We start from the raw sequence: 72,089 nt of genomic DNA, 5'->3' as shown, positions 1-72,089 counted from the left end.
ATTCATTTGTAGCCACAGGAACCTCTAGTACCTAAAAAGAACTATTTTTAATTTTTATGCTTCAAGGTTGTAAAAGGCATAGCGAAGGATTTTTAATTTCTTCTTTTTTTTAACTTAAAAAGGAACACCCATAGATATTCTTGGCACCGACAGCATTAATTAGGTCTTGAAAATCATGCATGAATGTGTATTTAAAATATGAGAAATTATTGACAAGTTTACACTAGCTCTTACCGGTGAAAAATTATTGAATATTTCGAGAATATCATAAATGTATATTTTTTTCTCTTACATGAATTATGGATTCCACTATAAATTTAATTAGTGAAACTCAAAGTTATGTGAGAGGCAAGAGTACATATTTACAGTACTCTGGAAGTACCTAGTAATTACCCATTACTGTGGATAAAAAAATAATTACAAAATTAGTAACAACTTATTACCTGAAACTTGTCAAAAATATTGCGATAATGTTGTGAATATAGAACTTATCTCAAAAGTAATGCTTCATTTACAAACTATTTTACAACATTTTGTAGATATGGGTAAATTTTTATTAGTTTTCATATACGCCCATTATTAATACGACTTTTTCATTTACCAATAATCATTTACTACATCAACTATTTGTAAAAAAATTTATACAATAATTTGTCTTTCAAACATTTTTTTTATTTTGTCTACCTTATTACAAGTTGCACGACGCATTTAATTTATCAATCTAAATTCTAACAAGGACCAAGAAAATTTAAATAAAAACAAAAGGAACTTCGTAGGTAAGTGCAAACTGAATTGTCATTATACTTGCGAAAATTTCAAATATATATGTGGTACGAGGCCTCACTCGGTATAGGCGTGACTATGCAATCAGAAAACACGTCGCAGCCATATTTGAAAATGTGTGCTTAAAAAGTATACCACGCAAACGCGGTGAAATGGAAAATTTGGCAAGAGCATATATATAGTGGCTTAAGGGGACCGGCCCTTAAATAGCCAAGACTTTAAGCTTACATATGTTGCCGAACCTTTCTGCAATTTAGTGAGAGTGACTTGCTACATTTTTCAAATTAAGTTGTGAAGTTTTGTCATTAAAAAGTGAATTCCGGGGCCAAAAGCAAAGAAAATAGAGAAATGTTAGAGTTATAAATTATTTTACAATATTTTTTTACAAAATGTTAATGTGATGAGTAGTTATTGATAAATAAAAAAGTAATAATAGTACCGAGCTTAAATGAGAACCGGTATAAATTAACCATATCAATAATTTATAAAAATGTTATAATATAGTTTGTGATTATAACATTATTCAAAAAAAATAAAAAAAAAAACGTAAGATAAGGCAACAAACACTTTGGACCGAAAAGGAATTTAAGAAATGAATAAAGGTGGATGTTGCGACAGCACACAGCAGAATCAATTCAATTAAAATATATGTCTTCATCAAGTTGTTGCACCCATCCTTTCTCCTTCAATCATGCAAATATCTCCGGTGACAAGCATACCAAATCATCAACGTGACTCTAAAAGTATCAATGTAATGATTCTAAAAATATTTAAAAATAATAGTAATGAATATCATATGGGATTTTTTTTTTTTTGAGAGAAGTATCATATGAGAGGTTGGTGGAGCTTCTTTTTTATTTATTTTATTTTATTTTTTCGAGAATCACAGTTGGTGAAACTAATGATGATAAAAGAGTATGAAATTAAATCACATGACATTCATTGAGAGAAGATCCCCTCCCACTTAAATCCTTAAATTTTTATACGATAGTTAAGGGTTATTATTAGGTACTCCGGAAGTATACTTCCTCCCTCTCACATAGGGTAAATCCCACTCACCATTTAAATCACATGACATTCATTGAAAGAAGATCCCTCTCACTTAAATCCTTAAATTTTTATATGATAGTTAAGAGTTATTATTAGGTACTTCGGGAGTATACTCCCTTCCTCTCACATAGGGTAAATCCCACCCATCATAGGGCTCACCTCTATGTGAAAGGGAAGAAGTATACTCTAGAACTGACCAATAATTTTTCAATAGTTAGAGTCTAGTATAGTTAGTAAAATATGTGTACTACCTTTGTGTTAGAATTACATTTCTGCCCTTGTGTGTGTTTGTCTAAAAAAAATATATATATATATATACACACACACACACTACATTGTATGTTATATGTATGAATGTATGTTGAAGGGAGGGGGAAAATCTCATTTATAGTACAAAAAAATGCTTTGAAAATTCATGTTTTGATAATTAAAAGTGTAAGGACCAACAATTCATTTGCATAGCAGCCCTTTTTGAATGATAAACTGAGTTTATTGAACTTGGTCAAAACCAATAGAATTTATGAGAGATGGGATAGCACAGCAAGTGTGGATCTTCCTCGAGAACTCTCTATCTCCAAAGGAGCCCCTTTTTTATCTGTTATTAGGTGTTTCTCTCACTTTTTTCGTCCCTCTCCCCAATGTCCAGCTTCCTCCCTTTATAGCCTTCCTCATTGCATCCACTTCGTCCATCTCTATTGGGCATTCGTCCTTCCTTCCAACACCTGTCTTTTAACGTCTCTGAAATAGGGAGCAACGGTAGTTGAGAAAGCTGTGGCCAACACTGTTCAGGTCACCTTCTCATTTAATGTGTCTGGTAAAGCTGGAGTAAATATGCCATTTAATGCGGATGGGACAGGCAACTCCCATCTGGCGACTGCTTGTCTGCCACTGACCTCCATTGCTATTTATTCGATGGCTTGACCTGTAGCTTGTCGGCTGATGTTTAGGCCGGCCTATCTTCCTCTTCGGGTGCCAAAACTCCTTGGGTTATTGCTCGGCCCCAGTTTGGTGTTGTGCCCTGATTATCTCCATTACCCCTCCCTACTCCTCTTCGGGCTTCAGCTCAATACTTTTGACCCTTCCACTTCTTCCTCGGGCCTCGGGTACCCACAAAAAGTATAAAATGGATATTAAAATTTTATCATATTATACTTGTGCAAAGATACTTCAACTTGACAAAAATTTAATACTCTTACATAATTTTTTTTTTAAAGATATATCTAGGACAAGAAAATTATAAAAAAAAATAAATATATTTTTAATTCCATGGTTTACCATCTATATTAAACATCAAGATTTTCATGTTTTTATAATTTGGAATATTTTATTTTCTGCCTTAAGAATTTCTATAATGTGGATTATAGATGTGGTTGTCAATTTGTCATATATAATAAACTAGTCGCAAACCTGTGCAATGCACGGGAAAATTTTGAATGTATTATTTTACTAATTTCTTCCCAATGCAATTATTGAAATAAAGTTGCAACATTTTCACAGTGATCAAAACATCTTCTTTTCTATTTCAGCACTTTTGTTGTCCAAATAGAGAATAACACTAAAAAATAATTAAACCGTCCCAAAGCCTATAATTCTCAAAGTTAAAACACTATATATCAACTAAAACAAACCTAGAATTAAAACCAAATAGAAGAATCCCAAGAAACCAAAAATCCAATAAAAATTGCATTAAAAGAAAAAGGGAAAGAGAAAATCTAATAACAAAAATTTCATGATTCTTCTTTGCCATAGATTTGACAACAAAGGAAGAAGAAGAAAACATGGAAATCTTCAAAGAAAAAAAAAAAAAACTTAACTCCAGAGCAACCCACAACCACAAACCAACAAAATTCCATGAAAACAAAAAAAAAACTTAAATTTAGAGCAATATATAGAAATTAAGGAGAGTTAAAACATGTTTTAATTACCTCAAAATAATTTGCCGACATAGAATATGATAGGTTGGATTGAGTGACAATGGAGAGGCAAAGAGAAATCGATGCAGTGGCGGTGATCCATGGTGGCGGCAGCGGTGAGGATATGGGTTTTGGGGTGCCAACGTATATTAGAAAACAGAGAGGTTTGGGGTTTAGCACATTGACCTTGACGTGAAGGATGAATAGGGAGTTGTATAGTTGTATTAGGGTTTAAAATTGATAATAAAACGTTTAAAAAAAAAAAAAAGGTGACGTGAAGGCTGGGAAAGTAGGCTTCAGTTTTATATATATATATATATATATATATATAGATAATAATAATAATAATAAATATAGATGATGATTTTTGTGATAAGTTGATGTAGGAGAGAATTTACAATTTAATTTTTGTAATTATTTAATTTTGGTATTTTTGTGCAAAAAACGTTATTTTAGGTCTAGGTGATTTATTTCCTTGTTTTTAGGTTCTTTTAATGTTTTTTAAGTGAAATTTGGTTCCTATTATGGTTAGGTATCAATTAGGGCTTATTTTAGAATATATTTTCTTGTCCATCAAGTTTTATGGAGCCCTTAAATAGGCCTCTAAGTTTGTATACGTTTTATATGTATACATTTTTAGTGATGATGTGAAAAATTGTGACAGTTTCAGAAACTTCAGTTTTATATATATATATATATAGATATGTATGTTTATAACAGCGTTTACATAAATGAAAATAAAATCATTTAAATTATAAATTTATGAGACAATAAATATATTTTATTCCCTAAGAATGAATGAAGGAACATATTAAACTAGCATGTCCTTCATTCACTAAAAATTTCATTTTGATAGAAAAAAAAAAAAAAATTCACAAATTGACTCTCTTTTCCTTTTATCCAATGAGTGAAATGAAAGAGGAGGAAATTTTCAATAACTGTGAATTGCGACAGTAGCTTTGCTTAATTGGTTATTCCTTAAGTTTAAAATGTGTTTGGATTAAATTTATGGTTAGCTTCTAGTTTACTTTCTCGAGTACATCCTTGTATAATCTCAAAATTTAGGTGCAAGACTACAATGTATTTTTATCAACAGAAAAAAACTAATCCAACGCACGCTAACTCTTACATAGGTGACATTTTTAGAATGCTGGTTTAGTTCACTTTGTATTTAGTTATATCACTTTCATTTCTTTCCATAATCTTCAAGAAGGTAATCGATAGTCCAATCATTGAGCTGCCTTCTTTCTTTAAAGCTTGTAAAGAATGCTGATTTGGTCCACTTATCCTATCACAAAAATCTCCAATATTAGTTTATGGGTCATTGTTTAGCTTAACCACCAATTAAAAAAAAAGAAAAAAAAAGTGAAAATATCTTTACACTATTTAGTACATGCTTGAAATTTCCACTGAGGACCAGTTTAAGACAATAGAATTCAGGAGAAAAAAAAAAAAATCTTTGGTTGTTAGGCTTTGATTTTTCTTGTTCTTTCTTTTAGGTCTTTTGGTAGGGGTGATGACAAATTAGCTCAGCCAAACTTTGCAATGTTATAACCACTAATCAAGTCATAAAGAAATTTCCACTGAGAACCAGTTTAAGACAATAGAATTCAGGAGAAAGACACAGAATCACGCTATGATGATCTCTTGGGAGCCTGCAGACAACAACCTAATCTTCAGGGAATTAGCCAACTTGAAATTGATGTTGTTGAAAATATTTCTAGAGAAATCTTGAATTCTAAACCCAATACCACATCAATGAAAGTCAAACATAATAAAAATTGGGTTCAAGAGATATCTGTGGTTCTAAGTTCTAACACCTCTTGTTGTGCCTAGGCATTGGGTTGGGTTTGAACCCCAAATTGCTGGGTTTTGTCCCCTCCCCATAATTAGTAATATGGAATTGAATATATATATATATATATATATATATATATATATATATATATATATATATATATATATATATATATATATATATATATGTGGGGCCAGAAAATCGATTAGCCGAGGCCCACTTCAACCCAAGCCCAAATGGCCCACGCCGAGGACGCACGATGGGTTCGAGGGTGACCCTATCCTCGGTCGTCCGAGACCTCGGTACGGAGAAGGGCAAGCTCTGGGCGAACCGTCACCTTGGCATTGAATACGTTCACCTAACCCCTCTGGCCGCATTAATGGGGATGTAACCCCTTGTCAGGGCGACATCGATCAGGGTGAACCACTTGAGCACGGATATGACCTTTGATGGGACAGGCCGTCAGGAGGAAGACCAATAGATGATCAACAGGAGGAAGAAGATGGGGATATATAAGAAATGGGAGCAAAATGTAAAGGGGAGGCCTGAGAGGTCTTTTCTGGGGGGTGGAGCGGGAGAAAAGTCTCCTCGGCCATGGGCCGAGGAGCATCCCCCAGTTGTAAATTGTTCTAAGTTTTTCTTCAATAAAAGAGAAAGGAGTTCATGCTTCGTGAACGCCGGCCAGCACCTAAACCTTCGACCCACTCTCTACAAATTCATTGTTCTGGTTTGTTGGGCCTTTGACCCATATCCTTTGGGCTAGGGTTACAAAAATAGACCCTACAATATATATATATATATATATACAATACTTAATATTCATTTTTTAAAAATTTTAGTAAACATTTTAAATTTTTGGCATAAAAAGCATTGATAAACAAATAAATGGATATATTACAGATTTGAATGAAAAATCCAAGATTAAATAAATGCTATATATTCTAGAATTTAAAAGTTTTCGATTAAATAGGACTAAAATAGAGTATATGGAATATAAATTTAGTAAAAATAGAAATAAAGATAAAGGAGCTCTAAGACTCAATATAGTCAAGAGATACCAAAGACCAAGAACTTATGATGCATTGGATCAATAAATCATAAAGATTAAGAGATTAAAGAGGATGTGAATTATAACATAAGAATAAGGTGGATAACGGGGATAAGCACATCATGAGTATTGTGTAATCATAAAATACCTCTATGGTAAGGGAAAATTTTATAAGACTACTATAAGATTATCTATGCTTGTATGGCACTAAAATTTGAGCTATTAAGAAGCAACATATTCATAAAATGAGCATAACTAAAATGAGAATGTGAAACTGGATAAGTGGAAATGCATAGAAAGATATGATTATGCCAGAAATTCCCTTAAATTCCTAAATTGATTTGGTTGAGGTTTTCTTGGTATGGAAGAAATAAATATTATTTTGTGTGAAAGAAGATTAATCTTCCTTGGTATGGAAAAAATAAAAAGTTTCTTATTGAATATGTAATTGGGTATTCCTTGACCTTCCATGTGAGGAAAACATAAGACTTTTAGAAGAACATGATGTAAGTTTCTTCAAGAGTAGTTTGAGTGTGTATCTTTTTATGTAAGAGCGTTAATGGGTGTATCAAGGCTTTGGAATTGCGGGTAACAGTTTTCTTCTTCAAGGAAAACTTGCTTCCATTAAGGCAAAGTTGCTACAACAAATAAAAAATGATGATTGCTTGATGGAATTTGAGTTAATGTAAGATTGTTAGAAATTGACTCAAATTCTTAATTGGTTTGGTTTGGTTTTTTTGGTTTGAATGAAAAAAATAATCCTTGAGATGGAATTAAATTTTCTTATTGAATTAACAATTGAGCCTTATAAATAGGTATTTTTGCAAAGGGAAATGGTTGGTAGTTTTAGCTTAAAGTCTACCCACATAGGGAGAGAAAAAGACTATTAGAAGAACACAAAGTAGGTCTATAATATTTGAAGATTAGTTTGAGTATTTATCTAATTTCAATGTGAAATAATTATTAGGTATTTGGAACTATGAGTTTGTGTTTGTTAGGCGAGTGAGTTTGTTTGTATTTGTGAGAGGTTTTGTTTATGTTTGTGAGATATGTGAGTGTTGTATGTTATGTAAGTGGGTTTAGTTCATGAGAATTGATTAAGAGTGATTGCTGATAATGGATTTTAGTTAGCGTTGCCAATAGCTTGAGTAGAAAATAAGTAACAAATTTTTTTTTTCTATGGATGTATTTAAATTTATTAGTTCATGGATTTAAAATAATTAGGTGTAAAATGTCATTTTAAATCCAAATATCACAAGTGTTTTTGTTTAAATAAAATCCGCAAAACCAGAATAATCATGTGTTAAATTTATACAAACAATTATTGTTTCAAATCCATTTTGTACCGAGCAAAGAAATCTACCTTTGGTTGAGGGACTATACTATTTTTCGTGGATTTGTACCGAGCAAAGTTTTTTTTTTTTTTCTTCTCTCTCTCTCTCTCCAGTGGGACACCATAATTTTTTAACAATAAGGTTTCCACCAAGTCGGTGACCGGGATCGAATCGAACCTAGGCTTCTGTCTTTAGAAAATTTTTAACAATAAGGTTTCCACCTAGTCGATGATGGGGATCGAACCAAACCAAGGCTTCTGTCCTTAGAAAATTTTTAACAATAAGGTTTCTACCTGGTTGGTGACCGAGATCGAACTGAACCTAGGCTTTTGTCCTTAGAAAATTTTTAACCTAATGATGGGACCAAGACTTCTATAATATTATGCACATAAATATTGTGATTTACATAATAGTTTGTACATAACCCAAGCTATTACATTTCCTACAGTCTGTGATAGAACTTCTTTAAATTCTGAACATTCCACGGCCAAGGAAGTGATCTCTCTTCCATATCCTCTAAATAGTACGCTCCGGCTCCAGCAATGGCAGTAACTCTATAAGGCTCTTCCTAGTTTAGAGCCAACTTCCCGGCTCTAACATCTTGTATATTCCTCGCTGCTTTCCACAATACAAAATCTCCAATGCCGAACTCCCTTTTCCTTATATTCTTGTTGTATTGCAAAGCAAGCTTTGGTTGGTAATCTGCTAATCGTATGTTTGCAGCTTCCGGACATTCTTCTAGTGAGTCCAGTTGCTTCACTATTAATTCTTCATTCTTGGCTGAGGCAAATCCCAAAACTCGGGCACTACATAGACTTATTTCAGCCGGTATAACAGCCTCTGCCCCATACGTTAAAGAAAATGGGGTCTCTCCTATGGAACTTCTGAGGGTTGTTCAATAAGCCCACAAAACGTTCGATAACTCCTCGGCCCATCTACCCTTGGAACCTTCTAACCTTTTCTTCAGTCCATTAACAATTGTTTTATTAATTGCTTCAGCTTGACCATTGCTATGCAGATACGTCGGGGTTGGATACCTGTTCTTGATGCCGAGATCGTTACGAAACTTACGGAATGCTTTACTGCCAAATTGCAGCCCATTGTCAGATGCCAGGGATTCTGGTACTCCAAATATCTTGACATCTACATCCTGGATATAGGCTAGTGCTTCAGCCCCCACCCATTTGGTGAAATAGTCCATGGCAACTAAAACAAATCTTCGATTTTTAGTAGCCCAAGGGAATGGACTAATGATGTCTAGCCCTCACTGTGTGAAAGGCCATGGATTATTAATAGGATTCAAACTCTCTGCTGACTGATGTATCAATAGGGCGTGCCTCTGACACTACTCACACTTTCGAATATGATCGGTGGCAATTTTTTTGCATCCGAGACCATCAAAACCCTTCTGTCATTGCTCGGTGGGCTAGCAAGCGTCCTCCAACATAACTACCACACACTCCCTCATGGAGCTTGGTCAAGAGCTCATCAACCTTACTTGGATGCAAACATAGAAGGTACAGTCCCCCAAAAGATCTCTGGTACAACTTGCGGTCCTTGGACAGCTAATATCGAGCAGCGATTCTACATATTCTTTCAGCTTCTTTCTCATCGTCTGGCACATGGTCCTCGGCTAAAAAATCAATGATCGAATTCATCCAACACGGCTCAAACACCATAATAGTTGAAACATTCACCTTCACATTTATGCTGGGTTCTTTCACAACTTACACCTTGATCAGTCGTGGTACCTCCTCAGTTAATGAGGATGCCAATATGGCCAAAGAATCTGCATGTTTGTTCTGTGCCAGGGCAATTTGAATCAGCTTCACCTTCTAGAATAGACTTATGGTTTGTTTTACTAACCACAAGTAATCGATCATTCGAAGATCTTTGGCCTCAAAGCTACCCTCTACTTGGTTGACGACCAGCTGTGAATCCAAGTAATCCTCTACTTCCTGCACCCCCAAGTTAAGAACAGCTTTCAGTCTGGCAAGAAAGGCTTCATACTTGGCTTCATTATTGGAAGCTTTAAAACTCAACCTAAAAGAATGCTCCACCCGTATTCCTTATGGCGTGATTATGAAAATCCTAGCCCCCGCTCCCATTGCATTGGACACGCCATCCATAAATACTTTCAAGGGCAAAATTCCACATGACACATAATCTCCATTTCTCTTCTCAGGGAAAACTCTGCGACAAAGTCAACCAGAACTTGGCCTTTAAACGAATTTTTGGGCCTATACTGTATATCAAACGAACTAAGCCTAGTCCCTTATTTGGCTATCCGGCCCGTGAAGTCAAATCTCTTCAGCAATGATTGCAAGGGGTACTTAGTTAGCACGTAAATGGTGTTGGCTTGAAAGTAATGAGATAGCTTTCTAGTGGCATGTACCAATGCTAATGCCAACTTCTCTAGAGGTAAATACCTTGTCTTCGCATCGACCAAGGTCTTGCTAATGTAATAAACCGACTACTGTACACCTTGGACTCTTAACAATACAACACTTACAGCATGCTTGGATACAGAGAGATACATGAATAAATCCTCACTGGGCTCCAGAGTTGACAATATCGGTGCCCGCACCAAATACTTCTTCAAATCCTGGAAGGCCTCTTCACACTCCTCGGTCCACTAAAAACCTTTCCATTTCTTTAACAAATGATAGAATGGATGACATCGATCAGCAAACTTCAAAACAAATCAGTTCAACGCGACCAACATGTTGGTTAGTACTTGTACTTCTTTTGGATTGCTTGGAAACTTAAGGCATTTTATAGCACTAATCTGGTCAAGGTTCACTTCTATTCCTTGGTGAGTGATCATGAATCCGAGGAACTTGCCAGCCCCACACCAAAGACACACTTATCGGCATTGAGATGCAACTTGTGTTGTCTGAGTACTTCAAATATATCTGTGAGGTCGCCAACATGCTCATGCTCTTGCTCTTCCATAGTATGACCGATCTTCTCCCTAAACATTCTAGTCACCATCTTTTGATAGGTGGCCCTTGCATACTTCAGGCCGAATGACATCACAGTATAGTGATAATTGGCATCAGGAGAGATAAATGACATCTTTTCTTGGTCTTCGACAGCCAAAGCAATCTGATGGTAACCTTACAAAGTATCTAGGAAGCTCATCCTCAGGTGTCTGTACGTTGTGTCTACCAATTGATCAATCTTTGGCACTGGAAATGAATTTTTTGGGTATGCTCGGTTAAGGTTGGTGAATTTCACACAACACCTCCATTTACCTTTTTTCTTCTTCACGACCACTATATTCGCCAGCCATTCCGAGAAAAAGACCTCATTTATCACCCCCGCCTCTTTCAACCTTATCACCTCCTACTTAACAGCTTCTACATGCTCTTTCGCTGACCTCCTCGACTTTTGCTTCTTAGGGGGATGTGACGGGTTCACATTAAGCTAGTGAGTTATGAACTTCAGATCTACCCTGGGCACCTCATACGGACTCCAAGCAAAAACATCCAAACTTTGCACCAACAACAATAACATTTCTACCCTGTCCTTGTTTGACATACTTGCTCCTACTTGAAAACTCTTATTCTCATCTGGTAATATACTTATTTTGATCAGCTCCTCGGCATAATTAGCCCCCTTTTCCCCTATGGTCTCTTGTAATTGCTATAAAGGAACTTCCTTGGTGGACTCTTTCCACTTTATTTTTTGGTTGACAGCTACCACCAAGCACTGTCTTGCCACTTGCTGATTTCCTCTCATCGTTGCAATGCCGTGTTCGGTGTGGAACTTGACTTTGACATGCAATGTGGACGGGAGTGCTCCCATTGCATGAATCCATGGCCTACCAAGAATGGCCGTATACGGAGAAAATGAACTAACCACTATAAAGGTCACCATCACCTCCTTCCTTTCCATATTCACAAGGAGTGAAATCTACCCTTTAGGGACTACCATTCGACCATCGAATCCAACTAAAGGCATATCATACTTAAATAAATCTTCATTCTTCAGACCTAGCCCCTTAAGCAGGTCAAGATAAATTACTTCGGCTTCACTTCCTTGGTCCACTAGTACTCTCTTTACTATGAAGCCGTTTATACTGGTCGTAACCACCAACGCATCATCATACAGCTGGGTCATTCCTTCCAAATCTTCTTCATTAAAAGTAATTGGTTCCCGAGCACCCCCTTTCTTCGAGTCACTGAAGTACCCCTTAAAGCAGCATGTATGACTTCTATTACACCTAATGGAGATGGGAGAAGGTTCCCCCGAGGTCTCGCAGTTTACCCGGTCTCTAGACCCCTAGGTTCCAAAACAAACTCCTTTAAATGCCCCGACCTCACCAATTGCTCCAGGTGATCTTTCAGAACTCTACATTGCTCGGTGGTATGTCCTTTGTCTCGATGATAAGTACAATACAAATTCTGATTTCTTCTTAATAGGTCATCCCCTATCATGCTCGGCCACTGAAAGTATGGCTCGTACTTTATTTGGTCTAGAATTTTGTGCACGGGTTCCTTAAATGTCATGTTGACTTCCCTTGCTCGAGCACTGAGTTCTTGGATCCTTAAATCCCTTCTGGGTCTTGGCTGAAAACCCCTTTGCCGGGACTCTTTCGAATACTACGTCATGGTCGGTGCCTTCCCTTTGCTCTGTTGTCAACCATCCTCTAACCTTTTATACTTCTTAGTATGTCTCACAAGTTGCGTCATATCCTTTGGAGGTCTCCTCGTCAGCGAATCTCGCAATTCAGAGTCCTCAGGCACTCCCAGCATAAAAGTCCTTGCTGCGATTTTTTCATTACCCCCATTGATCTCGTTGTACAGTTCCCAGTACCTACTAGTGTAACTCCGAAGGATTTCCTCGGCTCCTATCTTCATAGATAGCAACGCATCCATTGGTTGTGGTACCCGGCTACAGGTTATAAATCGAACCCTGAACTCTTGAATAAACTTTGCAAAAATATGAATCAAGCCCTTCCTTAACCAATTGAACCACCTCAAACCAGTGGGCCCAAGATTAGAGGGAAATACCCTACACATCAATGCATCAGTATGATTATGTAGGGACACCATATGGATATAATGGCTTACATGTTTTACCGGGTTTGTTTTCCCATCATAAGAAATAAATGGGGGTTTGGTAAATTTGCTCGACATAGGTGCTCGTTCGATCTCTTTCGAGAACAGTGACAGAGCAGCTCTACGTAATGCCCAGCTCATAGCGCCCAACATCGCATTTCGACACCTCTGCCTCTCAGGGGAAACCGAGTCTCTGTTAATGTAATCCCAATACTAATCCTTAGAATGATAGGAACCAGATTGATGGGATGCTTCTCCATGATTGCCCTCTACACTTACAAACCCTTCAACATGTCCATCACGGTTTCTTCGTTGGCGCCTTCCTTATACTTCTAACTCCAAGTCCCTCACCATCCTACGCAGACATTCTAGCTCTTGATCCCTCCTATGACGATGCTCGTGTTTGGGAATGTCCGACATTGACCAATACGTCTGGGACGAGCCTTCCCTCGGACTAGAATGTTCCCCACCTTGTTCACGTCTTCAATCCTTATTTCTCTTATGCCTCCTTTCCTGCCAGCTGGAACCCCAAGAAGAGCCTCTAGACCCACTAGCAGCGTAACTCACAATGTGCCGTTCAGACATCCTCCTCACTTGAACCTCGGTAAAACTACAGCTATGTAGGAGATCCCCACAGACGGCGCCAATTGTACATGCCCAAATTTCCACACTGGGCTGAGCCTAATGTTGGGCTCACAATTTACTTATATAGTGGGTAATGGGTTTCCTATTATGGGTAGCTCCCAACCGAACTTTAAGCAAGAACTACTTAACAACCGAGACTCCCTTCTTCCCTCTTTCAACTCTCCAAGTCACAGTTATATTTCTTCTCTCTCTTTTTCCTCTCCCTAAAGTGTCCAACCCCTTTTCCTCGTTTCCTTCTCTTATTTATAGCTTAAGGTTAGTGGAATACTCATGACTACCTTCTGGTTCCACTCGTGCAGGTATGGCCCAAATTGATTGTTCTTGACAATGAATATGCTTCGTTGGAAATGGTGTCAATGACGTTGGAACTAGTGCCAACCTCTGACAGTTGCTCGACAACGTGATTCCTCAAGGCTCTCTCGAGCTGTCAAAGAACTGCAGCACATCATAGGGATACCTACCGACTACTTGTTATGTGGGTTGTGTTTACACGCAAGGCTTATGAACAATGAGCCAGTCATGTCATTGGGCCGGGGCCTGGTAATGTTTATAGACCTATTCTGGCCTAGGCTCGAGATAAATGGGCCTATGGTCGTACATTGTACACTATCGTAATACCATACTTCCCCCCTTTGCTAGTCCCAATTCACTCTACCAAAATGGTGTTATTTTATTTGTAGCAGCTTTAATGGTAAATCAAAGAGTTTGGTGATAATTTATGGTCTGCTTTGAAGAACAATATCTAACCAAAGTCTGTTCTATCTTCATACTATACTTCCCCCTTTGCTAGTCCCATCACAATCTACCAAAATGGTGTTATGTGCAGCACCTAGAATGGTAAATCAAAGAGTTTGGTGATAATTCTAGGTCCGCTCCAATGTCTCAGCAAGTAATGAAGCCTTTGTTGCTGACCCCAAAAGGAAAAAAAAAATGTCTTCGTTAGAATTGCGACTTCAACAGTAAACTGGATATGAGAAACAATACTCGTTGCTTTAATTTCCTGATAGATTGCTATTGTTGTATGTATGTAGCGGCAAATCAAAGTATTAAACAACATTGTTTTAGATTTATTGGGTCACTAGCACTTAAAAGTTAAAATTTATATTGTAAATTGTAGTTTGACATCTTGATACGGCCATCATTTCAACACCAATATATCAAGCAGCTTAAAATCATGAAATGAGTCATGATTTGGGCCAAATTTGCCAAATAGAACAACTTTAGCAAAATTTGAGTAGAAACACATCTTGATAAAATTATTTAGTTATGTAGCACATTTTTGGAACTTAAGTTTGTTAAACTCGAGTTCCAAGCATCTTGCATGGCATGTCAAATAGTGAATCCCATATTGCTTGGAACTCGAATTTACCAAACTCACGTTTTAGTTGGAATTCAAGTTTGTCAAGCTTGAGTTCTAAAAATGTATTACATAACTAAATAATTTTGTCATGACGCATTTTTTCCTAAAAAAATTGCCAAAATTATACTAATTGGCAAATTTGGCCCACGATTTGCAATGGCGGATGAGGCCTTTGTATTAGAGTTTTTTTTTTTTTTTTTGAGGTACTAATTCAGCTATAAGGCCTTTGATTTTATATTAGAGATTAGTATTACGTTCTAATTCAGAATATTAATTGCTATCATCTCTCACCATATGCTAAATTGAACGATGACAATAGACCAAATCACCAAATATAATTCGTTCATCAAAGATAACAAATACTATTATTAAGAGAGTGCGGACACTGAAGTGTTCTGTGGACCTATCGGGCAATCATTCATTGCATTCTTATTAGTTATATGTACTTGTATTCTCTTTGACCCAAGAGGCACCATTTTCATTGCCACGCCGAAGCAAGCAAGACGGATTGAGACACTGATTTATGGTGTCCCACTGGAGAAACGCCAAAGTAAGCAAGACGAATTGCGACACTTTTTTAAGGACAGGAGCCTAGGTTTGGTTCAATCCCGATCTCTAACTAGGTGGAAACCTTGTTAAAAATTAATTAACAGAAACATAGATTATGATCGGACACGGTCCCCAATTAGTTTTCATCGGTCATCGATCATGCTAAAGCGTTATACTAAGCTTCTTAAAAATAAAATCCTGAATTTAATTATATCCCCCTTTCACAGTTAAACGAAACCCAAATTCAGTCTTAGTTATAAAGTATCTATAAAGAACAAATGAAATATAATAAAGCAAAGGTAGTTTAAATCCAGAAAATAATAGCGTTAGAAGTTTCCTAGTCATACATATGAAATTCTTAAAACCAACATTCTTTCGTCACCACAACCCGATAGTTATAGGTAATTTAACAAAAAAAAAGTATAAAAAAATAATTTAAAAAAAAAAGATTACTTAAGTAGTTGGGTTCTGCGGTTGGTCAAGCTGAACAGGAGCAAGGTTCACAGGAGGCTAAATGTTAGGATCTGCAGGTTGGGGCTGAGCTGAGGTCGACACAACACTTGGATTGCTAGTGATCTCCAAGTAAATCAGTTCGGCATGAGAATCAATGGCCTGCCCCAATTCTCTCATGCTCGGGGTGTCTTTATCTTCGGCTTCGGTAGGGTTTTAAGTTGTGGGCGAGGGCGGCTTTGGGTAGGGGATCTTATTAGGATTTCTAAAAGGGGAATCCTCTGGTACCCCCATAGCCATCACGGTAGCCAACTATCCCTCACCGAACCCATATTTCTAATTTTCAAACATAACAGGCTCGACCAAGTTTTTTGCATCATTGAAGCCCATGTTGTAGTACTTGTTCTCACTTTCCTCTAGGGCCGCCTTAAGTTCAGCTATCTCCTTGTCTCTAGCAGTAATGATGTTCTTGACGCCAGCCACCCAGAGCTCAGCATCCCCTAACTTAATCTCAACCTCTGCTTTTTGTTGTTTAACTTATGCTCGACCCCTTTCTGCTCCTCGTGCCCGTGCCTCAGCATTCTCGGCAGTTGTGACTTCCTCCTTGGCAGTTGCCTCGGCAACATTCTTCAGGGCTCTCTCCTTGTCAACCTCCTCTACAGTTTCCTTTAGTCTGTCCTCCATAATGTAGGCCAGTTGTGCAGCCAACTGGAAGTGTTAGTTCTTATTAAAAAAAATTAGAATGACGTAATAGGAAGTAAGAAAATAAATGAGAATTAATACCGTAATAGTGTGCCACTACAATCGAATAGCTAGGGCCTCATCACTTTTGACGAAGTGGTTCACATCCTCAGGCAGTTGAAGAGCCTGCCCAAGGCTCCAGGCAATTCGCCCACCCTTACCTTGGGCCCAATTCCTTATGCTGGAGGTCATAGGAAGGGGTTCGTTCCGAGCATAAATGTGGTTTGCCATCTAGCAGCAGGGGAAGAGGAGGAAGAAGCCATATTGGACCCAACCTACACGGTTAGGCGAGCACCGCTAGTAGGCTCTTGGATCACCATGACAGCCATGGTACGAGCTAGAGGAGTCTCTTTAGGCCTTCTAGGAAGTTGGTCGGTATTTTAGGGCCTTTTTTAGATACGGGGGGTTGGAAAAGCCTACTTCCTATCTTAGGGTTGCTGTTGTTGCATGGCAGGATGACCACTGGGCAAAAATCGGTCAACGGTCATATTTCATTGGACCACCATTTCTTCTTTGGTGTTTTCGGCTTCGGTACATGAGGAATCAACTGACTCAACCTCTACTTGGTCGGCAACCAGGACTTTAATACGATCTTTTCGACCAATGTATGTACAGCTCGACCTTGAAAAATAGTATCAGCTGATCCGTCCCTCATAAGTACCAACGACCCTACTCTGATTAGCCGAGAGCCAAGATCTCAAGCTTCTCAACAGTTAATTTGGGAGGGAAAAATCTTTGGTGTCATACGTCGATGTAGGATAGCAGTGGGCTACCTACTATTAGTGCCTGCCCAGAAGGTTGATAGCTTGTGTAGACCGGAGTGCAACCAAGGATGAGGTGGGAAACCTGTAGTTTTCCATCGTCATGGACAAAATCTCTTACCTAATCACAAAATTTAGGTCCCTCACGTGTATGGCGTTGCTGTGCAGCACGAACTTTTTGCCGTTTGCATAATAGTAAACAAAAATTATCAATAGATGTATAAATGGCAGTAGTAACACACGAATCATAATATATAAAGCAAGTTTAACATGCACGGTACCAACCAACATCCAGGGGCGAAGTCAGGCAGGTGAGTTCGTTGGCGTTCCAATTGCCGTTCACCCAAACAAACTCTCCTGTCGAGTTTTTGTTAAAGTTGGGAAGGCATGATATTAGTCGTACCCGAGTGTCCCTAACCTTCAAGTAATAATCGGATCTCTCTTTACTGCATATACTATACATGTGATGAATATCATGGTGGTCTAAGTGTAACCCGTAAAGTTAATTTAGCCGAATAATACAACTTACTACTTGGTAAAAGTTGGGTGGAAGTTAGTCAGGACATAGGCATAAAAAACCTAAGGGTTCTGAGTAATAAAGGGTCCATGGGAAACCTAACTCCCCTTTCTAAAATAGCCATTAAGGGAAAAAAAAATACTACATGAGGGCGTTGCTCAAGAGCAATATTGTCCTCATGACAATATGCTACTTCTACATCGTCAAGGATGGCAAACCTAGCCCTAAAATTGGCTAAGGCAGCTTCGATGTCAAGAAGATGAGAGAAACCCATTTCTAATTATAGAATAGAAAAAGGAAACTAAATAAAGGAGAGAAATAAGCAAGGGAACTTACTGTGGGCTCTAGGAATATTTGATCTTGGTTGGAGAATCTATGCACGAGAAGAGGAGTATGCTCAGTAGTGGAGAACTTAAAGAAGTAAGGAAGTGAAAAGATAATTTGATGGAAAGAAGGTCACTATTTATAGGAAGGAAGCATTTAATGAAAAAAGAAGCGGGAAAGCCCTTTCAAGTTACTTTTGTAACTTCCACACGCGTGGCCTCGGTTTACAACCGTCAGGTCATGATTACAACCGGATGTGGCAGGCTATCATAATGCTTCTTTTAAGAGAGTATTAATGACTGACAGCTAATCTTCCTGAGGAGCCATTGGCATACTAATGCAGGTCCTTGATTCATTCCTGAGTGCTGGACACGAATCAATGGGGGACTATTATACAGTGTACGGCAATAGACCCATTTATCTCGGGCCCAGGCCAGAATAGGTCTATAAATATTACCAGGCCCTAGCCTAATGACATGACTGGCTCATTGTTCATAAACCCGGCATGTAAACACAACCCACATAACGGGTGGTCGGTAGGTATCCCTATGATGTGCGGCAGTTCTTCGGCAGCCTGGGAGTGCCTTAAGGAATCACGTTGCTAAGCAACAGTCGGAGGCTGGCACCAGTTCTAACATCCTTGACACTTCCAACGAAGCATATTCCTTGTCAAGGATAATAAATTTGGGTCATACCCGAACGAGTGGAACCAGAGGGTAATCATGAGTATTCCACTAACCGTAAGCTATAAATAAGAGAAGGAAACGAGGAAAAGGGGTTGGACACTTTAGGGAGAGGAAAAAGAGAGAGAAGAAATATAACTGTGACTTGGAGAATTGAAAGAGGGAAGAAGGGAGTCTCGGTTGTTAAGTAGTTTTTGCTTAAAGCTTGGCTGTGAGCTACCTATAGTAGGAAACCCATTACCCACTATATAAGTAAATTGTGAGCCCAACATTAGGCCTAGCGTAGTGTGGAAATTTGGGCACATACAAATAGAATCATAGAACACAGTTTGATTTGACAATGTGGCCCTCTTGGCCAAAATTTTATCTGGATCCTATTTATAAGATGGGGTGGGAGTTATGAGGACAAGCCTACGTACAATTCTTTTCATTTTTGGGTCAGTGGACCATATACATTGGACAAAAATAGTACTAAGATAGAGTCTTATATTAATATTAAGAGACGTCTGAATGGAAGAAGATTATATCACATCTATAGGGTCCTAATAATAAGTTCTAACATTCCATTAAAATATAAAACAAGAAAAGTAAAAAAAAAAATCGGCTGTCCTAAGTTTTTTTTTTTTTTTAATTAAGTATAATTATATTCAAGAAAGATGGGAGGGTTCAAAGCTATTTCTACTTTGATAACAAAATATCCAATTAAGAAAGGAAAAGATAGTTAAGGGTCCATCCCAACTAAAATGAGCAACCTAACTTGCAATATTATCGACTATCCTAGGTTCTTTATCGTTTTTTTCTTCTCGACAAATCCTAATGCAAGGTTTTATAATCTATATAAAACCTTATATAATTCAGGATACAAAGTTAATTATAGTTATTCACCACGATAAATTATTAATGATTATTTGTAATTTACATTCTAAACTTCAAAATTCTATTATTAATATTATAATTTGAAATTAATTTGCAATATCTAACATACGATTTAAATCAATGTCTAATCTTATGTTTTTGTTGGAATAAGAGGCAAAAAGAGGGGAAGAGTCTAAGCCACCATTCTCCTCCCTTTCTTTTCTTTTTTTTTTCTTTTTATTTTTTTTTTTATTTTTTTAGAATTCCAACCTATGGCGTCTGCTTCTAATGATAGCTCTTTATCATCAGACCAAGACACCATCCTCCTCCCTTTCTCTTTTATCCTAATTGATAGGCCAAGAATGTATTGACCATTTGTGATGAATTAACCAATTAATTAGCTAAGTTAATTAATTAATTAATTAATATAATTAGCATGCAATAAGCATGGTAGCACAAACAAATCACCAACTAAGTTAAAATGCAGTGGAAAATAAATTGACATGATGATTTGTTTACTAACAGGGAAAACCTATACGGCAAAAACCTCATCGGGTGATTTTAAGGTGACTACTCCCGAGAACTCACTATTATCATAACAAGTGGTTACAAATAAAGGAAATCAGTACCTTATACCAACCAACAGTTGAACCCTTACCGCAATACCCAATTGGACTTGTTTTATAGTGATAATCTCTCATTTCAATGCACGGCTCCCAATATGTGACTAACCAATTCAATGTGCGGATCCCAGTACGCGGCTTACACACCAACTTGAGAAGGATGTTGACTGCAAAATTCTTCAATTCATCACAGATGAAGATCATGAAACCCCTTGGTTACAAAACTCTACGACGTACAAACACAGCAGCTTCTTGAATAAAAAGATGAACTAGGGCATATGTCTCCAATTCACAATATGCTTGTGAAAAAATTTTGCATTGAGGTGTATCAGCTGTGACAGCCCTTAAAACAACCCTTGCATATGTTTAGGGTTGTGAAAAAAGAAAGCCCAAACATCTATACACGGATTGGATGAAAATCAGAACTGAAAATCTAATTTTCTTAAATCTCGATAGATACCCTATCTATCGAGCATCTGTCGAGCATCGGGCTTGAATAGCCTTTTAAATCTTGATAGATAATAGCTGTCGAATTTTAAAATCTAGCACTTCTTCACTTGATTCTTGGACAGACTTGCATGGTTTTAACACTTGAACTTGAAACCTTGTTCCTTGAAGTATTAAACACATCTTAAATCTACCTAATTACAAATAAAGTGTGTTTTTTTCAAAGGATTAGCCAATTCTATATTAACATATGTTCCTAACATAATTCACATATGTCCTAACACTAATTAATAGGTTAATGGATAGATATCAATCCTAAACCATTTAACTACTAGTATATTCACTCTAAATTATAAAATGTTTGTAATTATCACCATGATTTGAAATTATCTATTGACAATTTGGGCATTGATTTAGACAATGATGGATAATTTGATAGTACAAATTTATATCTAATGAAAATGTTAATTGTAAGCTTTTTATTATTTTTGTATATATTATAATTGTCCTCACAATTTATAGTGAATAATTAGGTAGGTTGACCATGTACCTCCATGTCCAATTCTTTTGTTAGAATCATAATAATAAACTTTTAATTGGAAACTTTTAAATTCAATAATATATAGCATTTATTTATTAATAAAAAATAAATGGATATATTACAGATTTGAATAAAACTCCAAGACTAAATAAATGCTATATATTCTAAAATTTAAAAGTTTTTGATTAAGTAGTACTAAAATAGAGTATATGGAATATAAATTTAGTAAAAGTAGAAATAAAGATAAAGGAGCTCTAAGACTCAATATAGTCAAGAGATACCAAAGACCGAGAACTTACAATACCTTGGATCAATAAATCATAAAGATTAAGAGATTAAAGAGGATTTGAATTTTAAGATAAAAGTAAGGTGGATAAACACATCGTGAGCACTGTGTAATCGTAAAATATCTCTACGGTAAGGGAAAATTATATAAGACTACTATAAGATTAGCTATGCTTTATGGTACTAAACATTGAGTTATTAAGAAGTAACATATTCATAAAATGAGTATAGCTAAAATGAGAATGTGAAGTTGGATAAGTGGAAATGCACATAAAGATAAGATTATGCTAGAAATTGCCTTAAATTCCTAATTTGATTTGGTATAGTTTTCTTGGTATGGAAGGAAATGAATTTTCTTTTGTGTGAAAGAAAATTAATTTCCTTGGTATGGAAAAAAAGTTTCTTATTGAATATGTAATTGGGTATTCCTTGACCTCCCACATGAGGAAAGTAGAAGAATTTTAGAAGACCAAGAAGTAAGTTTCTTCAAGTGTAGTTTGAGTGTATATCTTTTCATGTAAGAGTGTTACGATTGTCTTCTTCAAGAAAAACTTGCTTCCATTAATTCAAAGTTCCTACAACAAATAAAAAATGATGATTGCTTGATGGAATTTGAGTCAATGTGGATATAGCTAGAAATTGACTCAAATTCTTAATTTGGATTTTATTTTATTTTTTTGGATAAATTGGTTTGGTTTTTTTTGGTTTGAATGAAAAAAAATAATTCTTGAGATGGAATTAAAGTTTCTTATTGAATTAATAATTGAGCCTTATAATTAGGTACCATTGCAAAGTGATGTAGGACAGAATCTACTATTTAATTTTTGTAATTATTTAATTTTGGTATTTTTATGTAAAATTTGTTATTTTAGGTTTAGATTATTTATTTCCTTGTTTTTAGGTGCTTTTAATGCTTTTTAGATCAAATTTAATTCATGTTATGATTAGGTATCAGTTAAGAGTTATTTTAGAATATATTTTATTGTTTGTCAAGTTTTACGAAACCCTTAAATAGGCCCTTAAGTCTATAAACACTTTTTTTTTTTTTTTACAATTATTTATTTTAATAAAAATGCAGACTTTTGTCTATTATTTCTCTGGTGGATTCTAGAACCCTTTCTGCTTGTGGATTCAAGGAACTCTTGTGGATTCGAGATTATATTCAGAAGCAAACGTGTTTTTTGTTTTCTAGAAGTAGACATGTTAAACTTCTTGACGCTTCCGCATCCTGTATCACAAAGGAAAAGAGACGGTAGTTTTAGCTCAAAGTCTACCCACATATGGAAAGGAAAAAACTATTAGAAGAATATTTGGGATATTATACAAAGTAATAGTGGAATAAGAAGACTAACACAAAAGACAAATAGAAAATACATAACTTGGACGCAAAAATTTGTTTTCTTTAAACAGTATTTGCCCCCCACATTATTTTTGCTAAAGGGTTATCGCAAATTTGTCCCCAAGATACAACCAAGATGTTGGGTTCTACAGATAGCAATTTTGGAGAATGACAATAGGATTTCTTAGTTATTTTTCAAGTGAACATAAGCCTTTATTTATACCCATAAGGTTATATTTCATCAAAAGGCACATATAGAGAGTTAAAATGTTTCATAAAACCGTTCAAAGGCTTGAAACCTCTTCAACCTTTCCGAACAATCACTAGAAAAATTATGTAGAAAATTCAATTTTCGAGTTTTGATCAATTGAGAGGTCCTTTCGATCGATCGAATGCTCTTTTCGATCGATTGAATAGGAATTGAATAGCGATCGAACCAAGCAAAAGCTCCAAGATTTTTTCTTTACCATTTCAATCGATTGAGCCAAAGTTTCAACCGATCGAAAATGCTTAATTCAGAATTTTCACTTAGAAAATTCCAGAACCTGAATTTTCACTTTATGTAACAATATTCTCTAAACTCAAATAACATTATTACAACCTATCATTGTATGTACCTATATATACAACAAAGAAAACAAAGTAGGTTTATAATATTTAAAGATTAGCTTGAGTATATATCTAATTTGAATGCGAAAGAATTATTAGGTGTATTATATCTTTGGAATTACGAGTTTGTGTTTATTAGGCTAGTGAGTTTGTTTGTATTTGTGAGATATGTGAGTGTTGTATGTATGAGTAGGTGAGTTTGATTCATGAGATTTGATTGAGAGTAGTTATAATCCTTATAGTTGATAGCAGAGTTTGGTTAATGTTGCCAATACCTTGAGTACAAAATGAATAACAATTTATTTTTTCTATAGATGTATTTGAATTTATTAATTCATGGATTTGAATTAATTAGGTGTAAAATGTCATTCTAAATCCAAATATTGCAAGTGTTTTTGTTTAAATAAAACCTCCAAAACTCAAATCATCATGTGTTAAATTTATACAAGCAATTTTTTTTTTCAAATCCATTGATTAAATTCTTAAATTCAAAAACAATAGCAAGAAATCTATAATTGTTTTATGGTTGAGGGACTAAAGTATTTTTCGTGGATTTGTACCAAGCAAAAGTTTTTTCTAGTTGGCACCATTTAATCAATAATCAGTGTTTCAATCAGTCTCGCTTAGTTTGATATGGCAATGTAAATGGTACATTTTTTCTACGGTACTTTTTGAGTCAAAGGGAATACAAGTACGTATAGGAATGCAAATTACAAATTTACAAGGGGTGATAGCGCAATAGGTCCACTGAACACTTCAATGTACTCTCATAATAGTTGTACACTAGTACTATTATTTATCTTTGATGACGGGCGCATTTGGTAACATTATTTTAGTAACGTTATTTTTATTTTTTGAAAATACGAGAGGGTGAAAATATGTATAATGTTGTTTAAAAACTGAAAAGTGTTGCTTAAACTACTATACCAAACGGCCCATATTTGGGGATTTAGTACTAGTATTATTTATCTTTGTTTGATTTAGTGACTTCTCAGCAAAAAAATAGATTTAGTGACTTAAGTCTTCGTATGCCTCTACATATGTACAATACAACATGGTTTTGAAACCTGGACTAGACCGGGCGGTCCGACCGGGAAAACCAAGAACTAAACTAAAATTCGGTTTTTTAAGCATAGAGAATCAGGTATACATGAGTTCTGAGAGAATCGGAGGAACCGGGGTTCAACCTAGAAAACCGAATGAACCATAGGCTAGTTCAATTGGTCAAGGAATAGGCCCAGTCTGGTCCGATCTGGGGAAAACTGAGAAACGAACTAAAATCCAGTTTTTTAAGCATAGAGAACCGAGTATACATGAGTTCTAAGAGAACCGGACGAACCGAAGGTTTAACCGGGAAAACCGGACGAATTGTAGGCTGGTTCAACCGGTCATGGAATAGGGGAAAATTAAAGAAAAATGCGGCTGCCAGGATCCAAACTTGAGTTCTCACATCTTATAAGCAAGATTGAAGCCATGACCAACGAACCAAGTGCTCTTCTTGGGAGTTAATATGCAATATTATTAAATTTATATTAAATTTACATGATTTATAGTTTCTAAACTTCTATGTCATCTTTCTCAACATATTAAATATTACTAAATTAACTTTTTATTTAAGAATAATACCTATGCAATTTATGAATTTATTTTAAAAGTTGTTTTTAGTTAATTGAAATGGTTTCTCTTAAAGGATTATTATTAATAAATAAATAAATAAAAGTCTTTTTATGCTTATTTATGTTGTACTATTTTTTATTAACCTTATAATGTACTATTTTATGTATTTTGTTTCAATTTTTAAGATATTTTTAGTAAATTTTGCTAATATTTACAAATTTAATATATTTATTTATATTTAAAAACTTATTAAATTAATTATGACGTCATCACAGTTCGACCCCAATTCAATCTCAGTTCGACCTTAAAAACCTTGAATCTCTCCCTTTTACGATTCAATGAATGGTCCGAGTTTCAAAACCTTGCAATACAACAGCAATCTACTAGGAAAGCAACAAGTATTGTTTCTCATATCTAGTTTACTGTTTAAGTTGAAATTCTAGGAAAGACATTATTACTTGCTGGGACATTGTTCTTCAAAGTGGACCTAAAATTATCACCAAACTCATTCATTTACCATTCTAGGTGCTGAAAAAAAAAAAAAAAAAAAAAAGCCATTTTGGTAGATTGTAATGGGACTAGCAAAGGGGGAAGTACAGTACGAAGATAGATCACACTCTAGCTAGATAGGATACAACTTGAATATGTAATTGGGTGTGGAAAAAGAGTTCCTTATTGAATATGTAATTAGGTATTCCTTGACCTCCCATGTGAGGAAAACATAAGACTTTTAGAAGAACATGAAGTAAGTTTCTTCAAGAGTAGTTTGAGTGTGTATCTTTTTATGTAAGAGTGTTAATGGGTGTATCAAGGCTTTGAAATTGCGGGTAACAGTTGTCTTCTTTAAAGAAAACTTGCTTCCATTAAGGCAAAGTTGCTACAACAAATAAAAAATGATGATTGCTTGATGGAATTTGAGTTAATGTGGAAATTGTTAGAAATTGACTCAAATTCTTAATTGGTTTGGTTTGGTTTGGTTTTCTTGGTTTGAATGAAAAAAATAATCATTGAGATGGAATTAAAGTTTCTTATTGAATTAATAATTGAGCCTTATAAATAGGGATTTTTGCAAAGGAAAATGGTTGGTAGTTTTAACTTAAAGTCTACCCACATAAGGAGAGCAAAAGACTATAGAATAACACAAAGTAGTTGTAGGAACTCAATTTGGATTGGACCCAGAAAAAGAGATGGGTTTCTGGCCCAACAAGCCCGAACAATAAATTTTTAGAGAGTAGGATGAAGAATTAGGCTCTAACAGGCAAGCAACTCTAAAAATAGAAATTCCCACCATTGGAGGTCGAGGCATCCGGGCTGCTCCTTAAGGTCGCTCCTCGGCACTCATTCGAGGAGCTTCCTTACTTTTCCCTTTCTCCTTCTTTTTCTGTTTGGTTCTTCTTATATAGTCCCCTTCCTTTCTTCTCCTTCTTTTATCTGTTGATCATCCATGTGCTTTCCTTCTGACCGTCCGTCCCATCCGCTGTACTATCAGTACTCAAGTGATTTACAGTGACCAAGGTTATCTAGTCCAGGAGTCACATCTTCATTAATGTGGCCAGGGGATTAGGTGAGCGCATTTATTGTGGAGGTGACAACCTGTCCTAGGCTCGTCCCCCTTCACCACTTGGGGTTAATCATGGTTTGCCGAGGACAGGGGTATCCTCGGTGGGGATTCTAAGAGCTTAGGCCTTCATATATCGTCCTCGTATAATACTCCTTCCTCGACATGGGCCCTGGGCCAGATGTAAAGTGGGCCAAGGTTACCAGGCCCACAGGCCCCACAATAACCCCTTAAAATCCTGCTGCCCGTACCTTCAGACGGGGAGGAGGGTTTTGATATCCCTGGGCCCTCTACATGATCCACCCAGTCTCAGTCCACGTCAATGTTGAAGTCTTTTCGTCTGCCCGATGTACGTTTTTGGCGTTTCGAGACTCTATGTGCGCTCGCCTTAAATTCTAGCGGCTTCACATTTCCCACTCCCAACGGTGATAATCACTCGGCAGGGATTTCCTGCTTTTACGAGTGGAAAGTTACGCTTGGTTAACTTAAATTTGGGGTATAAATACTTGTTTGATCCGTTTGGCATTCTTATTTGCGCATTCACTGACTTCGATGCACATACTCCGAATCTGGTTCAATTTCCACACTGTCTAACGCCCTTTTCCAGTGTAGAAAGCCTGTCCGGGGAGAATCTCCCCATTTCTGTAAGTCTTCTTCCCTCTGTAGCACAAAATTTTCTTTGATTCTTCTTTCTCTTTCCCTTTTTCGAGTCCTTTAGTCGTTGCTAGGAATAGGAAAATTTAAGAAGTTAGTTGAATCTGAAGAGATGATGGAGAAATTTGTTGCCGATTATGGGATACCCCGTAATGTGTGCTTGAGGTATTATGAGGAGGGGGAGTGGTACGCTAAAAGGAACGAGGGCAAAGTTGTGATTCCCATAGTAGCTTTTGTAGAGGGAGGCATGAGAATCCCTATGAGGCCAGTGATGAGAGAGTGCCTCCGGCACTTTCGGCTGGCCCCTACCCAATGTGCCGTTAATGTGTTTAGGATATTAGGGTGCGTAGACGCCTTGAATGAGAAGATGGGATTGAGGTTAACCCATCATGATGTGAATTGGTGCTATAATCTTGAGCACCTGAAGGGTAAGTCATATTACATGAAGTCGAGGGACGATAGGGTTCGTCTTATCCAGTGCCTCCCCGATTCTAGTAAGGGTTTGACTCAAGATTTCCTCATCGTGTTGGGGGAATGGCACGATGGTCACCATTGCCCAACAGTAAAGGGAGAGCCAGGTAGGGTACCCGAAGTAGGAGGCGGTCTAGATTCTTGTATTTTTTCTTTTTTGTATATCTGCTTTGGTTGATTGATCATAGGAGTTTTATTTCTTTTTCTGCAGATCCGCACGCCTTCGCGAGTCATTTTTACCTGGTCAACAAGGAGGACTTAGAAACCGTTCTTAGGGTGGAACTTTTTCTGAACGAGGCTGACAACCAAGTTATGCCCACAAAATCCTCGGATGCGATCCAGCCCAGAAGTTGTTCCTAGTCCCAAAGCATGTTATCAGGGCTCGTGATCCTCGGCTCAGGCAAATCACTATGGTAGAGGACGGTTTTGCATTTCCCGAAGGATCCCCCATTCCGGAAGGCATTCTGTTGGCAGGTTCTTCCTCGTCCCGTAAAGCAGCAGAGACCGAGGAAGGGAGCTCGGAGAAAGGCAACGAAGTGGTTGAACTAAGTTCGTCTGAGGACGAATTCAGTGTATTTGACCGAGTTAAACAACCTGAGGATCCTCCCGGTGATCTAGGGGACTCCCACTTGTCCGAAGCCAATCTTCAGCCCCCGAGGTTTGGTACCCAAACAGAGATGGGTCTTAAGAGACAGCCTAAAACCAGTCTTCTTGATCTGCTTGAGCGCAAGTCTGAGAAAAGTGTGCCAAAGGAGTTGCAGCCTAAGCCCCCTCCCCCAGGACTTAAGCCTTCACCTGCACAGACTAGGTTGTCCTCTGTCCCTCCAATCTCAGACTCTCAGCCTAAACCCTCTGACCCGAAAAGGAAGAGATCCTCTAAGGGTAAGGATCCTGTGGATAGGGGTAGATCCCATTCTTCTCCAGGGGAAGATGAAGCACGCTAACCTCCTCAACAACTGAGAATTGGTAGCCAGCACAAAGGAAAAGAGATCACTCAACAATCTGAGCCCCAGGCCTGGCTGCCTGCTGCCATGCTCCATGGAAAACCTTTGATGGATGACGCTATGATCCGGGAATCTCGAGGAGGTGAGGGGGCTCGCGTAGCCGATGCACTAGAGAGATCCTTCTTTCTCCCCGTCGACATGGCTAAGCTGGGGAGCATGAATGGGCCAGAAGTTGCCCACAGCCTCAAGAGATACCTGGGCATGGTAAGACCTCTGATACTTGTTTATTCTGTTTGAACTTTATTACCTAGCATCACCCCTCTCCTTTACAGCGTATTTGTTTCGGTTGGCAGGCCATCCAGGTTGTTTTCAGGTTGGACGAGGAGGTCGACAGCCAGAGTGACACTCTGGCACATGAGCGCGACAAGTTCTTGAAGGCTGCAAGTACCCTTAAGAGATCTGAGGCAGATCTCAAGAAGGCGATCGAAAGTCTGGAGGAGATGACAAAGGATAGAGATAGAGCGGCCTCTGACCTAGCTGCGGCTACGAAGCATGCCGAGGATCAGACAAAGCACTTGCAGGATGCCGAGGGCCAGCTGTGGCCTGCAAAAGAGGACATCGCCGATCTGCAGAAAAAGTTGGCCGAGGCGGTTGGGGCAAAGGGTATTGCCGAGTACGCTAGGGACGAGGCCGTGAGGGCCAAAGAAGAGGCTGTATTTGCAAGAATTCACGCTGAGCATTCCTTAGAACAGGCAGAGGAGGAGGCCTTTGCTGAGGGGGTCGCTAAGACTGAAGCTACCTTCAAGGCTCAGATCCCTGAAGTATGCAGGCGCTTTTGTTCCCAGACTTGGAATGAAGCCCTCAACCAAGCGGGAGTTGATACCTCGTCTGACCTTAGGAGGGCAGAGAGAATATATTATCCTCCCGCAATTCACAAGGTTACCTCCATTACTTCTGAGAAGGAGTCTGCATTACCCGCGGCAAGTGAAAGTCAGACCAAGACTGCCAAGGACACATCTTCAGCTGACAGACCTTCTGAGGAGGCTGAGCCCCATGGAGCGTTGGAAGGGGCTGGAACCAACGATCAAGAGGTGCCCCAAGGTGGGGTGAAGCCTCCTGCTGACTCTCGAGCCACCCTCACTGTCCCTCAGATTTCTCCTACCGTGGAAGGGTCCTCTTAAGTAGCCCCTCCGGATCAAGGTCCCTAGGTGTTTCAACATGCTTCTCTAGACAAACTGCCAACCGAGTTGGGGGAGTAAGCCCTCTCGTTGGATCACCCCGCTTTGATGGCGTAGGACACTCTTATTTGTTTTCTTTTTCATTTCATTTTGCTTTTTGGCTTGGCGACATTGTAACGAGACTACATACTTTCTATTTAAAATATATATTCAATAGCTTACTTTTAGTCTCTTGATTGATGCTTCCTCCTACTTGTTATACTCTAATGTTTTGCTCAATACCTTGGTTCTATTCTGGACTTAGTCTCGTGAGGCAATCAATTGTCCCTGAAGCATGAATCCGAGGACAGTACCACCACTCAGTTCTATCTAACGCTTTTGTTCTTTCACAAATAGCTAGCTTTCCCATAGGCTTGTGTCCGAGGACCATGCAAGGCCTTGATTCTGTCTAACACTTCTGCTCTTCTGTAAGTAGCTAGTTTTCCCATAAGTTTGAGTCTGAGGACCATGCAAGACCTTGGTTCTGTCTAGTACTCAGGTATATTTGGGTGGTTAGTTTCCCCATAGGTTTGGGTCCGAGGACCATGCAAGGCCTTTGTTTTGTCTAACACTTTTGCTCTTCTGTAAGTAGCTAGTTTCCCCATAGGTTTGAGTCCGAGGACCATGCAAGACCTTGATTCTATCCAGTACTTAGGTATATTTGAGTGGTTAGTTTTTCCATAGGTTTGGGTCCGAGGACCATGCAAGACCTTGGTTCTGTCTAACACTTCTGTTCTTCTGTAAGTAGCTAGTTTCCCCATAGGTTTGGGTCCGAGGACCATGCAAGACCTTGGTTCTATCTAACACTTCTGTTCTTTTGTAAGTAGCTAGTTTCCCCATAGGTTTGAGTCCGAGGACCATGCAAGACCTTAGTTCTGTCTAGTACTCAGGTATATTTGAGTGGTTAGTTTTCCCATAGGTTTGAGTCTGAGGACCAGGCAAAACCTTGGTTCTGTCTAACACTTCTGTTCTTCTGCAAGTAGCTAGTTTTCCCATAGGTTTGAGTCCGAGGACCATGCAAAACCTTGGTTCTGTCTAGTACTCAGGTATATTTGAGCGGTTAGTTTTCCCATAGGTTTGGGTCGGAGGACCATGCAAGGCCTTGGTTCTGTCTAACACTTCTGTTCTTCTGTAAGTAGCTAGTTTCCCCATAGGTTTGAGTCCGAGGACCATGCAAGACCTTGGTTCTGTCTAGTATTCAGGTATATTTGAATGGTTAGTTTTTCTATAGGTTTGGGTCCGAGGACCATGCAAGACCTTGGTTCTGTCTAACACTTTTGTTCTTCTGTAAGTAGCTAGTTTCCCCATAGGTTTGAGTTCGAGGACCATGTAAGGCCTTGGTTCTGTCTAGTACTCAGGTATATTTGAGTGGTTAGTTTTCCCATAGGTTTGGGTCCGAGGACCATGCAAGACCTTGGTTCTGTATAACACTTCTATTCTTCTGTAAGTAGCTAGTTTCCCCATAGGTTTGAGTCCGAGGACCATGCAAGACCTTGGTTCTGTCTAGTACTCAGGTATATGCCCTGCTTCGTCGGAAGTGGGCCACCTTGTGGACTTGACCCTTGACCTCTCAATGCCCTGGGCCAAGGTGGTTTGGGATTCTAACTTTACGCGTGGCAGTAATCCCGCCCTCAATTCAAGTTTCTGCCCTCTTCAGTTACAAGGCGTTTCCTGACTATTCGCGTTCCCCGCTTGACATTTTGATGCACGAGGCGTGCTCTCATTAATATTTTCGTAGATTAATGCAGATCGAACGATCAATAGCCGCCTCGAAATTTGGTCGCGATTAATGTCGCCTATAATTCTTCTCTCGAGTTCTGCATAGATCAATTCTCACCAACTTCCACTCTCTATATAAGGCTATCAGGAGGGAAACGTTCTTCTGCACTTCATGAACCTTTTAACAAAACAGGAAACATGTCCTCCTAACTTTTCAAGCTCTTTCAATAACCCTGTCAGAATTGTGATAAGAGTTTGGAGAAATGGGGCAGCCCTGGATGGGAGTGAGGGCGCACAGGCTAAAGGCCCTCCTCCTTCGACCGAGAGTCGTTGCGGCTATAGTCCACGTCAGACTTTCAGCGTGGCAAAATTTGGGCGTCACCGTGATAGTGCCGTGCATGGCAGCTAGGAGGGAGGTTCCTGAAGTACATAACGCTCTTCTCCGGGACGCACTCCTACCGGAGGAGACGCGCAAGATTACGTCATATTTGGTGCCCGAGTGTTACCGTCTCCAATGGCCAACCGCGGTGGGTCTGGGAGAGAATCAAGGGAACGTCACGAGAAGGGGTCACTAGGCGCCCATGCGTCTGCTCCTCTCTTGTCGCCGACACCACCGCACCGGCCCAGGAGTTGTTGGTAGCCTTGAAACATGCCTGCCTCAGCCCCATTCCCTCTAGTTAGCTTTAGGACAAGCCCGTTTAGGCCTCTGTTTGTAGCCTTAGCTTTAAAACATGCCTATTTGAGCCTCTGTTTGTATCTTGTGTTTCTTTTTCATTTAATAAAATATGCGATGCTTCATCTCTTTTCCTTTGAATCTCCTACTTTTCTGCATAAGTTTATTTATTCATTTTTTTTTTTGGTGGCACATCCTTGTTAACCTTCCGTAAACTAGCTCTTTAGGAACGATTGTCTGTTGCGCCTGTTAGTGCACAAATTCTTCCCATAGACGGCGCCAATTGTAGGGACTCAATTTGGATTGGACCCAGAAAAAGGGATGGGTTTCTGGCCTAACAAGCCCGAACAATAAATTTTTAGAAAGTGCGATGAAGAATTAGGCTCTAACAGGCAGGCAACTCTAAAAATAGAAATTTCCACCATTGGAGGTCGAGGCATCCGGGCTGCTCCTTAAGGTCGCTCCTCGGCACTCATCCGAGGAGCTTCCTTACTTTTCCCTTTCTCCTTCTTTTTTTGTTTGGTTCTTCTTATATAGTCCCCTTCCTTTCTTCTTCTTCTTCCATCTGTTGATCATCCATGCGCTTTCCTTCTGACTGTCCGTCCCATTCGCTGTACTATCAGTACTCAAGTGATTTACAGTGACCAAGGTTATCCAGTCCAGGAGTCACATCTTCATTAATGTGGCCAGGGGATTAGGTGAGCGCATTTATTGTGGAGGTGACAACCTGTCCTGGGCTCTTCCCCTTTCACCACTTGGGTTTAATCACAGTCTGCCGAGGACAGGGGTATCCTCGGCGAGGATTCTAAGAGCTTGGGCCTTCATACATCGTCCTCGTATAATACTCCTTCCTCGGCATGGGCCCTGGGCCAGATGTAAAGTGGGCCGAGGTTACCAGGCCCACAGGCCCCACAGTAGTTTTATAATATTTGAAGATTAGTTTGAGTATTTATCTAATTTCAATGTGAAATAATTATTAGGTGTATTAGGTCTTTAGAATTATGAGTTTGTATTTGTTCGGCTAGTGAGTTTGTTTGTATTTGTGAGAGGTTTTGTTTATGTTTTTGAGATATATGAGTGTTGTATGTTACGTAAGTGAGTTTGGTTCATGAGATTTGATTGAGAGTGGTTGTAATCTCTATTGTTGATAGTGAATTTTGGTTAGTGTTGCCAATAGCTTGAGTAGAAAATGAATAACAATTCTTTTTTTCTATGGATGTATTTGAATTTATTAATTCATAGATTTTAAATAATTAGGTGTAAAATGTCATTCTAAATCCAAATATCACAAGTGTTTTTGTTTAAATAAAATCTCCAAAACCCAAATCATCATGTGTTAAATTTATGCAAACAATTATTATTTCAAATCCATTGATTAAGTTCTTAAATCCAAAAACAATCGCAAGAAATCCACCTTTGGTTGAGGGATTATACTATTTTTCGTGGATTTGTACTGAGCAAAGTTTTTTTTTTTTTTTCTTCAATGGGACACCATAAATCAGTGTTTCAATTCGTCTTGCTTAGTTGGGCGCGGCAATTAAAATTGCACCTTTTGGGTCAAAGGGAATACAAGTACATATAAGAATACAATGAATGATAGCCCAATAGGTCCACAGTCCACTGAACACTTCAATGTCCGTACTCTCTTAATAGTAGTACATTAGTACTGTTTTTTGATAGATTTTTTTTTTTTTTTAAGAGTTTTAACCTATGGCGTCCGCTCCTGATGATGCTCTTTATCATCAAACCAAGATACCAATCGGTTTTTGGTGTAGCCGGAGATTGAACCAAGATCTCTTATTCAACCATCAGAGACTTTACCAATTGAGCTAACTGGAACCCACAGTTTTTTTTTTTGATAGATTAGTATTACACTAGTACTATTATTTATCTTTGATGACGGAATAATCATATTTGGTGATTCGATTATTCGTTCAATTTAGCATATGGTTAGAGATTATATTCTGAATTATAATATAATACTAATCTATTATACGTGATTCTCACCCAGCATTATAAAAGTTGCTTGATATGTTGGTGTTGAAATAAAGGCCGCATCAAGATGTCAAGAATAGCAATTTCAACGTGTCTCATGAAACTCAAAACTACAATCTACAGTAACAGTTTTAAATGCTGGGGCCCAATAAGTCTAAAACAATGTTGTTTGATTTAGTGACTTATATATATGTATATATATTTGTAAGGTTTGATTTACTGACTTAAGATCTTCGTATGCCTCTACATACAAACAATACAACAGTAATCTACCAGGAAAGCAACAAAGTATTGTTTCTGTTGGGAATTCAACCTAAATTCTAACCTGTGAGAAACAACAAAAATAGAGAAAACACACGTCAAAGAAAAATAATCACACGCACAAGACAGTATTTACGTGGTTCGGCAATTTGCCTACGTCCACAGAGCTGCAGGGATTTCACTATTATTAGGGAAAAATACAAAGTGCGGCTACAGTGTTTTTCTCTCTCTCTAAAAACACAACAACAGTAGTAGTCACAAACCCTAATTATAAAAGCGGTTTTTATATCCTGCTTACAGGGTTACAATGGGCTACAAAACGGGCCAAAAATAAACTAGGCTCCACAAAGCCCAACAAATCTCCCACTTGGAGACTAGTTCAATCATCAACATCAGCTGCTATCCTCCAAAAGCAATCCCTCATCCCTGCAACTCATCCTCCTGTCCTCAAGCTAGAAGACCAATTGAAGCTGCACACAGCTTCAACTTCTCAATAGTGACACCCTTAGTCAACATGTCTGCTGGGTTCTTAGATCCACATATCTTCTCAAGTATTACCAACTTATTTTCAACAGGGTACCGGATAAAGTGGTATTTTGTCTGTATATGTTTCAACTTTGAATGAAAAGCCAAATTTTTGGCAAGAAAGATTGCACTCTGACTGTCACTGTGTAGAATGCCCATCTCCTGCTTCTTACCTAATTCATCTAAGAAACCATGTAGCCAAATCATCTCCTTTCCAGTTTCAGTTGCTAAAACATACTCAGTTTCTGTAGTAGACAAAGTAACAATCTTTTGCAAATTTGAAGCCCATGATATAGCTATACCATCCAGAGTAAATATAAACCCAGTAGTACTCTTTCTACTATCAACATCACCAGCAAAATCAACATCTACATAACCTTGCAGCTTCAAACTTACACCTGTGAAGCAAAGACATGTATCTGATGAACCCTTCAGATATCTCAGAATCCACTTGATTGCCTCCCAATGCTGCTTTTCAGGCCTACTCATGAATCTACTCACAACTCCCACTGCATGTGCAATGTCTGGCCTTGTACATACCATAGCATACATCAAGCTGCCAATAGCTGAGGCATAGGGCACCTTGCTCATATGGTCCCATTCTTCTTCTGTCTTCAGTGACTATTCTTTGCTCAGTTTGAAATGACTACCCAATGGTGTGCTCACTAGTTTAGATTCATTCATGTTGAACCTGCTGAGAACTTTCTTCACATAATCTGACTGTGAAAACTTCAATGTACCATTAGCCTTGTCTCTAATGATTCTCATACCAAGGATTTGCTTTGCAGCTCCCAAATCCTTCATTGCAAACTTACTGCATGTGCAATGTCTGGCCTTGTACATACCATAGCATACATCAAGCTGCCAATAGCTGAGGCATAGGGCACCTTGCTCATATGGTCCCATTCTTCTTCTGTCTTCAGTGACTATTCTTTGCTCAGTTTGAAATGACTACCCAATGGTGTGCTCACTAGTTTAGATTCATTCATGTTGAACCTGCTGAGAACTTTCTTCACATAATCTGACTGTGAAAACTTCAATGTACCATTAGCCTTGTCTCTAATGATTCTCATACCAAGGATTTGCTTTGCAGCTCCCAAATCCTTCATTGCAAACTGTTTTGACAATTGCTTTTTCAGATTATTAATCTCCTCAATGCTAGATCCTGCAATGAGCATATCATCCACATACAACAGTAAAATGATATAAGAATTGTCAAAGAATTTAACATAGCAACAATGATTAGCTTCACATCTCTTGAACCCAATTTTATGTATAAAATTGTCAAAGTTCTTGTACCACTCTCTAGGAGCTTGTTTTAGGCCATACAAGCTCTTTCTCAGTTTGCAGACTAGATTCTCTTGTCCTTGAACAATAAACCCTTCTAGCTGAATCATGTAAAGGTCTTCCTCCAAATCACCATGAAGGAATGTCGTCTTCACATCTAACTGCTCAAGATGTAAGTTTTCTACAGCCACCATTCCCAGCACCAGTCTAATTGTTGACATCTTCACAACTAGAGAAAATATCTCTGTGTAGTCAATGCCTTCCTTCTGCTGGAACCCTTTAACAACTAATCTGACCTTGTAACGTTTGCTACCATCATGCTCATTCCTTATTCCGTATACCCACTTGTTGTGCAAAGCCTTCTTTCCTACTGACAATTCAATCAATTCCCATGTCTGATTCCCTAACAAGGAATCCATCTCATCCTTCATGGCTAACTCCCACTTGCTTGAATTTTTATTTTGCAAGGCTTCATCATAACACTCTGGCTCACCACCATCAGTCAATAGTAGATAATTTAAAGCGGGTGAATAACGCTGTGGAGGTCTAATGTTCCTAGAAGATCTGCGAACTTCAGCTACAGGTGTACTCTGATCTACCTGTGAATCTACATTCTTCTTATTTTCTTCACTCCTTTTCTGGACAGTACTTTCAGTCAATCCATCTAAGTTGACAAACTCAGATTTCTTTTGATCTATCTCTGCAATATCTGAGACTATAGTTGACCTATCCTTGTACATAACCTGTTCATTAAATATTACATTTCTACTTTTGATGATTTTCCTGTTTTGTTCATCCCAAAACCTATAGCCAAATTTCTCTTCACCATAGCCAATGAAAAAACATATTTTAGACTTAGCATCAAGTTTACTACGAGTATCAGAATCAATATGAACATAAGAAATACAACCAAAAACTTTTAAATGAGAAAACTTTACCTCTTTACCGCTCCAAACCTCCTCAGGAAGTTTGAACTCCATGGGAACTAATGGCCCTCGGTTTATCAAGTAAGCTGCAGTGCTAACAGCATCAGCCCAGAAAGTTTTTTGGTAGTCCAGTATGCAACCTCATATTCCTAGCACGCTCATTAAGAGTTCTGTTTATGCGCTCAGCCACACCATTCTGCTGTGGTGTCCTAGGAATGGTCCTTTCCATCCTAATTCCCTGTGCAGCACAATACTCACTGAACCCTCCATCTATGTTCTCTCTTCCATTATTAGACCTCAAACATTTTAGTTTTAAACTTGTTTCTGTCTCAACCATGGCCTTCTACTTCTTAAAAGTTTCAAATACATCAAATTTATTTTTCAGAAAATAAACCCATACCTTTCTGCTTGAGTCATCAATGAAAGTGATGTAGTACCTTGAACCTCCAAGGAATGCAACTGGAGAAGGCCCCCACAAATCAGTGTGCACTAACTCTAATTTTTCAGCCTTCGGTGTCCTACCAGTTTTCAAGAAGCTCACCTTTTTCTACTTTCCTAAGATGCAGCTTTCACACATGTCAAAATCAATAGACTTCAATTCTGGTAGTTTTCCTTTTGATAGCAACATCTTCATCCATTTCTCACTCATGTGACCAAGTCTGCGGTGCCATAGGCTTGTATCAGTACTTGCATCAGTAATTGCAATTGTGTCTCTTGGACTTGAAGTCATATATAGAATACCAGTCTTCTTTCCATGAGCCAATACCCTAGCTCCCTTTGTAACCTTCCAAGTACCACCAACAAATAATATTGCATGCCCTTCATAATCAAGTTGTCCAATAGAAATCAGATTCCTCCTCAGGTTAGGAATATGTCGAACCTTCTCCAGTAACCAAACAGACCCATTGGGCAACAATATCCAAACATCTCCTATACCTACAACATCCAAGGCTGAACCATCATCCAAATACACCTTACCAAAATCACCTACAACATAATTCTGTATGATTTCTCGGTGTGGAGTGGTATGAAATGAAGCTCCTGAGTCCAAAACCCAATCATCAAGTGGACTGTCTACTGCAAGAAGTAATGCATCCTATACCTCTTCTGTTACAGTATTAGCAGAATCATCTTCCTTCATCTTTTTAGGATTTTTGCATTAGTTCCTAAAGTGACCTGTTTTCCTACAATTCCAGCATTGTACTTGTTGGCCTAATCTAGATTTACTTCTGTTCCTATTAGAATTTCTGGATTTTGATCTACCCCGATTTGAATTTCTGTTATTACCTCTGCCTCTTGTCTTAAGGTTCAGGGCAGAACCAGATCCTGAGGTTTCATCTGCATCTCTTCTACGAATCTCCTCAACCAGAATTAAATCTCGAATATCATTATACTTGAGCTTTTCCTTTCTTGTAGAATTACTTATTGCCATCCTCATTGCCTCCCAACTGTTTGGTAAAGAAGCCAAGACGATCAGAGCACGAATCTCATCATCAAAATCAATTTCTACAAACGACAATTGATTTGTGATAGTGTTAAATTCGTTCAGATGTTGTGCTACTGATGCATTCTCTGCCATCTTCAAATTGAATAGTTTCTTCATCAGATGCACCTTGTTATTTGCTGATGGCTTTTCATACATACCAGACAAAGCCTTCATCAGATCTATTGTGGTCTTCTCCTTCACAACATTGTGTGCAACAGACCTAGACAGAGTTAACCTAATAACTCCCAGTACGTGTCTGTCAAGAAGAGCTCATTCATCAGCCTTCATAGCCTCAGGTTTTGTCCCCAAAAAAGGCAGATGCAATTTCCTCCCATAAAGATAATCTTCAATCTGCATCCTCCAATATGCGAAGTCTGTGCCATCAAACTTTTTTATTCCAGACGCCTTTCTTGCTTCCTCTGCCATTGCTCCCACTCAAACCTAACCCTAGGCTCTGATACCAGTTGTTGGAAATTCAACCTAAATTCCAACCTGTAAGAAACAAAAAAAAAAAAATAGAGAAAACACACGTCAAAGAAAAATAATCACATGCACAAGACAGTATTTAAGTGGTTCGGCAATTTGCCTACATTCACAGAGTTGCAGGGATTTCACTATTATCAAGAAAAAATATAAAGTGCGGCAACAGTGTTTTTCTCTCTCTCTAAAAACACAACAACAGTAGTAGTCACAAACCCTAATTATAAAAGCGGCTTTTATATCGTGCTTATAGGGTTACAATGAGCTACAAAACGGGCCAAAAATAAACTAGGCTCCACAAAGCCCAATAGTTTCTCATATTTAGTTTACTGTTTAAGTTGCAGTTGACTAAGAAAGACATTATTACTTGCTGAGACATTGTTCTTCAAAGTGGACCTAAAATTATCACGAAACTCTTTGATTTACCATTCTAGTTGCTGTAAATAACACCATTTTGGTAGAATTGTGATGGGACTAGCAAGGATGGAAGTATAGTATGAAAATAGAATTAGACACATGTCCATATCTCAGTGTGTCCAATTTCACTGGACACTTGACACAAACTCACCCGGTTAGATATTGTTCTTCAAAGCACTGAAAGCATACCATAAATTTTCACCAAAGTCTTTGATTTATCGTTAAAGCTGCTGCAAATAAAATAACACTATTTTGCTAGATTGAATAGGGACTAGGAAAGGAGGAAGTGTAGCATTAAGATAGAATCATAGAACACAGTTTGATTTGACAATGTCGTCCTCTTGGCCTAAATTTTATCTGAATCCTATTTATAAGATAGGGCGTGAGTTATAAGGATTGTCACAGTCACTGGCCTGAATTATCTTGTAGGGCCTCATATGCGGGCCTATGTTCTTTTCTTTTCTTTTCATTTTGGGTCAGCGGGCCATATACATTGGACAAAAATAGTATTAAGATAGAGTCTCATATTAATAATTAGAGAGCAGGTATTTAAATGTAATAAGATGGTATCACATCTCATCAACAAAAAAAATTGTATCACATCTAATGGCCCTAATAATAAGTTCAAAAGTGAGTTCTAGTTGTCAAAAGTCTTGTAGCTGAATTGGCACCTCTTCATGCACAAAGTGCTTGGGGGTTTAGGAGAGAAAGGGTTCGAACTGCGGGGTTAGCAGCATGTTGTAATTATTTCTCAAAAAAAAAAAGTGAGTTCTAGTTACTGGTAAAATTTCTTATGATTGAATAAAAAATCTAGGGTTCGATTACTGCCTATACAAAAAATCAATTGATGTCATGATTTAATAATAAAGAGAGCAATCATCAAAAGTTGTCATTTATTGTAGGGCCTTATATACGGGTCTATGTACATTTCCTTTTGTCTTAGGTTAGTGGGCCATATACATTAGACAAAAATGGTATTAGGATAGTCTTATATTAACAATTAGAGAGCAGGTGTCTAAATGGAAGAAGATTGTGTCACGTCTAATGGGCCATAATAATAATTTAAAAGTAGATTGTATCACATCTAATGGGCCATAATAAAAGAAGATTGTATCACATCTCATCAAAAAAGAAAAAAGATTGTATCACATCTAATGGGCCATAATAATAATTTAAAAGTAGATTTCAATTAACTCAACTAGTAAAGTCTTTGACAGATGAATAAGAGATTTGAGGTTCGATCTGATGATAAGAAGGGTAATTATCAAAAGCGGACGTCATGTGTTAAAACTTTATCAAATTAATAATAATAAGTTCTAACATTCCATTAAAATATAAAACAAAAAAAGTAAAAATAAAAATAAAATCAGATTTCCTAAGTTTTTTTTTTTATATTAATAATAATTATATTCAAGAAAGATGGGAGGGTTCAGAGCTATTTCTACTTTCATAACTTAAGGGCCATCCCAACTAAAATGAGCAACCAACTTAATGTATTCCTTGTAATACTTATTTCTATTCCCATGTAATAATCATTACAGTGTACCAAACGTGCCCTAAGTTTTTCATCGTTTTTTCCTTCTCAACAAATCCTATTGCAAGGTTTTATAATCTATATAAAACCTTATATAATTTATAATACAAAGTTAATTATAGTTATTCACCATAATAAATTATTAATGATCCTTTGTAATCTATATTCTAAACTTCAATTTAGCAACAAAAAAAAATTCTAAACTTCAAAATTCTATTATTAATATTATAATTTGAAATTAATTTGCAATATCTAACATACCGTTTAAATCAACGTCTAATCTTATGTTTTGGCTGGAATAAGAGGCAAAAAGAGGGGAAGAGTCTAAGCCACCATTCTCCTCCCTTTCTCTTTTGTCCTAATTAATAGATTAATGGTCTTCTCAAAAACAAAAAGAAAGAAAAAGAAAAAGAAAAAAAGATTATCACCATGATTCGAAATTTATATATTGATAATTTGGACATTGATTTAGACAATGATGGATAATTTGATAGTACAAATTTATATTGAATGAAGTTTTTTTTTTTTTTTTGAGAAGATGTTAATTGTAAGCTATTTATAAATTTTTGTGTATATTATAATTATCCTCACAATTTATAGTGAATAATTAGGTAGGTTGACCGTGAACCTCCATGTCCAATTCTTTTGTTAGGATCATAATAATAAACTCTTCACTAGTTTTCAACATGCACACACAAATGCACGCTCACACGCATGTGCACATGTGCTCGTGCGCACACACACACGCAACTCTCACTAGTCCTCACATTTTGGGTAATAAATATTGAAATTAAATTTCAAACATTATTAGTAATATTCATAGTTCATTCAAGTCAAAATTATAAAAAAAAAAAATTATTTTTAAATATGACATATAAAATTGAAATTAAAAAAATTTACAGTTGCATATCATATTTGAACAAAAAAATTGGGCCTAAAAGAACTATTATATTTGTTAAGTTATTATTTTTATTATATTCTAAATTTTTATGGGATATATTCTTATTTATTAGTATATTTACGTTGCCTTAATATAATTTTATAAGATGTTATAATAAATCAACTAATTGAGTATTTATTAGATTTTTATGCTCTTATTTTTTTTGTATTTTTAATTAAAAAATATAAAAATGAATGAATAAGATGATATTTAATATATTCTTTCATTCACGTACTTGACTGGGAAAAGACAAAATAACAAATGGTGTTTATTGTTTCATATTAATATAATTTAAAATAATTTTACTTTAATTTATATGAAATCTAATATGAATACATAAATATCTATTATATATGACAACAATATCTACTCATTTAATTATAAAAACTATCAAGAAAATTCAATCTCATAATAAAATTATGAAAATACATAAATAAATTAAAAATATTGATTATTTTTGGCAACTTTGAAAAGCATTTAGGTTCTTATTCATTTTTATTTTTTATATAAAACGACTTCATTACATACTAATTATTTTGTTACAAAATAACTCAAACTTATCCAAAGCCAATAAATTCTCCATACCACAAATGGTAGGTTGGCAAAAATAACATGATCGGTAGATTCAGTACGTTAAGAGGCACCAAATTTGGCCAATAAATTAACAAATTAGTTGGTTTCCTGAAGATGTGATTGTCAAGTTAAAAATAGCATGAACCCTGTGCTCTACATCCACGAGTTGCGTTTAGCTTGATTAGTGTTCAAAAAAAAAAAAAAAAAAATGAAATAGGTCTTTATCATCAAACCAAAATACCAATCAGTTTTCGGTAAAGACAGAGATTGAACCTCGAATCTCTTATTCAACTATCAAAGACTTTATCAATTGAACTAACTAAAACCCCCCATTAGAGACTTTAACACCAAGCTTAATTGTCAAAATGTTTTTGTATAAGTATAGTATATATAAAATTAAAAAAAAAAACATTTAACATATATTTTATACACTACTTTTCTTTTAGAGATAATTACAACATGCTCTCCTCTAGACCTCTAAACACTTTATACATGAGATGTGCCAATTCAGATACAAGACTTTGACATATTTTATACACTATAATTATAAAAGGGAAATACTAAAAAGTGCATTTAGGACACTAGTTAAGAATCTATTTAAAGAAAGTTTTTGTGAGAAATGAAAAAAAAAAAAATATTTTGACAACTTTTTTCATTTTTCATAAAAGTAATATCAAAACTTTCCTAAAATAAATTATTAACAGAACCCTCGTTAGTATTACCTATTATAAAAATATAATAAAAAATACAAACATACAGTGTATATAGTATGATTTGGAGATTGAAAAGGGTCACATGGCGCTAAAAGAATATGCAGCTAAAAAAAAGTGTTCGATACGAGCGTAATAAGTGGTAGGTAGGGTTTCAAAGCGTCAAGTGAAAGAAGGAATATGCGAAAGGTCCAAAAGGAAAAAGGCAAAATCTCATGAACCCAAAAAAGATACTCACCTCACCCTAACATTTTTTCCCTTCAACAACTGCAACAACATTATTTCAGCATAGCCTCACCCTTATCTCACACTCTCTGAGCAAATAACAACAACATTTCAGAGTTCAGAGAAGTTCAGATTTCTAACTCACTCACAAATCACTATATATATATATTAGGACAAACAAAACCGTCTCAACGTCAAGCTCTACTCTCTCTCTCTAGAACCTTCTTTCTCTAGATCTCTCTCTCTCTCTCTCTCTCTGAGTGAAACTCGAAGATCCAATCGTCACCATGGGTAATCTTTTCGTATCCTTCACTTCGATCTTTTTCTCAAATTCTTATTAGTTTAAATCTAATGGAAAGGTTCAGATTGTTTTCAATTCGTATTTGATTTTAATTTCGAATCGCAAAAGTTTCTTTCGGATTTTTTTTGTTTTGTTTTTTATTTATATGTAATGGAAAAGGTTTGGATTAATTTCATTTTGAATCGCAGAAGTTTCTTTCGGATTTTTTTTGTTTGTTTTTTGTTTTTGAATCTGATGTGGTTTTGATTTGCGAGTTTGATTTGTTTGGTTGTTGATGGTGATGATCGCAGCTAGTGAGAATCCATTCAAGAGCATATTGAAGACGCTCGAGAAGCCAGGCGGTGGTGAATTCGGCAAGTACTACAGCTTGACCGCTCTCAATGATCCGAGGATCGGTTAGTAGTATTTCCGTTTGGTTACTGAGAGAATTGCTAGGAAAATCAATGTAAGATCTTATGGTTTATGGTACTCTTAGGCTAATTGATCCGTTGGACTGGTAGTAGTAGCGTTTTGTTTTTGTTTTTGTAGCTCTCAGTAATGATTTAATTTAAATTTCTTTACGTTAGGTTAATTAATTAATACGTTAGGTATAGTAGATCAATTACAAATGATTATACATATTATAATATGAATGTATTGGATTTTATTATTTTAGTAATGATATAATAATCCTGCTCAAAATGTTGTGATCAATATGAGAGTTTAGATGGAAATGTTAAGAACTATTTTGTAATTATACTAATATTTATTGTAAACGGCATTAGCCGACCCCAAAAAATTTGATATTAATGCCTAGTTAAACTGATATTTATTGTAATTGGCGTTAAGTGATTTTTAATTAAAACTATTAATTGATTTATTTTTTCCGTGGAATGGTGTTGCCTGTTTGGTGTAGATTTTTAGACTTTTGATGATTCGATTGATGTTTGTGTTGCAGATAAACTTCCTTACTCTATTAAGATACTTCTCGAATCGGCAATTCGTAATTGCGATGAGTTTCAGGTTAAGAGTAAGGATGTTGAGAAGATTATTGATTGGGAGAACTCTGCTCCCAAACAGGTTGAAATCCCATTCAAGCCTGCTAGAGTGCTTTTGCAGGTGAGCTATGAGTAGTGATTTGATCTTGTTTTATGAGATATTGGGGAATGTTGTCTATGAAAGGTTGACATCATTGTGATGTATATCTGTGCTCAGGATTTCACTGGGGTACCTGCTGTTGTTGATCTTGCTTGCATGCGAGATGCTATGAACAGGCTTGGTGGTGATTCTAATAAAATTAACCCTTTGGTGAGTTACCCATGGATTGACTCAGATTGGCATATCTAGTTCTCTATTTGTTTAAAGCTTCCGTTTTATTTATTTTTTCCTTTGGTTTTGTGTTTATGGGAAAATGCCAATCAATACAAGGCTATATAGATTGATTTGGTGTAGTGGTGAACATGTTTTAGAGATGGTAATATAAACATTTTGTAAATGCAGGTTCCTGTAGATCTCGTCATTGATCACTCGGTTCAGGTTGATGTGGCAAAATCAGAAAATGCGGTGCAAAAAAATATGGAATTTGAATTCCAGCGAAACAATGAGAGATTTGGTTTTCTCAAATGGGGTTCAAATGCATTTCATAACATGCTCGTTGTTCCTCCTGGATCAGGGATAGTTCACCAGGTAATTGCATCATTTGAGGAGTGCACTTGGTACTGCTTTGCTATAGATGCATCTTGTTATGATATGTGGTCTGTTAGGTTTGTGAAGATCAATTTCTGGTATCTTTCTGCAATTCCTGTAATCTTGCAGTGACTTTGAGGTTTGTGATGTTGATTACAGGTCAATCTTGAATACCTTGGCAGAGTCGTCTTCAACACAGATGGCATGCTTTACCCTGATAGTGTTGTTGGAACAGATTCACACACAACTATGATAGATGGATTGGGTGTTGCTGGATGGGGAGTTGGCGGGATAGAAGCAGAAGCTACTATGCTTGGCCAGGTAAAAAAGAGTTTGACAAGTAATTCTGTATGACTGTATCTCGTTATTGGAGCTGGAAAATGGAATGTTTCTTTGTTTGAATGTTTAAATAACACAAATTTGTTACTTTCTGCAATATTCTTGTAGATATCAACTCTTTTGTTGCCTATATTGAAATAATTCATGAACACAAACACATATATTTGCAAATGCTCCTCGAGTTTTGTCTAATTGCACTTCTTTCTTCAGTGCAAATATTATTTTTATAGTTTTCATTTTTATGCAGCCCATGAGCATGGTCCTGCCTGGTGTGGTGGGGTTTAAATTATTAGGAAAACTGAGAGAAGGTGTGACGGCAACCGACTTGGTTTTGACAGTAACTCAAATGCTTAGGAAGCATGGAGTTGTTGGCAAGTTTGTGGAGTTCTATGGTAAACCCATTAAATTAATTATGTTCAAGTTCTATTTTAGCAATTTTGGTGGTCATTATTGTCTGTTTTGCCAATCTATCTAACAGTAGATGTTGGCCTTTACTCCCTTATGCAGGGCAAGGCATGAGTGAATTGTCACTAGCAGACCGTGCCACTATTGCCAATATGTCTCCTGAGTATGGTGCAACCATGGGCTTCTTTCCTGTGGATCATGTTACTCTGCAATATCTGAAATTGACTGGCAGAAGTGATGACACTGTAAGACATCATTGAATCATTTTATTGTTATTTCCTTTTCGACATAAATTAACTTGTAAATTCTCATGCAGATTGCTACGATTGAATCCTATTTACGGGCTAATAAGATGTTTGTGGACTATAGCGAGGTATGCATACAACTTATATTAGACACAACATTCCTGCAGTGTATACAATAACATGGGTTCTGACTATAAATCTGCTGCCTGAACTCAGCCCCAAGTTGAGAGAGTTTACTCCTCTTATCTAGTGCTTAATCTTGAAGATGTTGACCCTTGTATATCTGGTCCAAAGAGGTACATTTTACAAAATATTTTTTAACTTCCAGTCACACACTTAATATGAACTGTACTATTTTCAATCTTCCATGATTTGCCACTCAAAATCAGATTCTTTGCAGGCCGCATGATCGAGTTCCTCTAAAAGAAATGAAAGCGGACTGGCAAGGATGCTTAGATAATAGAGTTGGTTTCAAGGTAGGACCTATTTCAAACTTTTAGAAAATCGTGGTTAATTGTCAGGGTCATTAAGCTGCCAAGTGCGTAGTTGTGTGGGACTACTCAAGTGTATTCCAGAATTTTGTTCTGCCACTGCCAAACATTGCATGAGAAAAAAAAAAACTATAAATATTGGAGAAAAATATCATTCTACATTGAGTGTTAAGAAATACTATATTATGTCCATAGCTTCAAAATTGAAAAGAACATAAGTAAATGTATCCTCTTTTCTAAGATTATGTTAAGGATAGGAAGTATATAAAACAAATACTTGAGAAAGATCATAAATGTCTCAGTCCAATAGTAACACGAAGATGAATATAATCAGTATATTTATAATAATAACAATCTACTAATGGGGTGGTTCCAGGATGTCACTTCCATATTAGGCCCAGTCCACATGGAATTCTCAGTTTTACCTAAAAATGGTTAGCAATGTTTTTTTATTTTTAGACTTGCTGCAGAAGAAGTGGCATATTGTGAATCTATAAAGGAGAAGCATCAGAGCTTGATGCATTCACCTTCCCCTAATAATGTGATTCATATCTGTTTTTCAATTTCTGGGGACAATCCATTACTTTGTTGTCAATGATTTCTTTCCTTCTTGTACTTTTGGCTTTGTGCTAGCATCTGCATGTTTCCTTTATTATTTTCTGTCTGGTGAATTGGGTATTTATACATGCACATAGTGTGTTACCATGGGACTGTTACTTAATGACTGCTGTTAATTAATATAACAGTTACCACTGCCTCCCTCTTCTCTTTGTGCTTACTTTTCTTGCATGATATATAACAGGGTTTTGCTGTACCGAAGGAATCTCAAAAGAAAGTTGCAGAGTTCACATTTCATGGGACCCCAGCACAGCTTAGGCATGGGGATGTTGTTATTGCTGCTATCACTAGTTGCACAAATACTTCTAATCCTAGTGTAATGCTTGGAGCTGCACTGGTTGCGAAGAAAGCCTGTGAACTTGGATTGGAGGTTAGATGTCTCTACCTTTTTGTGCCTCTTCATATTCCCCTACAGTAGTTGTCCTTATGGGTAATAAGAAAAGAAAGTATGCAAGATTCAATAAGAAGATATGTCTGAAGAGATACTCAGTTAATAAATTTTGTGTTAGATGAACTGCATTAGCAAGCACTCAGTGTGGGATAGCATGAGATATGCTAAAAGACTCCATATGTCTATTTGGAATACCATGTGACTGATGATGTTGGTTGGATATTTTTTTTGTCTGCTTTGTTGTTCAATCACGTGAAGTTTTGCATTTAAGATTTTTCTTTTCCTTTTTTGATAATTTATAGAAGTTTTATAAGTAATAAAAGTACTTCATGTTCACGATAATGAACAAAAGGTACTAGAAACAATTACAAGTAAATCAAAAGAAATTGTTGAAGGCAAAGCAATGAGTATTTGAGTGTGCATTTTATATCAATTGTTTTGCACTTACATATGGTGATATATCTTTTATCAGGTGAAGCCATGGATTAAGACAAGTCTTGCTCCAGGTTCTGGTGTTGTAACCAAATACTTGCTAAAGAGGTACTGTTTAGGTGATTTAAAATTCCATTTTCAGAATACGCTCACGCACATCCATATGCATAATTCCTGAGTCATATTGTGTCTGCAGTGACTTGCAGAAGTATTTAAATCAGCTAGGGTTTCATATAGTTGGGTATGGTTGCACAACATGCATTGGAAATTCAGGAGATCTTGATGAAGCTGTGGCATCAGCAATTACTGAAAATGGTATATATTTTGTTGTGCTTAGAGCTTGTTTGGATGCCATCCATAAGAGTTTTTCAAGGTTAAGTTGTTGATCTTGTGCATAATTCCAGATATTGTAGCGGCAGCTGTATTGTCTGGAAATAGGAATTTTGAGGGTCGTGTGCATCCTTTAACAAGGGCTAATTATCTTGGTTCTCCTCCACTTGTGGTTGCATATGCTCTTGCTGGGACGGTATGTTGCTTGTATCTTTGCGTATCTTTGCAAACATGTGCACTTGAGAGTATCTCTCATTTGGGGACAATGGTGCAGGTAAATATTGATTTTGAAACAGAACCAATCGGGTTGGGGAAAGATGGAAAGAAGATATTTTTCAGGGACATTTGGCCATCCAATGAAGAAGTAGCAAATGTGAGTTGTTCAACCTGCTTAAGTATGACTTTTACATCCAGATTTAAAGATCATTAGCATTCTTATTTTTCTTCTTTCAAATCCTTTCTTCAGGCTGTACAATCGAGTGTGCTGCCTGATATGTTTAGAGCTACATATGAGGCAATCACAAAGGGAAATCCCATGTGGAATCAATTATCAGTACCTTCTGGCACTCTCTATGCCTGGGACCCAAAATCAACTTACATACACGAGCCACCATACTTTGCAGATATGAGTATGTCTCCTCCAGGCCCTCATGGAGTAAAGAATGCTTACTGCTTGCTCAACTTTGGCGATAGCATTACGACTGACCACATCTCACCAGCTGGTAGCATCCACAGAGACAGTCCAGCAGCCAGATACCTTCTGGAACGCGGGGTTGATAGGAGAGATTTCAACTCTTATGGAAGTCGCCGTGGTAATGATGAGGTGATGGCAAGGGGCACTTTTGCCAATATTCGCATTGTCAATAAACTATTGAAAGGAGAAGTTGGACCAAAAACCATTCATATTCCAACTGGCGAGAAACTCTCTGTATTTGATGCTGCTATGGTAATTTCCTCTAAGCTCACCTTTTACATATGGTTGTTAATAAATGATATTTAGCCTCTGATTCATGAACAGAAATATTGAAAGGAACAGATGGTAATGAAATGTTTAAAATTATTAATTATTGCCCTATGTATGCTCCAACATTGGTGCCATCCAAACTAACTTAAATTTTCATGTAGGATTATAAGTCATTTAGTTGTGATACATGGGTTTGTCACTGAATCCTAGGTTAACCAGTGATGTTTATTAAGGAATTTCATTCATTGTATGGTTGTCCATGTGCTGGATACTCTTTAACACCCTGTTGAGTTTTGTAAATCTGCCTAGAAACTGTTTTAATTTAATTCTTTTGATTGCTGCCCTAGTTTTTTCCTTATTACTTTATGAAGCACTCCTGTAAGAATTCATAAACATGTGCATTGGTTTTTTAAATTCTTTTTATTTACAGAAGTACAAGAGTGAAGGGAATGATACGATAATTCTGGCTGGTGCTGAGTATGGGAGTGGAAGTTCTCGTGATTGGGCTGCCAAGGGACCAATGCTACTGGTACACCTTATATAGTATTTCATTTCATGCAATTTCCATTTTGTTTACAGGCTGAAAATAAATTTTTCAGTTTGTTTCGGCTTTAATATGATGGCTTTAAATGATAATTGTCCCCAGGGAGTGAAAGCAGTGATAGCAAAGAGCTTTGAGCGTATTCATCGCAGTAATTTGGTGGGCATGGGTGTCATTCCACTATGTTTTAAGGCTGGGGAGGATGCCGACACTCTTGGGTTGACTGGCCAGGAACAATATACCATCGATCTTCCAAGCAGTGTGAATGAAATTAGACCAGGTCAAGACGTCACAGTGGTGACTGACAATGGCAAATCATTCACGTGTACATTAAGATTTGATACTGAGGTAATAGATTAGACCACCCTTTTCTCATTTTTTATCTGTCTTATCACAGATGAAAGTTCTGGTTTCTTAAAATTTTCCATTCAAACATAATGGTTTTTTAAGGGGGGTTGAATAACATAAAGTTTCGGTTACTTCCGTGCAGGTGGAACTGGCATATTTCGATCATGGAGGGATTTTACAATATGTCATCCGAAACTTGATCAATGCAAAGCATTGAATTAGCCACGCGAATCAGCAAGCCATGTTGATGGCTTTGTGCCTGCCTCTAATTTTTGGCCATCCAAATAATCCATATGGGCTGGGAAACACACGGAACGTTGTTTCGAATTTGGAGCATCCTAAGCTAATTTTATGAATAAAATGTAAGGAACTGGTGGAAATATCCTAGTGTTTGACATGAATGGATCATTTACAATACGAAATTCCCAATAGTATTTGATTCAGTGTTCATCATCATGATCTCCCCATTTATTTACTGTTGAAGTTTGATTACAGGTAAAAAAGGCTCGAAATGCCAATTTACTAAGTGTCTTGAATTAATTGGGATCATCACAGCAACCCAAGGAAAAGCATATGTCTGCAAATTAAATGACCTTTTATAAGCTTGTATTGCTATGCAAGTCCTAGCTAATTTTGATAGTTAGAGCATTCACAATGGGATATGGATATGCCAAATGTCCACAAAATTTAGCATTGAGCACCATTTTGTCTCAACAGTTGGAAGGCCAAATGGGAAGAATTGTATAAAAATTTACAATGTTACTGTAGTACCATCCTAAATGTAGGATGGTACTGTAGCACTATAGTATCAGTTTTTTAATAACTTTTATTCTCTCTCTCTCTCTCTCTCTCTCTCTTCTCTTTAACAGTTTGAGATGGTCTCCCTCTTTCTTCATCTCTCTTTTCTCATCTACCCTCTCTCACTCTCTGACTCGCTGTTGGCCGAAGTATGGTCTGAGATCGGCATGATAGTCTTTAGGTGGATCGGTGTGAGATCGGCGTGAGATCACCTGTGTCTTCTTTGGGTATTTTCTGGGTATTTTTATGGTTTCTGGCGGTGGAGATTGGCAATTGGTTTGGGTTTCTAACGGTAGAGATTGGCAAGTTGTGTGGGTTCCTAGCGGTGGTGGGTTTGTGATTGATGTGGGCGTGGGTCAGGTGATGCAGCGGTGACAAGGGTAGGGGATTGTGGTGGCATGGGCCAAGTTAGAGCCAAGTTGTCATTTCTTTGAGATGTTGCAAATATGTATATCCTCTCTGATGTTGGATGTAACGCAATATTATCAGTCCTCAATATTATCAGTCCTCTGTGCAGTTGAACCCATACGGTCATTCAGGTGGGTGGTGTGATTGAGATCAAAGAGAAATAGAGAGGATTAAGAGAAATAGAGAAATAGTTTCTTTGAGAATTATTTTTATTTTATTTTATATTATTTTAATGTGTAGTATGGTAAAATAAAAATTGAGATGATGAGTGTATTGTAAAATGATATTGTATAATTGATAAAATAGCTTTTTGAGATGGTAAAATATGATAAGATGGAATTTCCGGTTAGAGATGCTCTTAGAATCATATAAGAATCTAACGTAAGATTTTCCATTATGGCATAAAAAAAATTTAAAAAAAAAAAAAAATGAGGAAGGAGGCTCATCAAGCTTCGTGAATCAAATCCGGGCTGGCCAACCTAGTACGTTGCTTGCATTGATTAGAGGCATCTTGCAGTTTAGAATTTTACCCCACCCAAACCTGATTTGATTATTTCCCATTGCCAAACCTCATTCATTTATGACATAAAGTGCCTTGCAAAGGATAATGTATCTATGGATCGCCCCACGTTTTGATTTTGTAAACCCGATACGTCTATGGAACCCATACGTTGTGAGGGGGCGTTTCATATGCTCTCTATCTCCTAAGATAAATATTCCTTGAAAAGACATTGATGCATGCAGCATCATCTTTCAAAACATTCTCATTGTACCTAGAAACAAGGTGCATATCTCCATTATAAAATCAATCCTCTAAAGACACAGTAGACACGTTTTTAAACAGTTATCACGCAACCATCATTGCTGGGCACCGGTCAAGTCACGGTAGTCCTTTTTTTCTTTTTCTTTTTTTTTGAAATAAAGTCATGGTAGTCCTATCAGGGCACTAATTCCAATAGTAAATGGGCAGTCGGCGTAACAAACTGACATACATGTACCAAAGAAATATAAAAAGAAAACACATTATATATATATATATATTCACAAACAGAAATAAATGTACCAAAGAAATATAAAAGAAAGCAGATTATCTTCATTGATTGTAATATTCTGTTTCACAAAGGGCACGTTTCTTATCAACAAATGTACTAAACCTATTGATGATTTAAACACCCCATAAACATTTTAATTTTTTTATTATATCGGTGGTCATAAGAATCTAAAGGGCTCACAAGCAAAAAATGCAAGTTAGCAAAAAGTGGAACTACATCAAAATTATGGCAAATTTATAGCATGAAGGCATCGAGCTGGTATACAAGGTTACATACGAGACTTTTAAGCCCAATAGCGCTGGAGCTCTGACTGAGAGATAAAAGTACAATAATGAGATGAGAACTCATTTAAACCTGCCCAAGAAACAAGCATTAAGGACACCTGAAAGGTTTTCAATTGAGGATAAATATTATTATAATCTAAACCGACCAAGCAATTTCTAATTCAAGAACATATCACAAAAAAAATGTAAAAAGATAAGAAATCAATTAAAAAAGGGATTTGGTTTTTTTTCAACTAATAGATTCATTTATCAAGATTGCAGCTTCTCACATTAAGCAGCCAGAACTTACCTATATAACCAGGCTTTTTAGCTTTTCTTTCTTATTTATTTGTTTTTAGTTAAACAAGACATCAATCCAGTGGTCTCCAGCATCAAAATTACAAGAAATTTTTTAAAATAATATCAGATGCAATGCAAGGCTCAAAAAATTTTCCAGTGCCCCAGATTAAAAATCCTTCATTTGCTTCAAAAAAGGCCTAAGATAAACTGCTGATCAGGCCCTTTAGTGTATGACTAGCGGGCTTGTAGAGGAACTAAAACTACAAAAGAAGAAGAAGCTTCAAAAAAACAAATTGTATGCTCAAAACTTTGTGTGTTCAGATAATCTTTGGATAGTTGGGGGGGTGGGTGGGGGGGGGGGGCGGTTTGGGGGCGGAGATTTGAACCTTGGATGTTTTCATTTGAAACACCAAGAGGTGCCAACCAATTGAGCTACGAGAATCCTGGCATGTGTTCAGATATTCAGAGCTGACAAATATTTATCTTCTGCAGCCTGTGGTGCACAAAACTAGTTCTTTTTTTTTCTTTTCTTTTTTTGGTTAAGTAAAACTAGTACAAATATTGATAGATTGTTGACTGCATATCCAGGCTAGTAGCAAATGAAATGCAAATATAAACTAACTACAAATAGAGCCCACAAAATCAATCAGCATGAAAGCTAGCATGATGGTCTAAAATCATCAAGCTTTAATATAAATATTTAGAAGAGCATACAGACCATATCAATATTTGTTCCTGTTGTTTCAGTTGCGGCTTTACTAATAACAGTAGGAGTTTAAACTTAAAATCTAGAGTTTGTTAGTTATTCAAACACAACTTTTCCTATCAAATATTTTTTTTTGATAAGTAACTTTTCCTATCAAATATTGAAAAATTCTTCTGGTCTCAATTTCAAGTCCAACCAAAAAGCTAAAACCTATGCATGTCATTTGCAAGATATTCATTTTAAATAACTGTTTGTGGAATTTACATTTGTAAAACACTAGCCATCATCAAGGATGTTAGATTACATGATTAAATTCACAATTTCCTAACCTGAACCTTCTGGGAAAATCAATTATTTATCTCGGCATTAAAGCAGGAGGTCACATCGTTCAAGCCCGGTCTCCACCTTACCTCCCATTTAAAAAATTCTCATGTGTTGGGCCTCGCTTAATAAGGACAGTTTAGGCCCACTCGTTAAAGGAGAGTGTAAGATTAAATGAATAAATTCATCATTTCCTAATAGCTTATGCTTTTGGGACAATTAGAAATTTATCGAAGGACCTAACCATTTATAACACCAGCTTATCATTCTCAAGTTTTATGTTTCACTTTTAATTTCAGGAAGAAAATGGTGTAAATTGTAGGTAAACAAGATAACAGAATATCCTGACAGATGCTTGTCAACAGCGTATCAGCTTCACTTTATGTCAATATCTCTACATGTATGCAACAATCAATATCTTGATGTTTGTAAATAAACACATCTTGTGTATCAACTCATATTTATTTCTATTTCTAATTACCACTAAATTGCTAATTAAAAATGAGATACTAAAGATTTCTTAATTATCTATTCTGGGAATACACAATTACCTTTAACACAGATGCTCAAATCTTGTACTCATTTACTCGCACCCATTTTGTAGCTGACCACTTGTTCCCCTTGATCACAGGGCAACCACCTGAACAAAACAGAAAAATAGAACTCATCATTAATAATTGAATGACGACTCAGCATATTGTGAATAATTAACTAATAAAATGATAATTAGGATGTGCCTCATAAAATGCAGTAGTACACACACAAGGGAAATGCCACTCCTTCAAAATATGAAGGCATATTGGCCTGGAAATGACTGAAAAGTGAAAAACTGAACTAGGTGCTTCAGCATCCGAATGATTAACAATGATAACTAACCGTGCAAACTTGATGGATCTAGAGTAGCATCGGGCTTCATGCTCCAGAAAAGCAAAGCATCACCCATCTTTGGTTTAACAGAAAGTCCTTCTTTTCCACAATCAGATAGCTCATTCCACCAAGGCACTGCGCTAATATTCCCCTTGGCCGAAGGAAACACAGTCTCACCCCCTTCTTCAACATCTGAGCTGTACCATTATGAAAGAAGATACTTTATTGAAAGAAAATACTTGGGCCTCCAAAAATTTACAAGGCAGAAATTTTATGTTACTTACAGATACATAAGTACTGTAGCCATACGCTGACCCCCGTTTTTAGTGTTGAACTCATCAAGGAAGTAGTCAAAGTGAGGCTCATATTTTTGTCCAACTTCGTAGTGGAGCACTTGAACTCCTTCCCCGTGATCTGTTTATGATCAGCTTAATTATATAAGACAGATAATTGATAAAAATCAAAAGCCACACTTTTTTCCCTTCCTGTTCCCTCATTCTTCCATAGACCATATTGAGGATAAAGATTCATTTCCATCTTTGTCGTTTTCAAATAGAAATATATATTCTTTAAAAAGAAAATTAACTATTCCCAAATTCCTTCCCATCAAGAGAAAATGGTGTGTCTAAGAGAGAAACATGAGAAAAAATTAAAATTTGAGGATTTGACAGTAAACCATAATGAAAGAAGATAAGAGTGAGACAAGGAAAATTCATTCTGAATTTAAACAAAGATGAAAAAGAAACTTCCATTTTGATCAACAAAAACATAAAGAAACATTGGAGGTTCAAACCACATACCCATAGGTAAAAAGGTGAAATCAGCAATCTTTTTCTCAATGTTCCTAATAATCTTATCACGTCCTCTTGCCAGAAATGTTCCAGAGCTTGTACGAACCCTGAATTTAAACAAAATATTACACATATGATGCTAATTTTAAAATAAAAAATAAAATAATAATAATAAAGGCAAAGGAATGAAGATTAAATAAGGAAAACTTCCATCTTCAAGATTAAGCATAGATGGCATGAGAGAAGAATGGTTAGGATTGCAGACCTGCTATCTTTACTCTTTCCAGTTGCACTATCCACAACTGTTGACTTTTGCATGTTAGGCTTCGCAAGACTGATTAGATATTCACATTCCTCCTGGGTCTGCCCAAATTAGTTAACCATATTCAGCATTTGGTAAAATTTATATCACACATATCAAGGCCCAATCAAAATCAAACTCATCTAACAAAAATGCATATCAGATGTATCCTATGACCCCGTCCAACATAATAAGCTCAGACTCTAACAATAACTTGTTTTCCATTTTTTATATTAATCAAATCATGAGATTGCATGACTTGAACTACCCTTCTCTCTAAATTGTTGACACCCAAGGACCCCAAAAATTCAAGTGTACTTGTAGAACGAGTACTATTCTTGTACATTAAATTTGTATGTATGCAATAGGCTTTCCTTCTTACTGGATGTATTGGGATGTGACTTTCACCTTTGCTTGTACTGAATTTCACATGTTCTTCCAATAATTCACATATAAATCTGAAAAATTGAAGTCTTAAAAACCCATTTTCAGTTGGGGCACAAAACTTTGGAACAGTTTTTTTTTTCTTTTTTTCTTCTTTTGGATAAGTAATGAAAAATAGTGTCACCTAAGTATACAGGAAGTATACATCAAGGGCAAAGTACAATCAAGTGCAAAAATTACAAGAGTCCATTAAATCATGAACTGAAAAAAATAATAATAATAATAAAAGAACGATATCCTAACACCGCATCCCAATCCAAAAGAGTCTTAAAGAAGAAAAGTATAAAAATCTGGAGCTGTTTTTTTTTTCTCCAGAATCCTCAAAGGTCTGGTTATTTCTCTCCCGCCAAATGCACCACATCAAACAATGTGGGACAGCGATCCAAATAGTACAGTTTCTCAGTTTCTATACATTAGGTTCCTCAATTAAATTCACCCATGTGGTTGTATTGCCATTGCCAATAGGTCATATGGTTGAATTTAATTGTCATTAAGAGAAGATAACATGGTTTATATTTCTTATTGGTCAATACAACAAATAGCATACAACACCTATAGATCTGTAGCTAAGTTTGACCTTTTTAGTTGCAGTTTTTTACCGCATTTCTAGCAAATATTTTTCTTCTTCCTTGATATATAATGCAGATAACGCCATCGAACACAGAATAATTGAATCAATTTCCCCAATCAAACAGAAATTACACTACATGAACATGAACATTTTGGAGATTCAAATTCAATTCACATGAAAGATGCATATCTTAGTTGTTATAATCAAGATAAACAATGCAACATTAATATAAACAAAATTAATCAACATTAACAGCTTAATCTTATCTTTATTTATTCACACACAATTCAATTACACCAAAAATAAAATAAAATAAAAAGCTCACCAAGAAATTGTGGTAAACAAAAGCTCTAGGCTCCCAAGAGATCACTTCAACCCACTGCTCTGGTCTCCCTTCCTCTACAACACTGAGAAAAATGACACAAACAAATCGCAATAATTACCGAATTGCCATTCCATTCCAATTCAATTCAATTCAACCAAATAAATCAAAATTCAGAAAATAAGCTTACTCGTGGACGGTGTTGTGTACAATGGAGCTGAGATCGTTGGCCTTAGGCGAATCGGAAGCGCTTGGAATCGAGAGGATCCCTAGGGCAAGGAGAATGAGAATGACGAAGGTACACATGATGAGCATGGTAAACATCACCGTCGACGATGACGACGACGGCGGTTTCCGTCCCGGTAGCCGCGAGTACCTCGGCTTCGCCATTTTTTGGTTTAAGCTTTTGGAGCTCCGAATCGAATCGAAGCGAAGCGAATCGAAACCCTAGAGATCGGTTTCTTAGATCTGAAAGAAGATAACGAAGAAATTGAGAGTTCTGCAATTTCTACTCCTACGCAAGGCGCCTTTAAATTTAACTGCAAAAAGTCTTTGAGAGAGAGAGACAAAAAGAGAGAGAAATGAGATGGTCTGTTAATTAATGTTACTGTCTTATTGGTACTGCTTGCATTTAAAGTTTTAAACTATGAGTATTTCCTTTAATTTCTATTTTTGTTCTTCTTTTCTTCTTTCTTTTTTTTTTGTTTTGTTTTTTTTTTTTTCATTACAAGACAACACCTTTTCATATATTTGTGTGAGTAATGTCATAAATATTACCTATTTTATTATGTAATTATTATAAATTGATTTGTTATCAGTTAAAAAAAATGATTTAAACATTTATTTATTATCTTAGATTTATTACACAATTATTACAAATTGAATTGTTACTAATTAAAAAAAATTACTTATCATTTTTGGTTTGTAAGTTTTTGTAATAAAATTGATAGTAGTTTTATTTTATTTTTATTTTTTTCACAACATTTTATGCTAATAAGTTATGATGATTTAAGATCACTTTTTAATACAAAATTTTCACACATCAATTATAACTTATTTACTCAACAAGTTATGAAATTGTGTGTCAATAAGGGTGAGTGTATATCCTTAAAGTTTCTCTTTTAAATTACTACTTTATATTAGGAGAAATTATTATTTACACTGAGAGAACTGCTGCTGTGGTCCTCCCTGATCAATGAAATGATGTTATCTATGCAAATGTATGTGAGTTTCATAATCAGTATAAGGAATAAAAAATAAAAATTATTAGATGATGTCACATTTTCATAAATAACAACATTTTATTGGTTGAAAGGTCAGAGAATGCCACATCAGCAGTCCTTTTAGAGGACCTAATAATTTCTTGATAAATAGAGTCACTACATAAATGTACCTAGCTATGCTTTTATTAAAAACCTTTTATTATAGTTTTTTAACTTATTTTTTTACGTACCTTTTTTTTTTTTTGGATAAAGTCTTTTTTTCCCCCAAGTCAACTATATTTTAAAAAGCTTTTAATAGCAAATAAGCTTCTAGCTAAAAACTATATCCACAGGGACCCTAGCCAACTTCAGAAAGCTTTGGAAGAAAAAAGAATAATGATCAAACTACCCAAAAAAAAAAAAAAAAAACTCATTTTTAGGGCCTCATGCAAGTGTTGTTAGAAGATGCACTTCTATTTTTGTATTTGAATTTGCTGTATTTAAAATATTTCATTAATTTTCCGCTTTGAAGTTGAAATATTTCACATTTAAATATATTCTTTTCTATAGTCAATTTTTAATATAACATCACATGCGGTTACTTCTTTACGAGTCTTACTCAAAAAATCTTGAAAATAAAAGAGATATTTTTTCGTAATTTTGAAAGTCGGTGACGTCTAGTGGATGATTTTATCGTTCTATTTTTAGAATACATATAGTAGTGCATTGTAAAGTGATTAAAGATAGTAATGTTTGTGTTAAAAAATAAAGGAGTAATTTTTGTTGGTTTTTTGTTATAATAAAATAAAATAAAAACCTTCACATGAATCACATGATAACAAAGAAGATATATATGGTTGGACTTGGGAATTTTGAATGACAATATTGATCATTGTATCAACTAAGAACAATTAAAGAAAATACTAAAGTTATCATAAATTTTATTACAAAAATTTTCAAATTGATATATCAAAAATATGATTGGTGTCACTTAAGCCATATGAATGACAAATGTTATTTTTATTTATTTATTTATTTTTTTTGTAATTAATGATACATAAACTCATAAAAGTTATATAATAAAATTTATACTAGTATTTATAGCATTACTTAAGTTGGTCTTTTAAGTTTTAATCAGTAACCACTCGTTGGTTGAAGTCATGAAAAAGGGACCTTCGGCTGCATGCATTCATTAATGATTGGGCTTAAGAAAGTGTTTTCTGAGGATTGCCATTAATAAATAAAACAGACTACCACTGCACCACTAGAGACTGAGAATTTTTTTTTTTTTTTTTATTTAATTTGGTTAATAGTTCAGATATTGCATATCGGTGTGGGTCTTTGTGCTAATGAAGTTAGACTGAGGCCATTTTTGTTAATAAAAAAAATCAACTTAACAAAGTTGACCATCCCTTCTTTAGCTAAAGAAAGCTCCTGGAAAGTGCATTGTAGACTACAAATAGGATTAAGAATTTTCTAAACAGAAAAGTATCACTGTTTAACAAATTAGGTATATATCAATATCAGTCAAGTTGATCTGGCTTTAGAGTTTCTACTCATTAAGATAAGGTTTTCCAATTTGTCTATATACACTTTGAAACACACATATGGTCTACACTAAACATTGTAGGATCAAATGATGACATATAAGGAAAAGGTATACAACATTTAACGGAAGATTGTGAAAAAAAATTGTGAAATTTTAGAAACACGCATGCTCATTTTTAACACATATCTATTGTTGGCATAATTTTTTTACACACAAATTACAATTTATCACTTTTGATAAATTAAGCAATTTTTTAATAACAAATACGAGATAAGACTACTTATCATAACATTTTCAAGACTCCATAAAAGTGAGAATTTTGTGCATTAGATACAATCTTATAAATTGTGCAAAATATATATATATATAATTTTTTTTTAAAGTTTTGTGAGAAAAAGGAGTATGAGTTTCTAAATTTTCTAGTTTTTATTGGTAAGTTATATGCATACCATTGCTTCTTAAATGGTCAAATCATTTTATTTATATATATATATATTTATAAATACGATATAATTCAAATGTATGTTGTCTGTTTTATGATGATTGCTCTCTATTATCAGGCTAAGACATCAATTTATTTTTTGTGTAGACTGGGTTTGACCTCCAAATCTCTTATTCAATGAAAAAGATTTTACTAATTTTTTTTATGGGAAAATTTTACTAACTGAGCTAACTAAATTTTTTTTCTTGTATGAATGAAAGAGGTGTCATTAAAACTATAGTTTCTTGGCACTTTTATTGTATTTGGAGATTGCTGAATTTAGAACATTTCATTAAATTTTCCGCTTTAATACTTATATTTCCCATATACGAATTGCCATTTTATTTTTTAAGTTCAATTTTTCAACAAAGGCTACCCTTTCTTGAGTCTTGAACCATTGATCTTAAAAGCTTCGGTTTTAGAGGTTAATCATTTCATGTTTCTTCTTTAGAAGAAAAAGAGATATCTTGTTCCTAATTTCAGAGATCGGTCACAACTAATGGACGATGCTATCATTAGTATTTTATTAATACTCCAGTGCAAAGTGTCTAAAGACAATAAAGTTGATAGGGTTTTTTTTTTTTTTTTTTTTTTAATCACATGATAAATAAAATAAAATGTAAAGGGCTACTTATATTTCCCATATACGAATTGCCATTTTATTTTTTAAGTTCAATTTTTCAACAAAGGCTACCCTTTCTTGAGTCTTGAACCATTGATCTTAAAAGCTTCGGTTTTAGAGGTTAATCATTTCATGTTTCTTCTTTAGAAGAAAAAGAGATATCTTGTTCCTAATTTCAGAGATCGGTCACAACTAATGGACGATGCTATCATTAGTATTTTATTAATACTCCAGTGCAAAGTGTCTAAAGACAATAAAGTTGATAGGGTTTTTTTTTTTTTTTTTAATCACATGATAAATAAAATAAAATGTAAAGGGCAGTAGAGATGGATCAGCCGTATCAAATTAGAACAATTAAAATAAATAGTCAAAATATATTTGTAATGTTACAAATCCAAAAATATAGTATTTATTAGTTCCATATCATTTAAAAATTTTAATTATGAAATGAATTATCTCCATTCTAGTTTAATGGAAAGATTAGTTACAGGGCATAACATTACCCCTTCGACGTGAAAAAGTATTTTGCGTATCACAATATTAAGTATATGCAACGAGCCTCTCACAACTTGTAGACTCCACAAAGCATTTATTGTCTCGCTCCATATACTTGTATATTGAAACAAACTTGCCCTTATCCTTCCCTACCGTAGGTGACGCACAAGTTCACAACAAACAGTTCAGTCCTTATCAGAAGATAAACATCACTCAAGTCAAGCAAACATTATCTTATGGAGTTTGAATCAGCACGTGAATATTTTTTGATAATCAGCACATGAATAAAAATATATAACAATAAATGTCTCCCAAGAATAGTTACAGGAAGCTTCTATCTCTGTATCAAATTATTTTCAGATTATATAACCTGTAAACCTGATACATATAATATATATATATATATATATATATACCTTCTCCTCTGACATATACCATTAAATAAAATTACATCAGCTAGTTGAAGTTGAGCAATGGGCATAGATTATTATAAACACGTTCCTCCTCTTCTTGGGAAGTAGGTCGCACCAGGGACAAAAGGGGTTTCTGTCATTTTTGGACAAATTAAATAGGAAAATACCTTCCTTTTCAAACTAAATAGAGAAATGCACTTTTTTTGAAAATCGAGTTTCTAAAAATCAAGTTAGGAAAAAAAATTTCTAAAGCTTTATAGCGGCGTTTTTAGGGAGCTTATAGTGACGTTTTAAGGACCTATAGTGACGTTTTTTAACTCGATTTTAAAGAAATCGAGTTATAGGTGTCGAGTTAAAAAACGTCACTATAAGTTTTTAAAACGTCACTATAGACTCCCTAAAAACGCCGCTATAGGGGCTAAATCGATTTTTAGAAACTCGATTTTCAAAAGAGGGGCATTTCCCTAATTTGTTTGAGAAGGGGAGCATTTTCTTATTTAATTTTCCTGAAAATGACAGAAGTCCCTTTTGTCCGTCGCACCAGACTTGTCTAGCCAGTAAGTTACTGGCAGTAACCACTAATTGGCTGAAGCGTTGAAGAATGCACCTATATGCATTCATAACTGAGCTTAACAAAATGTTATCTGAGATTCTGAGCAATGTTAAATTCCATAAATTTCATTATATATACCATATAAAGTGATAGTGAAGAGTTGAATTATAAACACACGATTAAAAATTATTAATTAAGAAATTTATTCATTATATTATTATTATTATTTTGATAAATATTCATTATATTATTGATATAAGATCAATCATATTATCATGTCAGTTTATAAATTTTTATAGTAAAATTGATGATAAATTTAATATTTTTTGAATAAAAATTATTTGTCTTATTTTAAGTATTCTATTTTATATTCTACTAATAAAATCTACTCTAAAAAAAAAATACACACAAACAACTTACTATATATATATATATATATATTTTCCAGTAAACAAAATTGAATAAAAATTATTTGTCTTATTTTAAGTATTCTATTTTATATTCTACTAATAAAATCTACTCTAAAAAAAAAATACACACAAACAACTTACTATATATATATATATATATATTTTCCAGTAAACAAAATTTAAAATAAAATTAGTCACTTGTTATACAATAGAGAATATAATAATAGTCTATATATTGATGTATATTTTGTACATAATATTGTATAATACAGAGTATTATATAAATATATAATATGTGAAATACAAGTACTGTATTGAAAGGTAATCACTGTTTGTGTAATCACTGTTTAGTCTGTTTAACATATTTTTGGATTAAGAATTTTCTAGATCGATTGAAAGGTAATCACTGTTTAATTATGATAGAAATCAGTCATTTTAGTCAAGTTGAGATGGCTACAAAGCTTCTACGCGTTAAGATAAGGTTTTCCAATCTGTCTTGACACAATTTTAAACAAAGGGGTCTATGCTTAAAAATTAAAATATTTTATGATTAAATAATAATGAACTAATAAAGCAAAAGTTAAAACCATATTTGACGAATGTTACCTTATGTCTGTGGCCGCCTTCTCCACTTTCTACAAAGGTGTGTGGCAATATGTTGAAATGGGATTTGGTGTCATTTCGAATCTTCGATGCTTGATAGTTGATAGGTTAATACAACTATACACTACGCAAGATTTACACTGATTGGGTGTTCTTTCACGTGTTGTTTGTTCGTTCGATGCATTGCCTAGATAAATGTGTTTTCTTGGAATATTAGAACCTATGAAGAAGGGAAACAGGGTGTATGTTTCTCACCTTCATAGCATGTGAGACCTATTCAATTGTCAGTGAGGGGAAGCATTCATCCGAAATAGAATATATTTCTTCGTAAATAATAGTATATATAGGAGAAAATTCTTAAGTATTTTTAGAATACGGAGAAATTGTGCTCCTTCCTCTTATATTTATGGAAAATTTTACTATTTATGATGTATTCTACTATTAATTTAATGAGCAGACCTTATCATGAATGTAAGAAAAAAAAATATTATTTTTATATTCTGAGAGTACTTAAGAATTACTCATATATGAGAAGTTATTGTTGTTTTTATTTTTATTTTTAATAATTTTTTTTATAGGATATAATTTTTTATTTGAGTGCTAAAGAGATTTCCAAGACTATTTGACACTATTAATCTAACCCAACAGTCACATAACAAGCAATCATCGGGTAAATTCCTATGGATAGCCTTCAAAGTTGGTTGAATACAAATCTAGACTGGCCGCCGATCTCAACCGGCCCGGTACCAGTCAGTTCGGTCCAAATTACGGAATTGGGCTTGCAGTGATAATGGGCTTTCAGTTTTGGGCTTTTAGCAAATTTTTCCTAATTGATTAGAAAAGCCCAAGTTCAATTTTCAGGCTATTTTACCATTGTATTCTTAGTGAAAGTTCAGATCTTTTATGACCATTAATTAGACCATTCATCACATATTCACGGTAAATATAATATTTGCAATATACCACTGCGCACTCTTGGTACATTGATTACTTTACAAATATAAGTACTTGCAGAGTGTGGAGGTAAGGGTTGGAATTCAAATATTCAAGAGGGAGTTTCACATATGTATTTACTTAGATTATACTAGAGTAAAATTTCTATCTTGTATCAATATAATATATATATATATGCAATATAAATATATAAAATAGGTTGACTTTAAAGTAAATATGTAAAGCTTAAAATAAAATGTAAACTACAAATAAATGTAACTGAACTGAAAACTTGCATCGAAGAAATTACTGGAAGTACTTACAAATGTAGTTATTTGGTTTAACTTGAAATACTTGTAATGAAATCACTTGCAAATGAAAGCTTATAAGTTATAACTAAAATGCATATTCTGGAATGAGATGGGTTTCAGAAATGTAAGTTGGAAATGATACAAGTTTACCATAGAAAGCTTTTGCTCTACAATTGGCTTTGACATCTTCAAGGCTTAACTTTCTAATTGTAATATTGGAGGTGCTCTTAAATGCGGTGAGAATGGAGACTCTTCTTTTTCTAACATTGGATGTCCTTTTGTCTGACAGTGAAGTGCCTTTGACAATGGAATATTATGGGATGTCCTCTATTTTTTGCCTGCATGCATGTTGTGATGTCTTAGCTTTTGTAAATTTTCCTTATGGAACATATTATTGTTGATTGCATCGGTGGAAAGATGCATCATACATTGCATAGTGGAATGATACACCATATTGCATAGCTGAACATACATAATGGGATGTACTTTTTGCAGAATGCATTATTATTTGTGTAGGGACTGGGTTTGAGCAGCTCTACTGTTAGATGAGTGAACTTAAGCCTAACTAGCCCAATACGATGAATTTGTAGATGATGAGTTTAAGAACTAGGCCTTAGTAAGGATTGTAACAGACGAACATAGTTGTGGAGGGGTTTAATTACAAGAATATAAGCTAAAGCATGACATTCTGCTCCTCGGCACTCTCCTGAGGAATGTGTAATTCTTATTATTCCTTCAATACTTGGTTACAAAGGTCTCTCAGATGATTCGAGTCACTATGGTCTTTCCTACTTTCTATTGCTTATCACCTCTCTCAGAGGGATTTCTTACATTATATATCCCCCTTCAGTTGATCTTGGCCCTCCATTTGTTGATCAAGCAGGTCGCTACTTGAATGCCTGTTCCATCAGCCGCCTTCCCATTCTTTCTCTGGGTTGCAGCAACCAAGACTGCACTATTCAGAGGTCATTTCCTCATTAATGCAGCCAGAACGTTAGTTGTGGGCATTTAATGTGGAGATGACAGTTCATCCTGGAATTGTTCTTCCACCATGTTTCTATGGCTGACACTTTGTACTTACTCTTTCTCCTAGGATGCTCCGAGAGGCTACTTTTGATGGCCCGCTACTTCCTCCTCCCATGGTCTTGATCGGTTGAGGACAGGATTGTCCTCGGCAACGTCTCTGTGCAATTTGGGCTTTCCCACTTCGTCATTGAGCGTCTCTTCCTCCTCAGGCTGGGCCTTGGGCTTGGTACAAAATGGGCCAGGGTTGCCAGATTCTTTGGGTCCCACAATTTGTATCGGTAGATAATAATGTACTATTATTGTCTTGTTTAGTTGATAAATATTGTTCAAGGTTAATATTGATGATATTCCCATTTTTTACATAGAAATTGATGAGATTATATATATGTATATATATTCAAAAGCGATGAAAATCCTAACAAAAATAAAAGTAAACAAGAGAACAAAATATCGAAATATGCCTCTCTTCAAAAAAGATTTTAGAGTTTTTCCCATAGATTTTGATTTTTGACAAGAGTATAAATCCTAAAGGAGGGGAGAAAGCAGAGTTTTGAGGGTTTTTATTTTTAAGTTTTTTTAAAAAAAATAAAAAATATTAAAAATTATATATAATTTAATTAATTACTGTTCGGTCCGGTCTGGTCCAGGGACCGAAGACCGATTTTTTTTTTTTTTTTTTAATATTAAATTTAGCACTGCTATTCTTTTTCAATAGTAAGCAAGTATTGAGCTCCAAAAAACAGAGTAAATGGCTATCGCATATGTGATATGGGGTGTGATCACTGCTATCTTAGCCTTGATTATCAAACTATCTCTCCGCATAATCACTGGCAGACGGAACAGAAAGAGAGCCGTGGGGTTCTTCCACCCTTACACCAACGATGGCGGCGGCGGAGAGCGAGTGCTTTGGTGCGCCGTCAAAGCCATCCAAGAAGAGACTGCGGACCTTCACATTGACTGCGTCGTCTACACCGGCGACCATGACGCCTCGCCTCACAGCTTGGCGGCTCGCGCTCTCGATCGATTCGGAGTCAACCTAATTCACCCTCCTAAGGTCCCCCCCTCCCCCTCTCTCTCTCTCTCTCTCTCTCTCTCTCTGATCTGGAATTTACTGAGATTAGCTGATTGGATTTGGGATTTTATTTAATTGCGAGTTCGATAATGTGTACACTCTTAGTTTTAGACTAATTCATGAAAAGTTTCGGAATTAAACAAATTTCATGACCCCTATAGTTTTGTAGGAGTGAGAGCCAAGAAAACACACGCACTTCATTTAGGATGCCGTATCCGTGTCATACTAGTGTCTTACTCGTCGTTTTATGTTATAATTTTTCAAAAATTGCTCGTGTCACCGTGTCCGTGCATCCTAGGTGAGAGTTATATGTTTATTTTTTGAGAGGCAATCTTATTTTTTTGTTTGTGTGTATTGGTAAGTTACATATATGTCTGGCACTTATCCAAAAAAAAATGTGTCTGGCATTCCAGTGTGTTTTGAACTCATGAGCTAAGAAGCATGGATATGAACACTGTCAAGAGACAAAAATTCTTGAATAATTAAGACACCTACCTACGATGGCGATACAATAACTATCAAAATCTTTAAAAACATGGGTAAAAAATCAAGTGTGCCCTGGCACGTCTGTGTCTAGGCCTTGACGGAAATGCCATTTGAGCCAAAGCTTATTGGTGAGATGTTATTCTGCAATAATCTGCCCCGAACCTTTGGAACATTCAATTGCCTTGCGTAGCACTATATCTCCAATTTTGTTGATTATATCACTAATGTTGTAGGGAATGTGCTGGGATTGTGTACTTGAGTAGCAGTGATTTATCTTACCGATTATGTTGGGTGTTTGATTCTTTGTTCATTTGATGTTAGTCGCTGTTACAATACACGTTGTTGTGAATATTAGTCAATCTTTGAGTTTTGAAATTTGAATTTTTTGTTGCATTGTTACCACTGTTATATTATCTTAGTTTTTGATATCTTATATGTTCAGGTGGTGCATCTATATAAAAGGAAGTGGGTTGAAGAAACCACTTACCCTCACTTCACTATGATTGGTCAAAGTCTCGGTTCAGTCTATCTCTCATGGGAAGCTTTGTGCAAGTTTACTCCATTATATTATTTTGACACTAGTGGATATGCTTTTACATATCCACTTGCACGGATGTTTGGATGCAAAGTTATCTGTTATACCCATTACCCTACTATCAGTTTAGACATGATATCTCGTGTTCGTGAACGAAACTCAATGTATAACAATGATGCCTTGATTGCGCAAAGGTCTGTTTCTTAAATCTTTAGACTACACATTTTGTATCCATGCTTTGTGATGGTTATCCTGAAGGGTTTGTTCATATATCAAAACTTTCTGTTTTTCATTTCCTTTTGTAATAATTAAAATTAGAATATAATTATAATTTTAATAAGTTTAGATTGAACTTAAAGCTGTTAGCGTAAACAAAAGGAGGGGGGAGCATGGAAGGGAAGTTATTGCTCCTCATGTCCCTGCAGTGTGTTAGATAATATCCATATGATTCTGGAATTAAGGTTGATTGATAATTTGATGAGTGTGGATTTATCTAAGTCATGAACTTGGTAGTGATTTTAAAGCATTTTCATCACGAGCAAATCAAACATTTGTTTTGGGTACTTCCCTTGCAAAACCAAATGCACCCACCACCCAAAAAAAAAAAAAAAGAAGAAAAATTCCACGGGCAGCTTTTCCCTTCTTCCTCTTACCATATACTGGCAAGTATACGGTCACATGCCCATACAGATTATGAATATTTAACTTAGGTATGTGAGCAACCTAATAGTCTTATGAGGTCCTGTATCTGACATTTCTTTTCTGAGCTGTCACTGATGGCTTGAGTTGAGATCTTCTACATTACATAAAGCTCCTGCGTGCATTTGTAATAGATCTAGAAAACTTCATAGTACCTGTTCTCTTCTTATGTTATAGTGTAAAATTTTCTTATGTTTGGCAGTATTTGGCTATCCCGGTGCAAAATCCTCTATTACACAATTATTAGCTGGATGTATGGATTTGTAGGCTCTTGTGCACACCTTGCTATGGTCAACTCTTCATGGACTCAGTCTCATATTGAAAAGCTTTGGAGAATTCCTCACCGAACTAAGCGAGTGTATCCTCCTTGTGATACTTCAGGACTTCAGGTTTGTAATTTCCTGTTTCTTTAATCTAAGGATTTTGTATGTATTGTGGAGTTGAAGGCCTTCATGTAAGTGTGCCTTTTTTTCCCCCTGTCAGTCCAAAATTCTCCTTCCATTTTTCTTTATACAACATTGTTATTGATCTTAGCATTCAATTTGTGTTCCTGAATATAAGTCATCATTTATTGTTGTTAATTTTTTATTAAACAAGTTATCATTTATGTTTTCTTTGCAACAAGAAAATATCAACTGGTGCTAGTTTAGTAGGATTAGCCACATTTTGCTCTCTTTTTTCTTTCCTTTTAAAAAAAAAAAAAAAAAAAATTCAAATGCAATGTTTATAGGTTTATGTTGGTAGCATATTTTTCTCTATTCTGACAATAATACTTGAAATTAATAATAATCCTCTCTTTTGTTAAAATTCCTATGCAAACACCTATGGGTTCTAACAAGTTGTTGTCCAAACAGGTTCTTCCTTTGGAAAGACCTTCTAAAACTCCAATAATTATATCCGTAGCTCAATTTCGTCCAGAGAAGGTGGGGCATATTTGTATTATCCTTATGAGCACAAGTTATCATAAATGTGATGGCTCATTTTTAGGGCCTTTTGAAATTATGGCAAGTGCTTCATAACTTGATTCTTTGATCTCAGGCACACACTCTCCAACTTGAAGCCTTTTCACTTGCTCTTAAAAAGTTAGACGCAGACTTGCCTAGACCTAAACTTCAATTTGTGGGTAGTTGTCGAAACAATTCAGATGAGGAAAGACTGCGAAATTTGAAAAATAAAGCTATTGAACTAAAGGTGGATGGAGATGTGGAATTCTATAAGAATCTGATGTACAGGTTTGTGCCTGTCAAATATATTCTGGATCCTTTATACATCCATATTATGTTATGTGGAATTAATGGATGAATATGCGCATTAACTTCTCCGACCCATGAGTATACATTTTATATAAAGAAATTGATTATACTCAGTCCAAAATGAATTTTGCCAATTTGATGGACTTCTCCCACCTAGGGTTGTTACATGTATCACATACTGATGTCAGATTCATATAGTACAAGACATGTGGTAAACATGCAGGGGATTTGAAGATAAGCTGTGTTTTCCCTCATTCAGCAGCTAATCAGGTTATTACTACACATCACGTACTTGCTTAAACAAATAAAGGGCGGTTTCTTGTGCTTCTTAGACTCTTAGTGTTGGAAAGTCAAATGTTCGAAGTTAACAGCCACCATGTGTGTCTTGATCTTCTGGGCAAAACCAAATTATGTGGAGTGGCAAAATTTTTGACATTGACCATGTTGCTGGTTCTAGGACTTTATGATGGTGCATATTTTGGAAAATTATCTTGGGTATACTCAGCAGTAAATCAACTTTATGTGGATCAGCATTTAATTCAGAAATTAGTTACTGTCCTTTTCCACTGATGTTTCAAATAATCTTGGGGCGTTTGGAGGGAGCCAACTCTACGCTTCCATTATAAAATATGATCTGTGGTGATTGACATAAGGGAATTAGTAAAGCCATGTAAACAAAATATATAATTCATAACTACCATTAAATTTTCCATTAGCCAGCGTATCTTTGAAGTTGTGGATTTCTTTATAATCTTTTTTGTATTTGAGTTTTTATTTTATTTTAAATATAGAGTTTTTCAGAAACCCAATCTTGGTTATCTCCTATTTTGTAGTTTTTTTTTGGCTGTCTTATCTTTGGTATATTCCTCACAATCTGCAGGGACTTGGTGAGACTTTTGGGTGGTGCTGTTGCGGGAATCCACTCAATGACAGATGAACATTTCGGCATAAGTGTTGTTGAGTTTATGGCTGCAGGCGCAATTCCAATTGGTTGGCATCTTTTATGGTCTCCCATTTAAAACAAGATACCTTTCCACTACTGTATATGTTGCTTATACTTTTCCTTCTCTCTTCAGCTCATAATTCTGCTGGCCCAAAGATGGACATTGTCTTAGAAGAAGATGGACAGCAAACAGGATTTCTTGCCTGCAGTGTGGAAGAATATGCAGATGCCATCCTGAAAATTATAAGGATGTCTGAATCTGAGAGGCTCGAGATGGCTTCAGCTGCAAGGAGCCGAGCAGGCAGATTCTCTGAGCAAAGATTTTATAAAGATTTCAAAGCTGCAATCCAGCCAAT

General features: G+C 36.0%; 3 protein-coding genes across 5 annotated transcripts in view; 2 read left to right on the top strand and 1 right to left on the bottom strand.

The window, feature by feature from the left end:
* The first annotated feature begins 43,915 nt into the window (after positions 1–43,915).
* LOC112022786 (aconitate hydratase 1) lies at positions 43,916–51,459 on the top strand. 2 transcript variants are annotated; one of them, XM_024055413.2, is made up of 20 exons: positions 43,916–44,224; positions 44,525–44,629; positions 45,172–45,332; positions 45,429–45,521; positions 45,714–45,899; positions 46,059–46,220; positions 46,486–46,630; positions 46,746–46,888; positions 46,960–47,016; positions 47,105–47,184; positions 47,289–47,364; positions 48,182–48,367; positions 48,861–48,928; positions 49,017–49,135; positions 49,225–49,346; positions 49,425–49,523; positions 49,617–50,096; positions 50,545–50,643; positions 50,761–51,003; positions 51,146–51,459. In XM_024055413.2, exons 1-20 carry the CDS (start codon positions 44,221–44,223, stop codon positions 51,218–51,220), a joined length of 2,703 nt encoding a protein of 900 aa, XP_023911181.1. In that variant the 5' UTR covers positions 43,916–44,220; the 3' UTR covers positions 51,221–51,459. The 2 variants fall into 2 exon arrangements, with proteins under 2 accessions (XP_023911181.1, XP_065637463.1); XM_065781391.1 differs by lacking the exons at positions 43,916–44,224; positions 44,525–44,629 and adding an exon at positions 44,660–44,679.
* A 1,823-nt stretch (positions 51,460–53,282) lies between these two features.
* On the bottom strand, positions 53,283–58,762 carry LOC112022801 (probable prolyl 4-hydroxylase 10). 2 transcript variants are annotated; one of them, XM_024055425.2, is made up of 8 exons: positions 58,338–58,762; positions 58,151–58,232; positions 56,775–56,872; positions 56,519–56,616; positions 56,003–56,132; positions 55,728–55,915; positions 55,403–55,491; positions 53,283–53,643 (listed from the first exon to the last, which is right to left on the bottom strand). In XM_024055425.2, exons 1-7 carry the CDS (start codon positions 58,535–58,537, stop codon positions 55,418–55,420), a joined length of 870 nt encoding a protein of 289 aa, XP_023911193.1. In that variant the 5' UTR covers positions 58,538–58,762; the 3' UTR covers positions 53,283–53,643; positions 55,403–55,417. The 2 variants fall into 2 exon arrangements, with proteins under 2 accessions (XP_023911193.1, XP_023911192.1); XM_024055424.2 differs by having other exon boundaries at positions 53,283–53,615; positions 58,338–58,761.
* An 8,698-nt stretch (positions 58,763–67,460) lies between these two features.
* Positions 67,461–72,089, top strand: part of LOC112022804 (GDP-Man:Man(3)GlcNAc(2)-PP-Dol alpha-1,2-mannosyltransferase) — a 4,820-nt gene continuing 191 nt past the window's right edge. The window contains exons 1-7 of the mRNA XM_024055430.2: positions 67,461–67,799; positions 68,746–69,032; positions 69,740–69,926; positions 70,392–70,460; positions 70,576–70,769; positions 71,671–71,780; positions 71,867–72,089. The exon at positions 71,867–72,089 is cut by the window's right edge and continues 191 nt beyond it. Coding sequence (XP_023911198.1) covers positions 67,494–67,799; positions 68,746–69,032; positions 69,740–69,926; positions 70,392–70,460; positions 70,576–70,769; positions 71,671–71,780; positions 71,867–72,089 — 1,376 coding nt within the window. The 5' untranslated portion in view covers positions 67,461–67,493. The remainder of the gene's footprint in view (positions 67,800–68,745; positions 69,033–69,739; positions 69,927–70,391; positions 70,461–70,575; positions 70,770–71,670; positions 71,781–71,866) is intronic.

This window comes from Quercus suber, unplaced genomic scaffold (assembly GCF_002906115.3).
Source record: "Quercus suber isolate HL8 unplaced genomic scaffold, Cork oak 2.0 scaffold_265, whole genome shotgun sequence".
NCBI lineage: Eukaryota > Viridiplantae > Streptophyta > Magnoliopsida > Fagales > Fagaceae > Quercus > Quercus suber.
Note: the sequence above shows the minus strand (reverse complement) of the source record. Positions and strands in the feature narration are given on the sequence as shown.

Bases quoted from the DNA above. Each gene is read 5' to 3' on its own strand.
- LOC112022786 (XM_024055413.2), top strand. The intron at 46,221-46,485 runs GTAAAAAAGAGT...ATTTTTATGCAG, and splicing joins AAGCTACTATGCTTGGCCAG to CCCATGAGCATGGTCCTGCC. The intron at 49,136-49,224 runs GTATATATTTTG...GCATAATTCCAG, and splicing joins ATCAGCAATTACTGAAAATG to ATATTGTAGCGGCAGCTGTA.
- LOC112022801 (XM_024055425.2), bottom strand. From the start codon at position 58,537: ATGGCGAAGCCGAGGTACTCGCGGCTACCGGGACGGAAACCGCCGTCG. The intron at 56,617-56,774 runs GTCTGCAATCCT...GTTTAAATTCAG, and splicing joins GGAAAGAGTAAAGATAGCAG to GGTTCGTACAAGCTCTGGAA. The intron at 56,133-56,518 runs GTATGTGGTTTG...GATCATAAACAG, and splicing joins TTTCACCTTTTTACCTATGG to ATCACGGGGAAGGAGTTCAA.